This window comes from Lycium barbarum, chromosome 9 (genome assembly GCF_019175385.1).
Source record: "Lycium barbarum isolate Lr01 chromosome 9, ASM1917538v2, whole genome shotgun sequence".
Taxonomy (NCBI): domain Eukaryota; kingdom Viridiplantae; phylum Streptophyta; class Magnoliopsida; order Solanales; family Solanaceae; genus Lycium; species Lycium barbarum.
Genome location: NC_083345.1, coordinates 76,821,445 through 76,893,533, shown reverse-complemented (window position 1 = coordinate 76,893,533; position 72,089 = coordinate 76,821,445). Strand labels below are relative to the sequence as shown.

Below are 72,089 nucleotides of genomic sequence, written 5' to 3'. Positions count from 1 at the left end.
GAAAGGAGAAACAATACGAGCAGGTTAATGATGATGATGAGTTTAAGTAAGAAGAATCCTAGAGTAGTATAAGATGTCAATGAAGCTAATGATCCTAAGTATTGTGTCATTGATGATTTTCCTTGTGTACACGCACCTTAAAATTCTAGTTCCTCCAAGGTGGGACATGACGATTGTGATCACTCCATAATGTAGTCAGGAGTTCATGACCTTATGTCACCTCGACATAGCCATGATTATCTCCAAGTTATAATGTAAGATTAATGATGAATGTATGATGATGTTAAGTTATGATAAGATTATGATATGCCTATGAGATGTGTAATAATGATGAGTTTATTATTAATTGTACGACGATATGATTCCACTGTGCCTAGTTGGCCGGGCATGTCACTGCGAAGGCAGGCTGCATACGATTCCACCGTGCCTAAATGGCCGGGCATGTCACCGCTAAGGCAGGTTGCGATGTTTACACCGAGCCTAGAGGGCCAGGCATGATCACCACTTGTGGGCGGCATATGATGGTTACCCGGACGCGGGTTAACGATGATTATGATGCGATGATATATGCGCTATGATGATACATGTACAATGATTATATAAATATTCAATATATGTATGAAATTTATTCACCTATAAAACTCATGCAGGTTATATCTTCCTCCTATGGCTTGTGATTCTTCCATTATGTTTATTTCATTCATGTCTTACATACTCAGTATAATGTTCGTACTGATGTCCGTTTTCTTTGGACACTGTGTTCATGCCCACAGGTAGACAGGGGGGGTGATCCAGACTCGTAGGAGCTGTTACCTGACTTGAGAGCACTCCATTGTTCCGGAGGTGATATTTGGTTGATATATATATATATATATATCTGTATTTTGGGCACGACGGGGTCTGGTCCCGTCCATATGTCTAGTACTCTAGTAGAGGCTCGTAGATACGCATGTGTGGGTAGTATGGTCTCACGATGTTACTATTGTATATGTATTGTCATTTTAATAGCAGAAAGGCTCATGTATATAAAAGTAATTATGTTTTAAAATGAAAAAGGGTTGTCTTATGATTATGATCAATAAAAAAAAGGAAGTGCATAACGATGATGATGAGTAACAGAATGAGCGGTGCTCGGTGGTTAGCCCCAGGTACCCGTCACGGCCCCTAGACGGGTCGTGACAAAAGTGGTATCAGAGCAGTTCAGTCCCAGGAAGTGTCTACGAGCCGTGTCTAGTAGAGTCTTGTTTATGGTGTGTTGCGCGCCACACTAATAAACAGGAGGCTACAGGGCATTTAGGAAAAATGACCATCTTTCATCTTAAGAGATCGTGCAATAGAGCTGTGTTATAAGATTTTCTCCTCTTAATAGTGTGTTATGATTTCAGAAATGCCGCCAAAGGGAAAAGCTACAGCCGCCCAGAAGGGCAAGACTACTATGAAAAGGCGGGTGGAAAGAGAGCCGCCAATGAATGTAGAAGAGGGCGAATCACATAATGAGGCCCCATCTAATACTTCCTCCACCCCGACCAATGTAGAGGAACAAAGAGGAGCCTTAGCTCCAGTTCCTCCACTGGCTACTTCGGGTAAACAAGTGACCGAGGCTATTCATCTATTGACGCCATTAGTTGCCGCCCAGGCACAGCGGCATAATGCGGGTCCAAGTGATTGGGCAGCTAGTACCCGGGCCCGTGAATTCATGAGTTTGAATCCTCCGAAATTTTTTGGGTCAAAGCCGAATGAAGACCCGCAAAGTTTTATTGATGAAATGTTGAGGACGTTGAAGATTATTCATGCCTCCAAAACTGAATCCGTGGAGTTGGCATCTTATAGACTCCGAGGTGTGGCGGTATTATGGTATAATAATTGGATATCGTCAAGGAAAGAGGATGCGCCTCCTCCCGTTTGGCAAGAATTTGTAGATGCCTTCATCTACCATTATTTGCCACTCGAGGTCTGCCGAGCTAGAGTGGATAAGTTCTTAAATCTAAAACAAGGAAAAATGAGTGCCCGGGAGTATAGCCTTCAGTTTAATTCATTGGCTAGCTACGCCCCGACTATGGTGGCCGACATGGGAGATAGAGTGCATCGATTTGTGAGTGGCTTAGGGCAACATTTGTTCAAGGACTGCTTGACGGCTTCATTGCAAGATGGGATGGTTATTTCCCGAATTCAAGCCCATGCCCAGAATTTAGAAGGACAACAATATCCACAAAGGGGTGATCGTGATACTGATAGAAGGCAAAGCAAGAGGGCCAGATCTATGGGGGCAGGTAGTGACTATAGAGGGGGATCGAGGCAGACCTATTCTAGACATTCAGGCCAGTCAGCGACTAGTGCGCCTCCACGATTTGCAGATAGGAGATTTGATCGCTCATTTTCTTTAGGACAGGGTCAGAGTTCGAGAGCTTCGGGTTCTCAGTTTGGGGGTGATCATAGTCAGAGGAGACCACCAGTGCCGCGATGTAGTCAGTGCGACAAATTACATTCAGGGCCATGTTGCCAGGGTATAGATGCTTGCTATGTTTGTGGACAGACTGGGCACTTGATGTGGATTGTCCCTCGAGGTATGGTAGAGGTGGGGTTCAGCCCATAGGATCAGCGGCTGGTTCATCTTCAGTGCGCCCGGTAGGGCAGACTCCGCAGGTTCCAGCAGGTCGAGGTAGAGGCAGAGGGGGAGCATTTACTTCAGGTGCCACTCAGCCCCGTATGTATGCTTTAGCCGGACGACAGGATCTTGAGTCCTCCCCGAATGTGGTTACAGGTACATTATCCGTATTTTCCCACGATGTGTATGCATTGATAGATCCGGGTTCTACCCTATCTTACATTACTCCGTATGTTGCTGGTCATATTGGGGTGAAACCCGAGCCAATTAAACCTTTTGAGGTATCTACTCCGGTTGGTGATCCCGTGATAGCTAGACAAGTGTATAAAAATTATGTAATTGTGATATGCGACCGCCAGACTAAAGCTGATCTAATTGAGCTGGAAATGTTAGATTTTGATGTGATTATGGGTATGGATTGGTTGGCCTCATGTTATGCTAGTGTTGATTGCCGAATGAAAGTAGTTCGATTTCAATTTCTGGGAGAGCCCGTGCTTGAATGGAAGGGTAATACAACATCTCCAAAAGGTAGATTTATTTCCTACCTTAAGGCAAGAAAGATGATAGCTAAGGGTTATATTTATCACTTAGTCCGAGTTCATGACACCGAAGCAAAGTTTCCAGCTTTCCAATCCGTTCCGGTAGTGAATAAATTTCCGGATGTATTTCCAGATGAACTTCCAGGTCTTCCTCCGGAAAGAGAGATTGATTTCGTTATTGATGTGTTGCCGGACATTAAACCTAACTCTATTCCTCCTTATCGAATGGCTCCGGCAGAATTGAAAGAATTAAAGGCACAGTTGAAAGATTTGCTTGAGAAGGGGTTTATTAGACCCAGTTCATCACCGTGGGGAGCACCAGGTGTTACACCTCGAAAATTTCCCCGTGAACGTACAATGAATAGACTAACGAAGAACACGAGTATACGATGTTTTAATCAGAAGGGAATGACGTTTGACAACCCTAAGTAAGATTTCAAAGGCAACGGGAACAAGAGATAGGTTATGCTCCACAATAACTAACTATAGGTTTTGAAGACGTGAAAGTTGCAGATTTGCACTTTGGCCCAATCGATCGTAAAATGAAATACGAACCGTAAAGTGGTATACGGCCCGTAAACTACCATGTCATATTTAAACTTAAAAAACTTCAATTTTCTGTCAAAGACTTGAATGGTTAAAAACGACTTGAAATACGGACCGTAAACTGAAATACAGCCTGTAAATTGAGTCGTAAACCACCATGTCCTCAGCCTGAATTTCTGGTTCTGTTATGCTTTAATACGTCCACAGAATACGGACCGTAAACTGGAATACGGACCGTAAACTGGGTTTACGACCACTGTGCACTTCAACTACTGTTCATTACGGATCAGATTTTAAGTCATTAAAAAGGAGACCCAAGCTCATTAATTCATTTCATTTCCACGTTACTTCTCTCTAGAAATCTCTAGAATATTCTCCACTCTTCATCTACAAGAAAACAAAGGAAATCAAAGATCAATAACAAGAATCCAAGTGAATCAAGTGTATGAAACTCATCAAAGTTCATCCAAGTTAAGAAATTTCAAGAGAATCAAACTAGGGTTTTGGTGCAAGAAGAGTAATGTCACTCAAGGCTTGTTCCTACAACATCTAAGGTAAGTTTCATGACTATAAATGTTGTTTAAGGTATTGGAAGGTTAAGATACTTGAATTGTTGAAAGACATAGGAAATGGGTCATTAATGAGTGAATAGTGTCATGGTAGGATGGTAGTTGGATTGAATCATGAATGTTGGTGTGTTGTGATTATGAATACGTTATAAATGACATCTAGACCATGAAATGAGTATTATATATGAGGAAACGCGATAGTGAGTTATAACCATAAATTGGAGAGAGATGATGGATTGTGGTCAATGTATATAAATGATGATTGTTGATTTCAATATTGTGAATGTTGTTGTGAGCATTTGGGAGTTTATATAGAATATGGGAAAAGTAGTAGAAAAAACGGAAATGCTGCCCAATTTTCCCTAGAAATAGTAGCGCGTTCTTATAGTCGATTAACTAACGTTAGCGCGAAGTCTCTCTTGAAGGTAGAAACGTGATATTGAAGGAGAACAAGCAAGTGATAGCTTTGTTAAACGTCAAAGGTATGTGAGGCTAGTCCTTTCCTTCTAATGGCATGAATCCTATAGCATGACCCTCTTTCCTCTTCATGAGTTCCTATATTCCAGAAAGCTAAAAGCCTATGTCTATGAATAGCTATATAAGATAAGAGACATGTTATGAGCCCTATAATGATGGTGACAAGTTAAAGCATAAAGATTCTAAAATGTATGATATGATAATCCTATAATGATAATGATGTTATTTATTTCTCTCACTCACCTTATACGCTAGTTCCTTCAAGGTGAGACAGAATGTCAAAGAATGTTCCATAATGAAATCGGGGGATCACGACCTTACGTCACCCCGATACAGTGTAGTTGTTCTTGAGTCCTACGCATGTACTATGATAAACATGTTATGATAAGTATATTATGATAAGCATACTATGATGATCATATATGATGATGATATAACACCGCGCCTATATGGCCGGGCAGTCATCGCTAAGGCGGGCAGCTATACACCATGGCCATATGGCATGGGCAGACACCACTAGTGGGCGGCATGAGATGATACCCCAGACGCGGGAGGCCTGGACGCAGGCTAATGTTATGATTATCACACCAATCCAATATGGACGGGCAGTTTATACATTACCACACCGTACCTATATGGGCGGGCAGCTTATACATTTATGCATATATGACATGACGATGAGTATGAGTAAGACAGTACGCATTACTTCTTTTATATTTGACAGTCAGATACAGATGTTTCACATTGGTATTTCCTTTGTATCATTGTCTTATTTCATTGTTTATGCCTCTCATACTCAGTACAATGTTCATACTGACGTCCGTTTTCTTTGAACGCTGTGTTCATGCCCACAGGTAGACAGGGAGGAGGGCTTGGACCAGATTCGTAGTAGCTGTCAGCCGATTGAAAGCACTCCTTTGTTCCGGAGGTGCTTGATTATTCTTTGGTGTGCATTCATGTATATGTATTTTGGGCATGACGAGGTCTTGTCCCTTTTTCATGTTTAGCATTCCAGTAGAGGCTCGTAGATACACAGTGTGGGTTAGATGGTCTCACAAAATTGTTACTATGTATATATATATTATTTTGATGGCCGAGAGGCTTATGCATATAAAAGTATTTTATGTTCTCAAATGAAAAGATGATTTTCTTCTGTCTTGAGTATAAATTGATGAAAAAGCATTAAATGAGTAGGATGAGTAGTAAAACGAGTGGTGCTCGGTGGCTAGCCCCGGGTACCCGTCGCGGCCCCTAGCTGGGTCGTGACACCAGGCCTATTTTTAAGAAAGAAAGATGGCTCCCTATGAATGTGCATCGACTATAGGCAGTTGAATAAGGTGACAATAAAGAACAAATATCCCCTTCCGAGGATTGATGATTTGTTTGATCAACTACAGGGAGCCAAGTGGTTTTCTAAAATAGACTTGTGGTCAGGTTATCATCAAGTGAGAGTTAGAGAAGAAGATATTCCCAAAACAGCTTTCAGAACGAGATATGGCCATTATGAGTTTCGGGTGATGTCGTTTGGGTTAACCAATGCTCCAGCAGTGTTCATGAATTTGATGAATAATGTATTTCGGCCTCTCTTAGATTTATTCGTAATAGTATTCATTGACGACATTCTGGTATACGCTCGCACCGAATCAGAACATACCGATCATTTACTTATTGTTCTTGGCATTCTTTGAACCCGAGAATTGTATACAAAATTTTCAAAGTGCGAGTTTTGGATAAATTCAGTGACATTTTTGGGCCATGTTATTTCAGATGATAGCATTCGAGTTGACACTCAGAAAATTAAAGCTGTGAAAACTTGGCCAAGGCCTATGACGCCTACAGAAGTTGGTAGTTTTCTGGGATTGGCAGGGTACTATAGAAGGTTCGTAGAAGGATTTTCCGCTATTTCAGCCCCATTGACGAAGCTAACCCAGAAGTCAGCTAAGTTTCAGTGGAATGATGCTTGTGAACGCAACTTCCAAGAGCTGAAGGATAGATTAACTTCAGCTCCAGTTTTAATGCTCCCAGAAGGGCTAGATGACTATATTGTATATTGTGATGCTTCCGGTGTTGGGTTAGGGTGTGTGTTAATGCAGCACGGTAGAGTCATTGCTTATGCTTCAAGACAGCTGCGGAAACATGAAAAGAACTACCCAACTCATGATCTTGAACTGGCTACAGTCATTCATTCATTAAAGATGTGGAGACATTACTTGTATGGTGTACATGTTGATATCTATACAGATCACAAGAGTCTTCAATATATTTTCAAACAGAAGGAGTTGAATCTGCGACAGAGGCGGTAGTTAGAATTATTGAAAGATTATGATGTGAGCATTTTATACCACCCCGAAAAAGCAAATGTAGTAGCTGATGCGCTTAGCCGCCGATCAATGGGTAGCCTATGTGAAGTTCCTCCGGGAAAGAAAGAGATGCTTCATGAGCTTTACCAGCTAGCTAATCTTGGAGTACGTCTAATTGATTCAGGTAGTGCAAGAGTTGGCATTAATAATCCCATAGTTTTGTCCTTGAATATGGAAGTGAAAGAGCGTCAATATGAAGATCCTCAGTTGAGCCATTATAGAGACACATTTCATAAAAAAGAGAAGTCTCCATTTGAAACTTCGATGGATGGAATTCTTAGATACCGAGGCAGGCTATGTGTTCCGAATGTTGCAGAATTACGCCGTCGAATTCTAGAAGAAGCCCATTAATTCACACTGGTGCAACAAAGATGTATCATGATCTCAAGTTGATATATTGGTGGGATGGCATGAAGAGAGACATAGCAGAATTTGTAGCTCAATGCCTAAATTTCTAGCAAGTAAAAATCGAACATCAAAAGCCAGGAGGATTATTACAAGCAATGGAAATCCCTACTTGGAAATGGGAAGTGATCAACATGGATTTTATTGTGGGATTACCTCGTTCCCGAGGCAAGTATGATTCCATATGGGTGATCGTGGACAGACTCACGAAAGCAGCTCATTTTCTTCCAGTCAGAACCACATACTGAGCAGGAGATTATGCGAGATTGTATCTTAAGGAGCTGTGCGACTCCATGGTATTCCACTATCCATTATCACAGATAGAGGAGCGCAATTTACAGCCCAGTTTTGGAAATCCTTCCAAGAAGGTCTAGGTACTCAATTGAAGCTCAACACGACATTTCATCCGCAGACCGATGGACAAGCCGAACGCACCATTCATACCTTGGATGATATGCTAAGGGCATGTGTTTTAGATTTCGGTGGTAGTTGGGATGATCACTTACCTCTAATCAAGTTTGCATACAACAATAGCTACCATTCCAGTATCCAAAAATGGCTCCGTATGAAGCTTTATATGGAAGGAAGTGTAGATCCCCAATTGGATGGTTTGAAATATGAGAAGTACAGCTAATAGGCCCTGAATTGATTCATCAAGCGGTAGAAAAAGTCAAGGTGATCCGAGACCGGTTACTGACAGCCCAAAGTCGCCAAAAATCTTATGCGGACAACTGTCGGTGAGACTTAGAATTTCAAGTTGATGATTGGGTATTTTTGAAGGTGTCGCCAATGAAAGAAGTGATGATATTTGGTAATAAAGGGAAATTAAGTCCTCGATACATTGGACCTTATAAAATTATCCGCAAGGTGGGCCATGTAGCTTACGAATTGGACTTGCCTTCAGAGCTTGAATCAGTCCATCCAGTTTTTCATGTCTCAATGTTCCGCAAGTGTGTTGGAGATCCTACGAGGATTGTTCCAATAGATGATGTTCAAGTGAAAGAAAAGCTAGTCTATGAAGAGGTGCCCATTGCCATATTAGACAGGCAAGTACGGAGACTTCGAAATAAGGAAGTAGTTTCAGTTAAAGTCTTGTGGCGGAATGACAACAGAGAGGAAATGACTTGGGAAGTGGAAGAGAGTATGAAGTCCAGGTACCCGCACTTATTCCAACCCCCAGAGGAGATTTAAGATGAAACATTAACATTATGAGGTATGTATGCTTTCTTTTCATGCTTTTGGTCGTGTGTGGTCATAAATGTATTGCTATTGTGTTGTGGCCCTGTGAGGTCATATTATTATGGGTTGTTGTGACAGGACGGTAGTGCCATATTACAGGGGAAACTCTGGCGAAATTTTCGTAGAATTCCCGAGTGCTTAACATTCGAGGACGAATGTTCCAAAAAGGGGAGAAGAGTGTTACACCTTGGAAATTCCACGTCGTCGTGCAGTGAATGAACAATGCAAGCTTAAGGGTAACAGGAAGTTCTTAAGGCTATAAGACCAATATTTAGTGGTCTTAGAATGCGTACGTTAAGATCTTGAGGTTATAGTAATTGATGAAATAAGGATTGATATGGACAAGTGGGGTTTAGGAAAGGTTTCGTAAATTATTGCATTAAGGATTGTTTGGTAAGGCCTCGAGGAAGAGTTCTAGGGATGTTTAGATTATTAATGAAGTAGTAAACAAGCATTAAGAAGGTTGTGTAAGGATTGGAGATCAAACGAAATGACGAGGACAACTTCAGAAAAACTGTGAGTTACACGACCACATTATACGGCCCGTGGAACTTTATATGGACCGTATAAGGGTCCGTATAACCCAACATCAACAATGTTTTCCATGGTGGTGAACCACGGACCCTTATACGGACCGTATAATGTTATACGGACCGTATAAGTGGTCCGTATAAGTCCCGACGGGCTGAGTATTTCCAAGTATTTAAATGTGATCCCACCTTATTATATTCATTCTCCTCACTTCTTCACTTCTCTCCAAGCTTCTAGAATATTCCGTACACTTCATTTCCAAGAATGCAAGGGAAATCAAAGGTTCATACCATAAATTCAAGTGAATCAAGTGCAAGGAAGCTCCTTGGGGTTGCTAGAGTCAAGAAATCCCTTGGAAGTTGAAGCTAGGGTTTTCTTCAAGTGAAGCATTGTCAACCAAAACCCATTCCTACGCATTCAAAGGTGAGTTTTATGATTATTTCATATTGTTTAAGGTATTGAAAAGTTGAAACACTTGGATTATGAAAGAAGATGGAAAATGGGTTACAAAATATGAGATTAGTGAAAATTGTGAATAGTAGATTAATAAGAATCATGATTCTTGATATGTTGTGATTGTAATTACGTTATGAATGATGTTAGGAGCATGAGAGAAACATTAGATGAGAAAGAATGTAACGTTGTATTATGATTGTGACTATGGGTGACCTTGATAGGGAATTGTGGGGATTGTGTAGTGATGAATTTGACTAAAATCATTGATGATGATATTATGAATGTTATTATTGATGTTTGGGAGTTGATATATGATGTGGGAAAGTAGTAAAAAGAAAGGAGATGCTGCTCAAATTTTTATAGCTTTAGTTCAAACACGCTTATGTTAACGACTATCTAATATGAGTATGAACTCTCTTGAAGGTAGAAACATGAATATTGGATAAGAACGTTCAAGCGATAAAGTAGCTAATCAAAAAGGTATGTAAGGATAATCCCTTCCTTCTAAGGCATGAATCTTCCTAATTTTCCATGATCTCCCTACATAATGGAAATTACGAGTCCATGACTATAAGAAGCTATATACGCACATGATAAAGAAAGGAGATACAATACGAGCATGTTAATGATGATGATGAGTTTAAGCATGAAGAATCCTAGAGTAGTATAAGATGTCCATGAAGCTAATGATCCTAAGTATTATGTCATTGATGATTTTCCTTGTGTACACGCACCTTAAAATGCTAGTTCCTCAAAGGTAGGACATGACGATTGTGATCACTCCATAATGTAGTCAGGGGCTCACGACCTTATGTCACCTCGACATAGCCATGATTATCTCCAAGTTATAATGTATGATTAATGATGAATGTATGATGATGTTAAGTTATGATAAGATTATGATATGCCTATGAGATGTGTAATAATTATGAGTTTATGATTAATTGTACGACGATACGATTCCACTGTGCCTAGTTGGCCGGGCATGTCACTGCGAAGGCGGGCTGCATACGATTCCACCGTGCCTAAATTGCCGGGAATGTCACCGCTAAGGCAGGTTGCGATGTTTACACCGAGCCTAGAGGCCCGGGCATGATCACCACTAGTAGGCGGCATATGATGGTTACCCGGACGCGGGTTAACAATGATTATGATGCGATGATATATACGCTATGATGATACATGTACTATGATTATATAAATATACGATATGTGTATGAAATGTATTCACCTATAAAACTCATGCAGGTTATATCTTCATCCTATGGCTTATGATTCTTCCATTATGTTCATTTCATTCATGTCTTACATACTCAGTACAATGTTCATACTGACGTCCGTTTTCTTTGAACGCTGTGTTCATGCCCACAGGTAGACAGAGAGGTGATCCAGACTCGTAGGAGTTTTTTGCTGACTTGAGAGCACTCCATTGTTCCGGAGGTGCTATTTGGTTGATTCTTTTGTGTGTGTGTGTGTATATATATATATATATGTATATATATATACACACACACACACACAAAAGAATCAACCAAATATACACACATATATGTACATATATGTATACATATATGTACACATATATGTATATATATATACACACACACACACACAAAAGAATCAACCAAATATACACACATATATGTACATATATGTATACATATATGTACACATATATGTATACATATATGATACATATATGTATACATATCTTTACATATATGTAGATATATGTATACATAGATGTAGATATATGTATATATATATATATATATATATATATATATATATATATATATATATATATATATATATATATATGTATCATATATGTATGTATTTTGGGCACGACAGGGTCTTGTCCCACCAATTGTCTAGTACTCTAGTAGAGGCTCGTAGATACGCATGTGTGGGTAGTATGGTCTCACGATGTTACTACTGTATATGCATTGTCATTTTGATGTCCGAAAGGCTCATGTATATAAAAGTAATGTTTTAAAATGAAAAAGGGTTGTCTTATGATTATGAGCATATGAATAAAAAAAAAAAGGAAGCGCATAACGATGATGATGAGAAACAGAATGAGCGGTGCTCGGTGGTTAGCCCCGGGTACCCGTCACGACCCCTAGTCGGGTCGTGACAGTGGGTTAGTTCCGGGTGCCCGTCATGGCCCTCCGGTTGGGTCGTGACACCCTTACATTGAAATCTAATACAAAAGGTTCGGGTATTTAGAAAAAATAAAAATTATTCGGATCTTGACTTCATTTCTTGTTTTGCTTCGGTAAGCTCTTCTTCGGTTTTATTAGGGTTATAGTAGTCCCCTAGTGTTTGTTCGAGAAGTATGAATGGGGAAACACTATCTAGTCCTCGGTGTTTGCCTGGCCTCGGACTTATGGGCTCTTAGCCTCATCTTTATAGGGTAACACGCTGTACTTGTTGCCTCGTTAAAAACCTTGTCGCAAAACCCACTTCGGGACAAAACCGGGCGAAGGAAAAAAGGGTGCAACACGTGTTTTCAGACCTAGTCCCTATACCTTCGGAATTGATCTCGATTATGACTTTTGCAAAAAAAGATAGGTGAGAATTTTTAAAATAATCACAAGGGTTACCGGACCATATATCAGCAATAGTATTTCTTCAAATGCGTCACGTTCCAGTTGTTGTGTAGCCGTTGACCGTCTACGGTTTCCAACTGATACGACCCTTTGCCCTTAATTCTGGTTACCTTATACGGTCCTTCCCAGTTTGGGCCTAATTTTCGATCATCGGGGTTCTGAGTGTGCATCGTAATTTTCCGGAGTACTAAGTCCCCAACTTGGAAATGTTGAAGGTTTGTCCTTCGGTTGTAGTACCTCTCCATTCACTGCTTTTGAGCTGCTAAACGGACCAGCGCATTTTCGCGTAGTTCATCCGTTAAGTCAAGCTTTATGGCCATAGCCTCTTCGTTTGACCCGCTGGTGGCGTATCGGAACCGTAGACTCGGTTCGCCAACTTCTATAGGGATTAGAGCCTTAGCCCCGTAGACTAATGAAAACGGCGTTTCTCCCGTGCTTGACTTTGACGTCGTTCTGTAGGCCCATAATACCGCCTGTAGCACTTCCTTCCATTTGTGCTTTGACGTCTCTAACCGTTTCCTTAGATTTTGAATTATGGTTTTGTTCGTGGATTCCACCTGTTCGTTTGCACTCGGGTAATACGGAGTTGACATAATCTTTTTGATCTTCAACCCTTCGAGGAAGTTATTAATTTTATTGCCAATGAACTGAGGACCGTTATCACAAGTTATCTCGGCCAGGATGCCGAACCGACAAATGATATGATCCCATATGAAGTTAATAACCTCCTTCTCTCTAATTTTCTCAAAAGCCTGCGCTTCAACCCATTTTGAAAAGTAATTAGTCGTAAATAAAATAAAATGAGCCTTACCTGGGGCCCATAGCAGAGGACCGACGATATCCATTCCCCATTTCATAAATGGCCAAGAGGACAAGACCGGGTGCAGTAACTCCCCCGGTTGGTGTATCATCGGTGCATGCTTTTGGCACCCATCACATTTACGGACAAAGCTTTTCGCGTCCTCCTCCATTCAGTTCCAATAATATCCTGCTCTTATGATCTTCCGAACCAAGGCTTCGGCGCCAGAGTGGTTATCGCAGGTTCCTTCGTGGACTTCTCTCATCACATGGTCCGTTTCTCCGAGTCCCAAACATTTAGCCAGAGGTCCGAAAAAAGACCGACGATATAACTGATCGTCTACCAAACAAAATCGGGCCGTTTTGGCACGAAGTGACCTCGATTCTTTTGGGTCGTTCGGGAGTTTTCCATCGCGCAAGTAGTCGATGTATTTGTTACGCCAATCCCATGTCAGACCCATTGCATTTATCTCGACATGGCCATTTTCCACTGCTGATTTCATCAATTAGACGAGCGTGCCAGAATTGAACTCTTCCGCTTCAACCGAGGAGCCTAAGTTGGCCAATGCATCCGCCTCGTTGTTTTGCTCTCTCGGTACGTGTTGCATGGTCCATTCTTTAAATTGATGCAATATTACTTGAGTTTTTTCCAATTATTTTTGCATTCGTTCATCCTTAACCTCAAAGACGCCATTGACTTGGTTCACGACCAGGAGAAAGTCACATTTGGCTTCGATCACTTCGGCCCCCAAACTCCGAGCCAATTCTAAACCTGCAATCATAGCGTCATACTCAGCTTCATTGTTAGTCAATTTCATAGTTCTGATTGATTGTCTAATGACGTCACCGGCGGGGCCTTAATAACAATGCCCAACTCGGTACCTTTTAGGTTCAATGCCATGTCTGTATGTAGGGACCAGATACCCGAAGCCTTTCCCGAGGTTAACAAAAACTTTTTCTCTACCTCGGGAATCATGGCGGGGGTAAAGTCTTCTAAAAAGTCGGCTAAGATTTGAGATTTAATAGTCGTTCTAGGCTTATACTCGATATCATAACCGCTAATCTCTACGGCCCATTTGGTCAACCTACCCGATAGCTCCGGTTTATGCATGACATTTTTTAGTGGGTAAGTAGTTACTACACATATGGGATGGCATTGAAAGTAAGGTTTTAGCTTTCTCGAAGCACATACCAATGCCAAAGCTAACTTTTCAAGGTGCAGATAACGGGTCTTCGCATCTCCTAACGTACTACTCACATAATAGATTGGAAATTGCGTACCTTCTTCCTCTCGGACCAGAACACCGCTTACCGCCACCTCGGATACTGCTAAGTATAGAAATAGTTGTTCATCTGCCTTCGGTGTGTGGAGCAAAGACGGGCTGGACAAGTACCGCTTCAATTCTTGCAAGGACTTTTGGCATTCGGGTGTCCAAATGAAGTCATTTTCTTTCTTAGCAGGGAGAAGAAACGATGACTTTTATCTGATGACCTCGAGATGAATCGGTTCAAAGCTATTATCCTCCCGGTCAATCTTTGTACTGCCTTGACATTGTTTACCACTTCGATGTCAGGCTTTGATTTTGTCCGGGTTAATTTCAATCCCCCGATTTGATACCATGAAACCCAAAAATTTACCCGATCAGACCCCGAAGGCGCACTTTTCCAGGTTCAGCTTCATGTTGTATTTGCGAAGTACATCAAAGATATCCTGCAAATGTTTTAAATGGTCCTCTGTTTCTAGGGACTTGACTAACTTGTCATCAATATAAACCTCCATTGTTTTACCTATCTGTTCTTCAAACACTCAGTTAACAAGGCGTTGGTAAGTTGCTCCGGTAATTTTTAACCCAAATGACATGACATTGTAACAATAAGTCCCATATTGGGTAATAAAATAAGTTTTCTCTTGATCCTCCGGGTGCATCGGAATCTAGTTGTACCCGGAGTAGGCATCGAGGAAACGTAACATCTCATGCCCGGCCGTCGTATCACGACCCAGCTAGGGGTCGTGACGGGTACCCGAGGCTAACCACCGAGCACCGCTCGTGCCATCACTTATTAAGCTCATTTAGCAATCATTTATCCGATCCATGCTTAATTTATAATAAAATCCATGTTCATTTAGGAACGAAATGCTTTTATACATACGAGCCGTTAGGCTAGAAAAATAATATACATACATACATATATATATATATATATATATATACATAATGACCATGCCATAAAACCACACGACCCACGTCGAGTATCTACGAGCCTCTAAGAGATGACATCTACAACTGTACACAAAAGAATCATTATAGGCACCTCCGGGACAATGGAGGGCTTCCAATCAGCTAGCAGCCTCTAAGAATCTGGAGCAAGATCTCCTCCCTGTCTACCTGTGGGCATGACCACATCGTCCATAGAAAAAGGACGTCAGTACGAATATTGTACTGAGTATGTAAGGCAGGCATGAAATAAACAAACATAATAGAAAGATCATGAGTCATGGGACAAAGATATAACCTGCACACATGTCATAGGCAATCGTATTACTATCATATTTCACATTTTACACAATCATAGTACACATGTTATCACATCCCATACATCATCACGTACGTCATCATATACATCATCACATCATAATCTGTATCGCTACCCGCGTCCGGCTAACCCTCATATGCCGCCCACTAGTGGTGATCATGCTCGGCCCTCTCGGCTCGGTGTAAACATCGCATCCCACATTAGCGGTGACATGCCCGGCCATATAGGCGCGGTGGAATCTTATCATCACAAAATCAATCATAACACATCACTATTACACATCTCATAACATAGCATCATCTTATCATTTCTTAGTGTTCCATGTATCCCATAGTGTTACAAGTTAGCATTACTTATCATCTTATTGTCATAACATACATTAGCATTAAGAGCATTCATTAGGCTTTAAGACAACCATACTATGTCGGGGTGACGTAAGGTCGTGAACCCCCGATTGTATTATGGACATTTATGAGTATCATGCCTCGCCTTGAAGGGAAGAAAACATAAGGCGAGTGTTAACAATAATAGCATTATTAGCATTGTAGGAACATCATGCCACAATTTCTTGAGTCTCTAGACTCTAGCTCATTGTCATCACTATCATGCTCATAGGGGATTTAATATATAGAAGGACGCTTAAGCTTCATCTTATAGAAGGATTTGTGGAAAGCTTGAAGGATTCATGCCTTTTGAAAGAAGAGTTAAGCCTCACATACCTTTGTCGTTTAAGCAATTTAGCGTTTGCTTATTCTCCTTCAATGTCACGCCTCTACCTTCAAAAAGAGGATTCGTACTGTTGACACCCAATTTTGTCTCACCTCTCCTCCGAAATACCTATTTTCGCTTCCAATATTTTGACAACTTCAAAAAATAATTATTTGCATTTTTTTACTATAATTATTAGCTTTTATTAATACCGGCATTTCATTATCCTGTCATTATCTTTACTACCGTCACTACTACCGTTGTTATTATTATTACTGTTATTATTATTGTTATTATTATTTGTTATTATTATTATTATTACCAGTATTATCATAATTTGCGTTACAGCATCTTAACACCTTCTGCATACGCATCGCATTTATTTCGCACAACTAAATGATAGCGTTTCTTTATTGTTAAAATATTATTGCACGGCTATTACAACATCATATAATTTTATTACCTGATCCCTAATAATTACATATTTTGTATTAGGTAACATTTTGTCGCACTCAGTATATGGTTAATTAAAATGGGTCTTTTATTTAAATTTAGAAGCCAAACTATTTCTTGCACTCAGTCCGTATTTTTGATTTATCGGATCCCAAATCAAAGTCCAATCAACTGATAAATATTTTTTGACCAGCCCATATCTGATCCCAATTTTTAGACCAGTCCAGGTTTTAACTCACTAGCCCATTCTTTTAATACCCGGTCCAAAATTTGATCCAGTCCACAAATGGACCGGGTCCGGCCCATCCCGTTTCAGAATAAGGGAAACCCTTTTAGGTTTTCCCTTCATTATCATTTTCCTTCACGCCGCTCGCCCCTCCCGCTCCCTTCTCTCTCTTCTCTTCTTCCTCCTTCTCTTCTCCATCGTCACCCCATTCCCCCTTGTCCCCCCACGCCACCACAGTCTGTCCCCCCACGCTTCTCTCTCTCCCGCTCCTCCCTCTTTCTTCAACGCCAAAAAGAGCAAAGACCCTATAAATAGTGGTTAGTTGAATCGTAAGAGGGGAGGTTTTTTTTTGGAAAAAGCCTTGGAATCGCAGAAACCCCCTAAGAATCAAAGTTCTTGAATCACCAAATTTCCCTTGAAAATACAAGTCTTTAATTGTTCCAGTTCCCCTTTAAAACATCGGTTTTTAATTTGCTCGCTATCGTCACAAAATATTAGATCCTGTTCTGCTTTTGCTGTGGGTATTCGTTCGAATCCGAGCATACGCAAGTTCGAATTTCAAAGTGTTCGAGGTTAGATCGAAACCTTCGCCTCACTTCGCTGTACCCGAAAAAGGTAAACTTTCCTCCTTTTAGTATAATGCCTTCAATTCAACGTTTGTGTCTGTATGTTTAATATTGGGTTATGATTGTTTGGATTAGTCTACGATTAGTACCGATAAATCTGCTTTAGGTCTGATTTTTGTCGTTAAGCCGTAAGTTGTCGACTACGGTTAGATTAATTAATTTGTTTGATGTTGATATCAGTTCATATGGGGACACCTAATTAGTTTTGGTCATTTGCCATTTGTTCAAATAGTTGGTCAATCTGTTAATTTTTATTAAGTCAGTCCGTTAATTCCTTTTCCTCTCTTTTATTTTGCATTTTTTCTAGTTTCTTAGCTATTATGTACTAGTTTGGTCTATCGTTTGTATGATCTAGCATGTTATCATGTTAGTTCAGTTTGCGGTTCTTGTGATTAAAGCATGTTTACGTGCTAGTATGATTGGATAAGAATGCCTCTGTTTCAATTCTGCTTAATAGTTAAACATGATTTAGTATGTTAGGTTAATTCAGTAGTGTACAGCTTATGTGTTATAGCCCTCACGCCTTTTTACTTTTTCTGCATTTTAATTAAGTTTCTTAGTTGTTTATGTTCCGTATTATATGTTTATGTGCTGGTTCCATTTAATGCTAAATGTGCTCCTGTGCTATGTTAGTTCAAGTAATAGAATATGTGTTTATCTTGGTTCAGTTTCACTTAACTTTAGCCTAGTTTGTTTAATATGCCTTCATATGTTGATTTAGATTGGCTTGGCCTATATTAAAGAATGTTCTTATATTGTTGGTTTTTCCAATGAATTTTGCTTGCATATTGTCCTAACCAAGCTTGATCAGATTAACCCTCATGTAATAATGTTCAGTTTTTTTTTATGTTGATCTGATCCCTGTTCATTTGCCCCTCTTAAATACCTAGTGCAGCCTTGTTATAGTATTGTTTAGCCCATGTTAGTTGTGTTTTGATAATGTGATAAGAAGGGAAAGGATACTAAGAGGTTTAAACATCTTATGATCAAATACTAGTCTGTTTTCTCTTGAATCACTTTCTTCACCAAAATGTCAGGGTTTTTTTGCTTATGCATAACTGAAATCTCTGTGGATTAAATGCCTAAGGTTAAACTAATGATATGCCTATATGCCTTTAAAATTTGTGTACTGAGAATCATCATGTCCTTGCCTATTCTCTAAATTGATTCTGTGTGACCTACTGCTGTGTTGTTTAGTGAAACTACATTTGGTTTAGATGGATAAAATTTGCTAAGCATGATTGATATGTGTCTAAAGGCAGTTTGATTGTTTGTGATGGTTGTTCATATAGAATGTTAGACTTAACTTCCTGTTCTAAAATGCATATTGAACTAGTTCTTAAGTATCTTTGTTTGCAACAAGACTGATATACCAAACCACCTCCTTGATCTTGAACCAACTTCTATTAGTGATTGATTGTAGGCAAAGGATCACACTTGTTCATGCCTAAGCTTACCCATTTATGACTCATATTTTAAGGCATTGGATGGTCTCCTCTGTACTGTGTTTTGTTAGAACCAAATTCTGTCTCTGAAATATATTTGAAGATCAAAAATGAACATCATGTTAACTGGACCCGAATTGAATCTTTGGAGATAAAAAAATGATATATGGCTTAACTGAATAATGTCCAAAGCCTCTGTATATTTCCTGAATCATCTTATGCCAAGTTATAAGGTTTATGCTGCTTGGTTCTACTGTTGGTCTAGTGTCATAAATTTAAAAATGTGTCAAAGGGGAGCTTGAGTTTAATCTGCTTCATCTCTGAATCAACATTAGAATTCTGTCAAAGTTTTACATTGAATATTTGAGATGTTATTGTGGGAATACACTTGAAATATACGAGGTATGCATGCTCCGTATACACTTTAGTGTATATAGGAACCTATACTTTGTATATACAATTCTTCTCTGTGTATACTTGAAATTTCCTTACTGTGTTTGTCTTGGCCAAGTTAAATTTAATTTCCTTACTGTGATGGGATAATATTCCCAGTTCTTACTTTGAGTTATGAACTTTGCCTTAATAATTATCTAGACCCATACTAATCCTTTTTTTTCGTTTTTATGCATGATCATCGTATACGAGTCCGAGAGACTCGTTTCTTCTTCCATATTCTGAGTTGGGCTAAAAGCCCAACGAAATCTGCCGAGTCATCTGCAAATCAGCCCTATCCGCAGCCAAGAAAATAAGAAGCTAAATCCTGGGCCCAAGCCCAATAGCAGCCATGGGTCGTAGCAAGCCAAACTGGGCCTAAGCCCAATCTTGTGCATAGTGCCAGCAGTGGGGCCTTAGATGGGCCAGATCCATTCTATCTTTTCCTTCTCCCTCTCCCTTCTTTTATTGTTGTGTATTTTTTATTTTTTACAACTAACCTTGTCTTATTAACTTAGATAAATCCTAACGAATTAGTAGATTTAATCGTAGTAATGGGTAGTTAGTTTAAAAGGGACTAACAATCGATTCCATAAATTCCATGTTTCTCCTTTTCATATTAAAGTTATTTACAGTATCCATAATAGTCACTTATAGAATAATTGATAGTATAAAATTCATATTTTCGAATTAAAGGAGTCGCATTCGCATTGTCTTGATTTCAAAACATCATTAATATGCAAACAAAATTCGGACAAATTTTTAATAATTTTTTAAGTTTTAGTGAATCATGTATATTCTTAATTAAGCATAGTTGATAAAGACAAAAAATAAAAAAAAGGAATCTATTAGCTGTTCTTGTATTTTTACTCACTCCTAAAACTTAAAGTCAACTAATACCTCATTGCTTGGTTCGTTTAAATATTTATTAAACATTGCAATAAATTCGCATCTTCTTTACTTATATGTTAAATTATCCTATTTTGTAAATCTCATTTTATTATGCTGCTTCCTTTTAAGTTATTAGTAATTATTATAAATTTTACTTCAAATAGCATTCTAAGATTTCCTTTTATATAAAGTGCTAGTCTTATTTTTAATAGCCTTCTTATTTAAAGCGTTAGCAACATTTATAAGTTTATCTTAAATGGCATTTGAAGCTTCCTTTTATGTAAATTATTGTATTTTTCTACAAATCTCATTCTAAACAGCATTTTTTACTTAAAGCCATATCAACTCCTATAAGTTTTAAATAGCATTTAAAATCTTTTCAGATAAATTATTATATTTTACTTAAAACTTATCTTAAGCAACATTCTGATATTTTATAAACCTTAGCAACATTTCTTAGCCCTATTTTTTTTTAAGCTTTAAGCATCTTATTCAATCTAATTAATTAACCTAAGTTTGGTCGGATAACCGTAAGTTAACGGATTCTAAAGGATGCCTAACCCCTTCCCTTTAAGATAATATAGAACCCTTACCTAGAATCACACTGATTAAGCAGGCTATTAACGGAGGTTTAATTAGTTTTACCTTAGTTAATAATTAGGTGTCCTAATTCACCGTAAAATCAATTAGGTGGCGACTCCTTAAAATAAAGCAATATAGGAATCTCCAATATGTTGTACTCCGCTTCAACCAGGTTAAAATGGGGTATAACACGTACGATCGTTAGTTAACCAACTATAAGAGCGCACTACTATTTCTAGAGAAAATTGGGCAGCACTTCCTTTGTTTATACTACTTTTCCCGTATTCCGTATCAACTCCCAATCACCCACAATAACAATCACAATATAGCAAATCGCAATTATCATTCATATACAATGGCCATGAACCACCATTTCTCTTCATTTTTCCCCACATTTATGGTTTTGGGTTCACTATCGTATTTTCCCATGTATCACACTTATCTCATGGTCTACATGTCATTTATAACATATTCATACTCACAACACACTAACATTCATGATTCAATTCAACTACCACTCACTCATGACACTATTCACTCTTGAATGACCCATTTGCTATGTTCTTCTACAATTAGGGTATCTTAACCTTCCAATACCTTAAACGACATAAAATGGTCATGAAACTTACCTTGGATGATGGTTGAACAAGTCTTGAGTGGAGTTACTCCTCTAACACCAAAACCCTATCTCACCTCTCTTGGTTTCCTTTGAAGAAGATGAGCTTTACTTGAGTTTCATACACTTTGATTCATGGATTATGTGTCATTGATCTTAGTTTCCCTTGGATTTCTCTTGTAGTGGAAGAGTAGGGAGTCTTCTAGATGGTTCTTGAAGAGTGGAGAGTGAATGAAATGAAAAATGAAATGAAAGAGTCCCTTATATTAAAATACCAAAAGCTGGCCGGCCATCTTTTAACATACGGTCTGTACTATTTATACGGACCGTATGTATGGGCGTACATCTGGTCCAGTGACTGGTGGCCTTCTTGGCCAATTATACGGTCCAATATATGGCTGGTATAAATTATACAGTCCGTAGATTGGGCCGTATAATGCCCAGTGAGTCTGTTTTCGTTCTCGTCGTCTCGTTTGGTCTCCGATCCTTATGGAACCTTCTTGGCACTTGTTTAACACTTCAATACCCATCTAAAGGATGTTATTTCTTATCCCTAAGCCCTCATTATGCCATCACCAAATATTTGCGTGTTATTCTTATCCGATACACCACGTATGATTCATTTTCCTTAGCAACTTTCTTTCCTTGCATTGTATGCCTTTAGAATCTCGTCGAGGGTCATCTAATACTCTTTATTGCTCGTCAAAACGTCGCATACGCTATGCTCTTGGTTAGCTTATTCACTGTACATATACGGGGGATTTTCCAAGGTGTAACACGTCGCATCAATCATTCGGTCGATGTGAGGCATGGGGAACGAATCCTTCGGGCATGCTTTGTTTAGATCTTTATAATCAACGCACATTCTAAATTTATTATCTTTCTTCAGCACCACGATGATGTTAGATAGCCAGTCTGGGTATTTTACTTACCGGATAGAGCTTATTTTTAAAAGCTTTGTTACCTCATCTTTTACGAAGGCATGTTTTGACTCGGCCATTGGTCTTCTTTTCTGTTTTACCAGAGTGAACCTCCTATCGAGGCTGAGCTTACACATTGTTACTTCAGGTGGCACACATGTCATGTCTATATAGGACCACACAAAACAATCGACATTAGCTTGAATAAATTTAATTAACTTGTTCCTGAGCTCCGAGGTTAACCCCGTGCCCAGGTATACCCTTCTATCCGGTAGATGTACGAACAAAATGATCTGCTCCAACTCCTCCACGGTAGATTTGGTTGCATCTGAATCATCCGATAATACAAACGATCTGAGCACACCAAAATCATCCTCTTCACTGCCCAGGTCCGTTTCCTTCTGCTCATCATTCGAACCCACATTCTTTAATTGCTATTTGGCGTTCTTATCTTTGATTGGCTCGCTATCCCTTTGAATTGGTTTCTTTGAAACGAAGGGAGCTTCTTAGACCACGAACATTTCCCTTGTTGCGGGTTGCTCGCCACGCATAGTTTTTATCCTTTTCGGGGTGGGAAACTTCAACAACTGGTGTAATGTCGATGGTACTGCCCTCGTGCTATGAATCCATGGTCTGCTAAGTAAAGCATTTTATTTCATATACCCCTCGATGACGTAGAACACTGTCTGTTGTATAGTCCCCGTCGACGTTGACCGTCAAAGAAATTTCTTCCTTCGTAGTTTCACTTGCCATATTGAATCAGTTGAGCACCCGAGCTACCGGAACTATCTGGTCCAGTAATTTCAGTTGCTCCACCACTCTCTATCAGATAATGTTGTCCAACCTACCTGGGTCAATCAAAATATGTTTAACCTGAGTTTTAAAAAACAAGAATAGAAATTACCAATGCATCATTGTGCGGCTGAATGATGTCTTCTGCATCCTCGTTGTTGAAGGAGATGGAACCCTCGGGTGTGTAATCACGGGTCCGTTTTTCTCGTACAATCGAGACCTTTGTTCTTTTCATCACCGGTCCTAGTGGTGTATCCGTTCCTCCGATTATCATATTGATTACATGTTGAGGCTCTTCGAGCTCGGCCTTTTTGTGATTTTCCTTTCCTTTATAGTGGCTTTTGGCTTGCTCACTCAGGATTCTTGAAGGTGGCCATTTTTCAGCAACTGAACCACCTCTTCCCTTAGTTGGCGACAGTCCTCGGTCCTATGACCATAAGTCTCATGATACTCACACATCACGTTCGGATCCCTTTGGGATGGGTCGGATCTCAACAGCCTTGGCCATCTGGCTTCTGTGATACGACCGATAGCCGAGACAAGGTCTGATGTGTTGATGTTGAAGTTGTACTCTGATAACCTCATTATATCTCTATTGTTGACCGAACTACCGGCATCACTTCTAAATAACAACCCTCGGCTGTTTGACCCACGATCAGCTCGCTTATCGCCTTTACTCGAGAGATGGCTAGGGTCGTTTCGTGTTTTATCCGACCTAACGCTGGATTTCTCCAGTTGAGAATATGGTCGATATCTTTCCCTTGATGGCCATATCTCCAGTTCATAATTTCTTCTCGATCTTTCAGAGTTCCTGCTTCCATTTACTGGGCCCAGAGGGAGTTCAAGTTGATCATCCTCTACCCGAATCTTGGACTCGTACCTGTTGTGGACATCTGCCCAAGTTACTGCCTCGTATTCCAACAAGTTCTCCTTTAATTTGAATGAGGCAGTTGAGCTTCGGGTATTGAGCCCCTTAGTGAAAGCTTGATCCACCCATTCTTTAGGGACCGGGGGAAGTTCCATCTGTTCCCTTTGGAACCGATTCACGAATTCACATAGCAGCTCATTATCTCTTTGGACGATCCTAAAAATATCCGTCTTTCGGGCCTGTACCTTCTTGGCCCGGACATGGGCTTTGATAAACGCATCTGCGAGCATCTCGAAGGAAGTGATGGAATGCTCGGGCAAATGGTCGTACCAAGTCAATGCCCCTTTGGACAATGTTTCACCAAACTGTTTCAGCAATACTGACTCTATTTCATCCTCCTCGACATCGTTGCCTTTAATAGCGCAAATGTGTGAGGTCACATGCTCCTGCGGGTTTGTTGTCCCATCATACTTTGGAATATCCGGCATCTTGAACCTTTTCGGGATCAACTTTGGGGCCGCACTCGGAGGGCTCCTTTGAATGTATCTCTTTGAGTCCGGTCCCTTCAAGATCGAGGGTGCTCCCGGGATCTGATCCACCTGAGAGTTATATGTTTCCACTCTTTTCTCCGTTGAATCAACCCGTTTTGCCAAAGTCTCCAGCATCTTCAAAACCTCGGTAGACAAACAGGCTCCTGATTCGTTGCTCTCGACTATCCGTGCTTCCTCTAGCCTTGGTTCGGTAACTCCTTTTGGTTTTGCCGAAGCTACTTTGTTGTCTTTGCTTTGAAGCTGAGCTATAGCAACCCCTTGTTCGGCTATGGCGGTCCTTTGTTCCTGCAACATTTCAAATATTAAACGTAAGTTAATCTCATCTGGTTTATCCGGTGTTTTCCGGCCTTGAGCCTAAGACAAAGTAATTGAGTTATGGGTATTCAAAATATTTGTGGCCAGAAGGGTGGCATTCTCCTGATTGACGGTATTCTGCCGGTTGAGCCCTTCTCTTGAGTTGATAGTATTTGGGTCGGCTGGACCCGCAGGCGGGTTCTGTAACCCACTATTGTTTTTGTTTTCAGCAACTATCTCGTTGTTGTTCACATGCCCGGAATGACCACTGCTTGCCATTTCGTATGTTTTCTATGCAGATCTGCAAATCCTCAAATAACAAGTGAGAAAAGAAATAGCAAAAGATTAAACCACCACTATTATCCTAGGCCCCATGGTGGGCGCCAAACCGTTTATCCCGGATTGTGGGTAACAATTAAATTTGTAAATAGTGACTAGGATATGTGGATGAACTTAATCTGTAATGATATGAGATTCTATAAAGAATATATACATACATACACACACACACACACACACACACATATATATAAAGAATATATATGTGTGTGTGTGTGTGTGTGTGTGTGTATGTATATGTATGATGTATATTAGTAAGTTATAGCAAATATTATTGAGCAATAACAATAGAAACAAGAAAGGAAGAGTTATCCAATGCTGAGAGTTGGTCCGGTTTGGAGTGAGCTTCCTTTAACCGAGCCAAAATACTTGAAGAAATAAATATGATCCTTTGCTGATTACAATCTGTTGAGTAGTCAGAAGCTCACCTAAAAAAGGAATGGGTTGCCCTCTATTTATAGGTAATCATTAATGGGCCTTAATACAATGTCAAAAAAGCCTTTCTAGAAAAACCCTAAAATGGATAAGGCTATCCGTACAGTCTGACACCCCTACTGTTGTCAGTTCTGATGACAGAACGGTTTGGTGACGCGTGGCCGCTCCATAACTGATTATCCGGACCTACATCGGATACGCTCATTTGGGTTCGGATATACCGTGTCCAGTAAAATACCTTCGACGTTAAAGCAGAGTTGAAAGTTGTCACGACCTAACCCCGTGGGCCGTGACTAGTGCCCGAGCTGGACACCCATACACACTTACTTACTGAATCAGCATACCGACGACTTATCCATATTCAGCATACATTAATTATTACAGATATTAAGGGCAGATATTGTCTTAAGCGGTCGCATATATCAAACACATCATACAGGAGCCACCAGGGCTGTCGTAGAACATATCGTCCAAAGTACATACATAAGTATATATACATACTGTTACACCTCGGAAAAGTCCCCGTACATGTACAAGGAATAGAACGACAAGGGTATGAGTGTGGGGTGTTTTACTAAGCAAGGGGTGATGATTCGTGAATTTTTGGAAATGGAAAAGTTGTAGAATTTCATGCAGCCCAGTGGTCGTATAGTGATTTACGGCCCGTAAAGTGATTTACGGACCGTAAACCACCATCGTCCTCCAGCTTTCCAACTTCAACTTTCTGTTAATGTTGAAATGGTTAAATACGACTTGGAGGACGGCCTGTAAACTAGTTTACGGACCGTAAACCTCGGTCGTAAACTGCAATATTTCCAGCCAAACCTTTCTGTTTCTGGGATGATTAAAAACGATCATGGAGGACGGACCGTAAACCACAATACGGTCCGTAAATTGTGGTTTACGACCACTGTTCACCCGACGGTTGTTCATTAAAAATCAAGTTATGTGATTATTAAAAAGGGACCAAAGCCTCATTTTATTTCATTATGCATCTACACCATTCAAGAACACTCTAGAAGCTCTCCAAATATTCATCCACAAAATTCAAGAGATCAAAGGGGAACCAAGATCATCAACATCTAATTCATGAAAGCAAGTGCATGAGACTCTATTGGAAGTCATCTTCTTCAAGAAATCTCAAAAGGGTTGAAATAGGGTTTTGGTATAAAAAGAGTATTGTTGCTCAAGGCTTGTTCCACCAACATCCAAGGTATGTTTCATGACTATACCATATGGTTCAAGGTATTGGAAGGCTTAGATACTTGAAATGTATAAGAACATAGAAAATGGGCCTTGTATGGGTAAATAGTGGCACAATTGAATAGTAGTTAAATGGAGTCATGAATGTTGATAAGCTACGGTTGTGAATATGTTATAAATAACGTCTAGACCATGAAATAAGTATTATATACGAGAAAACGTGATAACGAGCTATAACCATGAATGTGGAGAAATTGGAGGAAAATGGTAGATTTTTCTCAAAGTGTATCAGTGATGATTGTTGAAAGTAATATTGTGAGTGTCGTTACGAATGTATGAGAGTGGAAATGAAACATGGGGAAAGTATTAGAAATGAAGGGAGTGCTACCCAATTTTCCTTAGAAATGGTAGTCCGTTCTTGTAATTACTTAGCTAACGACGACATGAATTCTCTTGAAGGTATACGAGTGCATTAGGGGAGAACGAGCAAGCAATAAGAATTGTAAACGTCGAAGGTATGTGAGGCTATTCCCTTTCTTTCAAAGGCATGATCCCTAGCTTACGATTTCATAAATGCTCCCATCTTTTCCTTGCTATCAAAGGTTAAATAATCTAAGATTCCGAAGCACGATTTCCTTCTTGATATTTCATAAATGTTTTCCAAAGTACTCCTATTTTCCAAACCAAAGGTTACGATTATGTGAGTGTTATGATAGCGACCGTGGATATTGTTTTCAATAACAATGATGATGTCAAAAGTGAAAGTATTATTATGCTGACCATGATGAGAGCAAATCTTATGTTTAAAAGTTTCAAGTTTATGATTTCAAGGACTATATGAGAACGTCGAGCTATTTACTGATTTCTCAATTTATTCATGGATGGTGACCTTATTTCTAAATCTTCCAAAGTATATGAATGGATGCCTTATGAAGTTCATGATTTTATTCTATGCTTTCTTTTAATTCTATTCTTCATTGATAGTCTCGCCTTATAATAATTGCTCCTTCAAGGCGAGACAAAGCGACGATGATTACTCCATAACACAATCGGAGGCTTTCGACCTTACGTCACTCCAACGTACTTACAGCTTTTCCTTGGGCTCTCCAGCATGCCATGTATATTATGTATGTATATATATATGATATGAAAATGTTTTCAGGGGAAAAGGGGAAAGGTGAGGCGCTATAGACGCATAGCTACCTGTACAGCTGGCATATCATGATTCCATCCCGGACGCGGGATGCCCGGACGCGGGGTATATGGGTTATGGATCGGGCCGTACGTTCCTCGGCACTAACTTATTATATTTATGGATCGGGCCGTATGTTCCTCGGCACTAACTTATTATATTTATGGATCGGGCCGTACGTTCCTCGGCACTAACATATGATGACATATGGATCGGGCTGCACGTTCCGCAGCAATTTACTATATGATGCTTTATGAGTATGCATGCATGGATCCGCCTTAAGAGGCAAACAGTTATCAATTATCTCCTTGTACTTACTTTATTTTCTTATTCTTACTTATTTCTTGATGTATGCCTCACATACTCAGTACAATGTTCGTACTGACATCCTTTTCTTTGGATGTTGTGTTCATGCCCACAGGTAGACGGGAAAGCGGTCCAGACTGATAGGAGTCACTAGCCGAGTTGAAGAGCACTCCATCTTCCGGAGGTGCTAGTTGGTTGTTCCTTTTGTGTATATATTTGTATGTCACTCAATAGAGGCTCATAGATGCTCGATGTGGGTTGTGTGGTTCCACAACATGGGTAGTACGCATGTGTATAAGTATATTGAAATATGTTTCTGTATCAACGCGTTATATTTTTGTAATGAAAAGCAAATCCTCTCTTTAAAGTTAACCGGAAATAGATGAATGATTGTTAAATGGGTTAGGTAAATGATAGTACGAGCGGTGCTCGGTGGTTAGTCCCGGGAACCCGTCGCGGCCCCTAGCCGGGTCGTGACACATACAAGCCGTTAAGGTTGTCATAGCAAATAGGACCGTTTAGACGCAAATCACAGACATAACCGAACAATAGCGACCCATGACCCACATATATGTCTACAGGCCTCTAACAAACACAACAGAATCATATGACGGGACAGGGCCCCGCCGTACCCCTGAATATATACATACATATATATAACGGAAGAGTCTGTACCAAAATATGGGCTCCAGAATAAGGGAGCACTCCAAGGCAGCAGAACAGATAGCCTAAACTGTCGGGTCACTCACACGAACGTCTGTACCTGCGGGCATGAAACGCAGCCCCTGAAGAAGAAGGGGTCAGTACGGAATATGTACTGAGTATGTAAGGCATGAAATACAACTGGAAAGATCATAACTGAAATAGAGATTCCGGGAGTCAAGTATCATAATAAAGAAACCACTGTACCTGCGCAGTACGGAACAGAATCCAACATTTCCATATCACATACCGTACCCGGCCCATTATGGGACTCGGTGAATGAAATCATGTCATTATGTCATCATGAATACATGTATACATATACCGTACCCGGCCCTCTAGTGAGGGGCTCGGTGAATAGAGTCATGCATGTCAACATCATATATCATATATATACCGTACCCGGCCCTCTAGTGAGGGACTCGGTGAGTGAAGTCATATCATCATATTAGTATGCCATCATATCATCATGCATATACATATATACATATCGTACCCGACCCTCTAGTGAGGGACTCGGTGAATCAAATCATCATATGCCCTCTTGGCCACCATAACATATCATCATCTCATCACATCATCATATGCATATACCGTACCCGGCCCATTATTGAGAGACTCGGTGAATAATGCAGTGGAGTGCGCACGATAACATACCCAGCTCGGGACTCGGTGAATAGACATATTGAGGCTTGCACGAACAGAGTAGTGCGAAACCATATGCACATAAATCAAGACTCAATAGATAAGTGTACTTACCGACATCTGAAGGCTCAGAAACAAGTTTCGGGTCAATCCGACTTAGTATAAGAAAGTTATGAGCGTTTGAAGTACATAACCTTCTACGAACATTTCAGAAGCCATTTTTGGAAAATCGAAGCAATAATCATATCAAGTACCTCTCGGATATCGTATGGGTCAAATCAAATATAGCTTTTGGAATCATATGTACATATCAAAACATATCAAAGGCTCAATAGAATAATCGGACGTGCTAGCATTTGAAGATCAAAACTTTTGTCATATCAATTATCTTTCGAATGTCATTCGGAAACATATCAAACAAACTTCGGACATTATGGATACGTATCAAAACCATATGAAACAGCTTATGGAAGTCAAGAATATTAGCCATCCTAGTGGCTCTAAGAATAGGAAATTCTTTGAATTCATACATATACGTCATTTGCTCGTTTCATAGAGATCATGCCAAAAGAAAGAAAGGTAAGCCTTACATACCTTGCCCGCTTTCTACTCTAATCCGAACTTAAGTCTTTCGCTTCGCAAGATCTACAACAATATTCATATATACCAAATATTAGCCATAACACTTAAGAGTCCAATTCTAAATCAACACTTTATCTACAGAAATTTCGGCATCATTTCCCCTGTAAATGCAACATCCCCGAGAATTCAACTCGGCTATATCATCAACAACAAATCCGAGAATTTAACTCGGCCAAAATATCAACAATAATACCAACAGTTATTCTAACAATATCCACAATCGATTCAAAACGCATACTAACATTAGCAACTTCTTCCTACAAACTTTAACGGCGTCTCATTTATGTTCAATTCATATTTGCTCACCCATTCAAGTACTAATCCCAAGCCATTCAGACAATATTCAAGAACGTTTGCACAATATTCAAAATAATCTAACCATTATTCCACTCTACCCGAAAGCTTCCAATTGCAACAAGAACAGGAACAACACATTCTCTTCCTTCAATTTCATAAACTACACCAACAATTCACACACTAACAACATTGTTTTCCATAAATACAAGAAGACTATATTCAAATCACATTAACTTCTAAAACAACTCTCCAACCATCACAACTTCACTAGAATCATCAAACTTTCATTATCAACATAGCATCCACAACGACAACAACCAAAACACTAGACAAAATAAGTGAGTCATTATTCTTACACACACACACATACACGGCCACACACACTACATATACACGGCCACCACACAACTTCCATATTTTCATGAATTTCATTCATTTCTACATACTACAACATACACAACCATTCATAACATATAAAAGAAGATTAATTCTTGCCTTTTCCACTCATCTTCCTTCTTGGCTAAAGTTGCTCCTTGCAAGAATAGATGTTTTTCTTGCTCCAATAATTATACCACGTTAAAGAGGACCCTTGAATTAGTAGGAATACTAGAAGAAAATAATTTTTGATCAAAATTTTCTAGGGGTCAATTTTTGGTGGTCATGGTCGAATGGCCTTGTTGTTCTTTCTTCTCTGAAAGTTTCTTGAACCTTATTGTGTTGAAGATGAAATAATACATGGGTAATCCTTTAGACTTATTTATTTTGCTCCTATATGGGCCTTGGCCCATTTATTTTTGGACGGCCAAATGGCCCCTTAAGTTCAAGCCCACTTTTTTTTTTATTTTGTTTTGTAATTCATGAAAAGTTATTCTCCAAATTCCAAATTTGCCCTTAGCCTTCCTCCATATTTCTATGAGTCATCTTGCGAATTTCCCTTTTTACCCCTACCCTTTCTTAATATTTTCACATCAAAATTTTCATAAGCAACTTGTGTGCTAAACAAAATCAAAATATAACCTTGTCCTTAACTTCCCGCAATTATCTTGAATTATCCGAATGCGCAAAAATACGGGATATAACAAACGCGTTCGTAGGGCCCTATCTTTTACTCCTGTCCCATCGGACACACCGTGATCTGATTTTTATAGTATACAATACCCCCCCCCCCCCCCCCACCATTTTCACAAACTCGAAAGGTGGAATAAATAAAAATGCTTCAAATGACTCATCCCAATTAACTACTTTCCTGTTTCTATGTTCAAAGTTAAAAACATCTACGATGAATATTAGGTTGATTTTGAAAAAAAATGCACCAATCATATTACTAAGAAATTCGGAGCAAACTTTCTTCAGCCACAAACGCTTCCACAGAACTCTATCGAGTTTTAATTCAAACTGCACTTTGTTAGGTCAAGAGAGTGCACATGAACTGTTTGATAATATGCTGCTAAGAATTTTCAAGCCTAAAAGCCACTATACTTTACCGGACCACAAAAGCTTCCACGGAACTCTAATTGGATTGTCATCAAGTAATTCTATAAAGTTTACTATTATTGGGATGAGTCAATTTGAAGCATTTTGATTTCTTTCACCTTTCGAGTTTGTGAAAATGGTGGTGGGTATAGGTGGTGTAGTAGTGGTGGAGGGGGAGATGCAAATGGCGAGAGATGACATAGAAGGGAGGAGGGTTAAAATTGGATTTAGACAATAAGGTGGCATGCCACATGACATTTTCTTTATTAAAAATATTAACCTTGATCAATTTTAATGGTAGAGGGATATATTTGTGCTCAAAATATAACTGTAAAGATATATTTGGACTCAAAATATGATGAGTGGTATATTTGAACTTTTTTGACAGGGTATATTTGGCCCTTTTCCAAATAATCAAACAAAAGACATTTTTGTTCTTTTTCCAATAGTTGAGAAATATTTGGGGGGCCGGGGGGGGGGGGGTGGTGGTTTGCGAGGTCGTTTTTGGGGATGGCAATTGGGAGGCCAGTGTGTCACTGGCAAAAAGGAAATCAAGAACCTAAATCGCAATTTTCAGGGTTAAAGCATGATGGGAAGATGCTTATCAGTTCAATCATCAAACCGAAATGAGCTAAAATTTCAAACTTTGAATGGAATTCAACAGCTAGCTGAAACTTGTCGATTCAAGGTACTGCCCTTCTTTATAATTTTTCCATTCCATTTTCTTTGTCCGTTCTTGAAATTGTTGGTTTCTAGTTACATTGCTAAATCGTGATCTTTTTCTGGGAACATGTTTATAGCTGCCTCATTAAGAACATAGATGTTGACCCTACAAGTAAACGGGATACCAAAAAAAAGAATTTCTTAGATTTCGAAATCTAGTTGTTTATAATTGAGGCGGTTGCGTGGAAAAAACCAAGGTAGGTAATTTAATGCAAACTGGCCAACAGAACATGCATAAATTCTATGTTGCTTCTCAATAGACTTATGACCAAACATGTTACATGAACAAGTTGGGTAGCCTTGTATGTTGTCTTGAGTTTCCTAGAAGGTGGTCTGAATTTCTTGAACACCAACGGGAACTGCTTGAATATTATGCCTGATCGTTGCTTCTCACCTGATCTCCGTTGATATCTTATGCCTGTCGATATCACATTTTTTTTAGTCTCAACCTTACTTTAGGTCTCCTTCTGATCATCCTGATATCTCTGAGGTCTTACCTATACCTCAGGTTTTACCTACACCGACCTTTGAGGAATCTACAGTTACTTCTACATCTCCAGTCACAGTGCCACCACTTCTGTCTTATCATAGTTGATCGTGTCTAGCATCAGACCCAACATCAGGTCCAGTTGATTCATGTCATGCGTTGGACCCTGCACCTACCGCAGACTTGTCTCCTCCTAATTAGCCGATTGCACTTCGGAAAGGTAAACGGTCCACTCGTAATACTAGCCCACATCATACCCTTTTAAGTTATCATCGTCTATCGTCATCCCATTATGCCTTTGTATCATTATTGTCCTCTGTCCTCATTCCTAAGTCTACAGGTGAAGCCCTTTCTCATCTCGAATAGCGACAGGCAATGATTAACGAGATGTCTGCTTTACACACGAGTGGTACTTGGGAGCTTATTCCTCTTCCTTCAGGTAAATCTACTGTTGGTTGTCGTTGGGTTTATGCAGTCAAAGTTGGTCCATGGTCCGGACGGCCAAGTTGATCGGCTTAAGGCTCGCCTTGTTGCGAAGGGGTATACAATACATTTGGGCTTGATTACAATGATACTGTCTCCCCCGTGGCTAAAATAGCATATGTCCGTCTTTTTCTATGCATGGCTGTTGTCCGCCATTGGCCTCTTTATCAGTTGGACATTAAGAATGCTTTTCTCGATCGTGATCTTGAGAAGGAAGTTTATATGGAGCAACTACCTGGTTTTGTTGCTCAAGGGGAGTCTAATCTGGTGTGTCGATTGCGTCGGTACTTTATGGTCTAAAACAGTCTCCTCGAGCCTGGTTTGGTAATTTCAGCATAGTAATTCAGGAGTTTGGCATGATTCGCAGTGAAGCAGATCATTCTGTGTTTTTATCGACATTGTGCTCTAGATTTGAGTATTTATTTGGTGGTTTATGTTGACGATATCGTTATAACTGCCAATGATCAAGATGGTATCACTAATTTAAAGAAACATCTCTTTCAGCATTTCCAGACTAAAGATCTTGGCGGACTGAAGTATTTTCTAGGTATTGAGGTTGCCCAATCCACGTCAGGTATTGTTATTTCGCAATGCAAGTATGCCTTAGACATGCTTGAGGAGACAGGAATGATGGGATGTAGACCCATTGACACTTCTATGAATCCGAATGCTAAACTCCTGCCAGGACAGGGGGAGCTACTCAGTGATCCTGGAAGATATAGGCGGTTGGTTGGTAAGTTGAATTATCCTACAGTGACTCAACCTGACATTTCGTTTCCTGTGAGTGCTGTGAGTGCTGTAAGTCAGTTTATGGATTCTCCTTGTGATAGTCATTGGGATGCAGTTGTCCGCATTCTGCAATATATTAAGTCAGCTCCAGGTAAATGACTGCTTTTCGAAGATCGAGGCCATGAGCAGATCGTTGGATATACAGATGTTGATTATGCAGGATCACCCTTTGATAGACGTTCTACATCCGGATATTGTGTGTTAGTAGGAGGTAATTTGGTGTTCTGGAAGAGTAAGAAACAGAGTGTCGTTGCTCGATCTAGTGCTGAATCAGAATATCGAGCAATGGTTGTAGCAACATGTGAGCTAGTTTGGATTAAGCAGTTGCTCATAGAACTAAAATTTGGAGAAATCAGTCAAATGGTACTTGTGTGTGATAACAAAGCGGTACTTCATATCGCATCAAATCCGGTATTTCATGAGATGACTAAGCACATTGAGATTGACTGTCACTTTGTCAGGGAAAAGATACTCTCCGGAGATATTGTTATTAAATTTGTGAAGTCGAGTGATCAGCTTGCGGATATTTTCACCAAGTCACTCAGTCGTCCTCGTATTAGATACATCTGTAACAAGCTCGGTACATATGACTTGTATGCACCAGCTTGAGGGTGTGTGTTAAAATAGGAATAGGAATAGGATTTGTATATAGTATCCTACATGGAAAAGGATTAGGATGTAGTGTCTATAAATAGGGGTTAATGTAATAATGTAGATACACAATTCAATAATAATATTTTCTCCCGTATTTTCTCACAGATTGAATTCTCTATAATCAATCCACAACCTCCAACTACCATCCTTCTTACCCACCAATACAACAGGTGAAGCATAAGGACGGGTACTATACTGGATCACCCCTTGATCCATAATTTCCTGAACTAACTTCTCTATAATATCCTCTTTCACACCAGGATATCTATATGGTCTTTTATTCACAGGGTTTGCGGATTCTATCAAGGGAATATTGTGATTGAAGGAACCTCTATGAGGGTGTAAAGTAGTGGGTACTTCAAACATACCTGAATACTGCTTAATGAGAGCAGATAAAGCTGGTGTTAGTTCAGCCCAGTGTTGTGAAAGGCGAGAGGCGTGGCGAGGCGAGGCTGCAGCGCCTTTTATGGCTGTGGCGAGCAGACCTTCAAAAGGCACGCCAAAGGCGCTAATGGCGCCAAGGCGAGGCGCCCAGTTATGGCGAGGCGAGATGCCTTTTAAAAAAAAAAAAACAATTAAAAGAAGTGGAGGACTTAAATGAAAATAGCAGCTAGGGTTTTTTTTGCCTCCTCCTCTCTTCTCCTTCAAGGTTTCAGGTACGTCTCTTTCTCCTTCTTCTTTTTCTTCAGTTCTTCTTCTTTCTTCTTCTTTCTTCCTCCTGTATTTTCGACTTCTGCTTCTTCTTCTGTTCTTCTTCTTTCTTCTTTTTTTTTTCCGGCGACAACTGCCCTATTTCCGGCCACCTCTGCATTTTTTTTTTCCTTCTTCTATTCTCTTCTTCTTTTTCTGTTTTTTACCCTCTGTTTTTTTACCCTCTGTTTTTTTCTCCTCTGTTTTTTGCTCTGTTTTTTTCTCCTCTGTTTTTTCCTCTGTTTTTTTTTTCTCTGTTTGGACCAGTGAGGCAGTGGTACTCCGAGTCCGAGACCGAGACCGAGCCCGAGCCCGAGGAGGAAGAAGATGAGGAGCAATATAATGTTGAGAATCTTGGATATCAAGAATTTGGAAATCTTGAAGATCTTGAATTTGAATAGACTTTTAGTATTGCACTATTGCTTTAATTTTAGTGTTGCTTGTCTTGTCACTTATGAATTATTGAGTCATTGACTCATTTAAGTTCTAGACTTTTAGTATCTACTATCTACTTTTAATTTTTGAATTGAAATATTTGCTAATATGTTATTGCTAGTGAGATTTTGATTATTTACATATGCAATTAAATTTTTTAATTTTTTGGTATTTATTGGCGCCTCACTTCAAAAAGGCGAGCGCCTCGCCGCGCCTTAAGGCGAGGCAGGCCCTTGTCGCCTTTTGTCGCCGCGCGCCGTCCAAAACACTGGTTCAGCCTCCTGTATAGTCTGTATGTTGTGACATTGTGCTCCATCTATTTCCATGTCCACCAATGACATAATGAAGAACCAAGCCTCTGACCTTTCTAATTTGCCTAATGAAGTGGCCTTAGTTGACTTAAGTTGGTTGTTAGCACCCGTTAACACATGCTTCTTGCCTTGATGCACAAACTCTATTGTCCTATTTCCAAAGTCAAACAAAATTCTTACCAGAGTGCTAAGCCACTGCACACCCAGTATTATATCCACATTTCCTAAGGGTAGTAATAGGAAATCTAATGAGAATGTTGTTCCTTGCAATGACCATTGTAAATTTCTGTATACAACAACAATGTGTACTTTTCTACCATCTGCTACACTGATAGACTGTTCCATTATGGAACTGGATTGGCATCCCAATTTCTTAGCAATTTCCTGATCAATGAAGTTGTGTGCGCTCCCAGTATCAATCAAGACTTGTAGTGGCTTCTTCTCATGATAGCCAGTAACTCTAATTGTTTGATAACCAGATAACCCAGTAAAAGCTTGCAGAGAAATGGTCATGAATTCATTTCCTCCTTCCACAACTTCTTGGATCAATACATCTTCCTCCACCTCTACAGCTGCAGCTATTTCCTCATCTACTACTTCCACCATAAACAGTTGCTTCCTCTTGCATTTATGCCCCATCACATACTTGTCATCACAAAAGAAGCACAGACCCTTAGCCCTTTTCTCATCCATTTCAGTAGCAGTCAGTCTTCTACCAAGCCTGCTAGGTTTGTTTGGATTGGTATCAAGGGTCTTTTGGTAAGTGGAGTTTGGTACAAAAGGCTTTTGATAATTCTGTGGTCTGAATGAAGTTGGAGTAGGTATGATGGAATTGGAACTGGAATTGGAAGGTCTGGAAACTGGTTTCAGGCCCCATGTTTGAGCTTGAGCTTCAAAGACTTCTTCCTGTAATTTGCCAATCTTATAGGCTTGCATTAATGTTCTTGGTGCTTGGATTCTTACAGCCTTGTTCAACTTTGGTTTGAGACCCCCCAAGAAACAGCTAATGGCATTCTCATTTGATACTCAGATTGACTGGTTTCAGACCCCCCCCCCCAATAATGTATCAAACTCAGATTGATACTCTTTAACCCCAGCAGTTTGACTAAGCTTCCATGGGATCCTCAAAAGTTATCACCAAATCTCTCATTTAAGGCAAGACCATACTCAGTCCAGGATAGATCCATTGTAGAAGTTCTTGACTTCACATAGGACCTATGCCAAGCAACGGCATCTCCATCCATGTGAATGGATGACACTTTCACCCTTTGTTCAAAAGGAACTTCATCCATAGAGAAATATTGATCAACTTTGTATAACCATGTACGCGAATCACTGCCCGAGAATCGAGGGAAATCCAGTTTTGAAAATCGAGGAAAGAATGGGATTCCTTGTTCCTTGCTTCCGTTGGATCTCTGATGGTTGAGGATTCAGCTACGATCTGCTCCTTACATTTTTGAGTTATAATTCGAATAGCTTCCTTGAGTCCCAACAGTTCCTTATCTGCTTGCGAATTCTTTTCGTTCATACTTGTCATGCCTTCCATTATTTTTTGTAACTGTTCTTGAATTTGGGATAATTTGTCCTCCATTTCCTCGACTGGTTTGTCTTGATTTTTGCTGCCGAGAATCGATAGCTCTGATACCAATTGATGCAATCAATTGAAATCGCGACGGAAATTGTTAATCTAGGATCTAAGCTTGAAGAAGATGTTACCTAGTTCATGGTTAGAACCAAGAGATTTAGCTTGAGAGAAATTGTAAGAGAAGAGAATAGAATTGATCTTATTATCATGAATGAATTCAGTTACAATGATACAATGTATTTATACAACCATAGAATTGTAATATGCAGTAACTAATCGAATGCAGCTCACTGTGCAGTGCACTTCTACAACTAACAGCTCTAACTAACTTCTAACCAACTTGTAACTAACTCTATGTCAACTGTAACTAACTCCACATCAACTGCCATGTCACAATTCACATCTTCAGCCATCTACTTGCATCATAGTGGCTGTTAATGATCTGGATGCAGTGATGGCAGACCCTGGATGTGAAGCCATCTCAGTGTACAAGTTAACGAATCTGGTTTCTATATATTGCATAAAAGAATAAGGATTAGAGTTAACGAATGTGGTTTGGATAGAGGAAGAAAATAATAAGGATGACAAATTTAGTAAATTAGTCAAGTTGGGTGGTTTTGCTAGTTTTTAAAAATTGGGGGGCATAAATCATATTTCATGTTTATTAGAAAAAGTACATTCAAACAACCAAATATTATTTGCAAAAACTATAACCAAACACAACTCCATCTTCAACTCCAAATTTGGGTAAATTAGTCAAGTTGGGTGGTTTTGCTAGTTTTTAGAAATTGGTTCCGGGGGGGCATAAATCATATTTCATGATTATTAGAAAAAGTACATCCAAACAACCAAATATTATTTGCAAAAACTATAACCAAACACAACTCCAACTTCAAAATCTCCAAATAAAGTGAAAAAGCATTTGGTTTCTATGGCCAAACGCCTACTTATACTAATAGTATAATAAGGATGGCAAATTCGGGTAAATTAGTCAAGTTGGGTGGTTTGGCTAGTTTTTAGAAATTGGGGAGCATAAATCATATTTCATGTTTATTAGAAAAAGTACATTCAAACAACCAAATATTAGTTGCAAAAACTATAACCAAACACAACTCCAACTTCAAAAATTCCAAATAAAGTGAAAAAGTATTTGGTTTCTATGGCCAAACGCCTACTTATACTTTTTTTTTTTTTTTTGATAAGGTAAATAATTTTATTGACAATTGGGGAAACTCCGTATACAAGCCATATACCAAAGAAGAGAACCTACATCAAAATATGGTTCTCAAGAAAAGAGGTCCAATCCTCTATACATATAGGGACCTCGTAAGTACACTAACGCCTACTTATACTAATAGTAGGATGTAGAGATTTGGGGACAAGGGTGGTTTCTTGGTGATATTTGAGTATTGAAGGTTGCTAATAATGTTAATATTTTGATTGAAAAAGGATAGATGGATCAATAGCTAAAAAGGCAATGACGTAAGTCATTTTCCCTGGTTTTCTATAAAATGTTTTTATTTAGAAGCATTTTGATTAATCATTAACGAAAATATTTTAGTCTATACCAAACACATGCCATACTGCAGTATCAGTTAAATAATTGTACTACTTAAATGTTTTTACTGTATATTTCCTCTAAATGAGATGAACAGAGGATATTGGGTTGTAGAGATGCTCATTGGAGCTGCAAGTAAGGTGGTTGGTCTTTAATCGTGTTATACATGAGATGCAACTGCACATTTCTAAGGTTTTAATGTTGTAATTGAGCAGTTCAAGAACTCTTTCATTGTATCTTTCTAAAGATTCTACTGTAACTTGTCTTCAGGCATGGTTTCTGGATCAGTTTGGCGTGCTTCATGATGGGAAACAACCTTATCCTGGTGCCATTTCGACATGTACGTTTTAACATTTGAAATTTTGGTAATCTTGTCAGATATACTTTCAGTTGTTCCTTACCATTTTAGTTTTTCCTTAGTGGGTAACTGATGATGTTAAGCAGTGGAAAAATTGGCAACTTCTGGTGCAAAGATGGTAATCATTAGTAATTCATCGAGAAGAGCATCTATAACCCTGGAAAAATTGAGGAGCCTTGGATTTGATCCATCACTCTTTATTGGTGCCATCACCAGTGGGGAATTAACACATCAGTATCTTCAAAGGTTACCATATTCTTACTTTTAAGTAGATACTGGACACCTGATTCAATTTGGGATTTATTCAGTAGCATAAGATGCCTGCCTGTAAATTTCTGTGTGATAATTTCTTTACTTTCTATTGATCATCATTTTGGGAGTTTTTTAATAGCATATCTGCTGCATGTAGATATCTTTTACGAGAATCTCTTTGCTTTCTGTTGATCTTTATAAATATAACTTCAAACAATTAAGATTTTGGAACGTGAAATTTACAAGGTATGTTTTTCCCATCTATGTAAGTGATTGTATTTCTTTACATTTGATTATGGGCAGGAGAGATGATGCTTGGTTTGCCTCCATAGGAAGATCATGTATCCACATGACTTGGAGTTACAGGGGTGCCATATCTCTTCAGGTATATAAAGCTTTGTGAGTTCCTTAGAATAATATCCAAGAGGTTGAAGAGTTTTACATCGCTCTCTCCTGTTTGAATGTTGTCTTTTTCAACCAAGTGGCACTCCTTTTTTTACTTTAGGGTCTCGGACTAGAAGTTGTAGAAAATGTTCAGGAAGCCGATTTTATTTTGGCTCACGGAACTGAAGCCTTGGGGCTTTCTTCTGGTGCTGCACTTCCCATGAATCTTGATGACCTTGGGAAGATACTGGAGCAGTGTGCTGCTAAGAAAATTCCCATGGTAGTAGCAAATCCTGATTTTGTAACTGTTGAAGCTAGGGCTCTGCGTGTTATGCCTGGTAAGGATCATGCTTTAGATGGTTGAGTTACTTTATACTAGAGGGCACATGTCTTGATAACAAAAGGCATTCAAAATTGATGTTAGCATTCAGTTTTTCTATTAAACTGTTAGCTTGTTTCTTAATGTTCCGCTAACTCTAACACAGACTGATTTCATGCATTTCTTTTAATTACATTATGGCCTGCCACCTCGTACCTTGTCTTTCTCCAACTCTAGATTCAAGACTGAGATCCTTCTCTTGGATTTATTTTCAGGAACATTGGCAGCCACATATGAAAAACTTGGCGGTGAAGTAAAATGGATGGGTAAACCTGATAAGGTGAACTGTGACCAATATATGCTTTCCTATTTTCTTCTAAGATACTTCCTGTGTTTATCTGTTCTATAAGTTTAGAAATCGAGTGAGAGAATTCATAGTAAAACATTTTTAGTAAAGGAAATGAGCGCAAGACGTAGGAAAATGAAAGCAATATAAGACCAGTTCATCAAGTTGCATTTCTTCTTTGTTTCTAAGGTTTTACAAATTGTCATTTCTTGTGAACCTATTTACTGGTGGTGCCTGTAAGATTTATGGTTCTTCATCTCGTCAATCTATGATCTTAAAATTGATCATTCTTTTTAATAAGGTCCTATGATCTTAACCTGATTATCCTTGAATTGGTGGAATAACATGAAAGCAGTCTTATCAGTATATGATCATTGGGCTGTCTGATCTTTTTTGTCACAATGAAAATCTTCTTCTGAACATCATTGAACAATCTTATGATTCCTTGTTGCAGATAATATACAATTCAGCTATGGAAATGGCTGCTGCGGATGCCTCCGATTGTGTTGCCATAGGGGACTCCCTCCACCATGATATCAAAGGTGCAAATGCAGCTGGAATTGCATCAGCATTTATTACTGGTGGAATCCATGCTACTGAACTTGGACTTAACAGATTTGGAGAGGTCGCAGATGATAATTCTGTACACGCCCTTGCCTTGAAAAACAATGCATATCCTACATATGTGCTCCCTTCATTTACATGGTGAAGAATGTACTATTTGGGCAAGCCTAGAATTTTGCATTGATGTAGCCAATTATCTATTAATGCTATTCACTTTGTACCTCTTTTTTATTCGATTGGATGGTTTGGTTGACCATCTGTTTTATCTGAATTGGTTTTTCCATTAACCATCCGTTTTATCTCGGCGGGAATTAAAGATGAGAAATGACTTTATTAGTGGAAGTAGGGAAAACAAGTTTCACAAGAGGCATTCCACATGTCCTCCAACGCACCTCATCTTCACTCTCGCCCCCGTGGCATCAATCCCCACCATCCCAACCTCTCATAATATTTGTCTAGATTATATACAAATGTGTTTAGGATAAATTTTTTGCTTACGTACCGAACACAACGTGATAATATAGTAAAGAAATCCTCTGCCAGTGCAGCTTTATTTTCTTTAACAACATTCAAGGTTCTTACTCTAAACCCTGTTGTGCAAGTTTACCTTTTTCTGTAGCCATGTAAAAGAACTCTTGAATCCTGCAATGCGGGCATTATTCCTCTGTTTGAAAGAACAAACACCAATGGTACATAATCAATAGAAGTGTTCCAAGTGGCAAAATATTATAAGCAATTTTTTTTTAAAGTTGCATGTCATGCTAACTACAGGTTGTGTCTCGTTTTATTCAATCTTCTGCATATAGTCTCTTGAACGTCTTGGAAAACAAACTAAACAATAACACCAAGCATGCATGACTGAGTGTATCCTTGTTTGTATACTTTCATCGTTTTTCAACATTAATTCATTAGTTACAAATTGTGATGAATTACTTCTTCTGATAAAGATGTTGTGAAGTAATTTTTTTTTTTTGGCTTGATCAATCCTAAGAACAAAACAGTGAATCAACTACCCCTGCTTATCTATAGTTCACAGAGGGAGAAAGAAAACGTTCGTTTCATCTGGATAAAAGAGGGAGTAGTGGTTTTCATATAAACTGCTTTTATTAACCGTATGTGGTAACTTCCCTTATCCTTTTGTAACTTCTCTCACCTCTATCTCGTCTAAACGGGTCGGTCCACATAGGCCACCCGCGACTTGAAAAAAAAAATCTTTAAATTTTTCATGTAATTTATGCCAGAGGTAAGTAACTTATATGGTTTGGATAAAGATTTTAAGTTAGTACATGTCCAACAACTGCTAACTTGAATATATATCTTCTACCCTTTTCAGGATACATGTTTAAGCTATAAATACCCGCAATCCCAATTCTTGATGGTTTGCTGTTGGATTTGTTGATTTTATTATTAATTCACTCATGTTTTTCTCGTGTTATTTTTCCAACTTCTTTAGATTTCTAAAATAATATCCTCGACTTTTAGCATATAATTCTTCCGTAGTTAGGCATGTAGAATCACCTGAAAGCTATAGTTAGAGAAAAAATGATCGTTAAACTGGGATAGAATCTATGATGTTTATCTAGTGGAATCAACATATATTCTCTCCGCACTTCACTCCACATAAGTGAGATGGGAATTGTGAATATATGCACCATCCTTTTTTTTTAGTATCATCTTCAACGGTAACTCTAGTGTACTAAATATTATCTTTTCTTTATTTATTCTTGATTTCTGAACGTAATTGAGACAACAAAACAATGCAACGACCCGTTAGGTCGTTTTGACTGTTAGGACCCCTTCTTCTCTATTTTGAGATTTCTGATAGGTTCATGGGGTGTTTTATGACTTGCGGGTAAGGGTGATACGAGTTCTCGAGTGTGCTTCAGAACGTTACAACTAAAACTTGAAGTTTAAAAAATTAAGAGTTGACCAAAGTCCAAGACATGACTAAACAAGTTCGGATTCTTGAATTAAAGTTATTATAGGTTCATATAATGATTTCCTTTATGAAAAAGTTACACATAAAAAAAAAAAAAAATGAATGTGTTGATTTGAAGCCGACAATCACAACAGCGCGAGGGCTTGCTTCTTCCCAACTCTATCTTTAAGTTAGCGTAAAAGTGTCTTTTTATATAAACCCAACAAATTCTTATCTTTTCTCCAATGTGGGACATGCCTTACATAAATTCCTATTCACACCCCAAGACCCAAGACAAAGATTTCTAGCTGCAGAATCTGATGGCATTTCTTCTGCCTGGTTCTAGTCTTTAGCAACTGCAAGTCTGCATCCCAGGCAACCTCTGACGTTCGATGAAAATGGATATGAACGTCATCAAGACAAGTATCTGTTCAAAAATAAATTTCCATTTCACTCATGACTTTTTAGGGGAAAAAAGAAGAAAGAATTCCTTTAAGTGGCGGTTCTTTATTCCAGGTGTTTTAGGTCAAAAGATGCCTTTCAGGTCACCTGATGAGATTCTTTTTCAGTACTGCATTTTAAAGCGCATATGAACGCTCACTCGTTTCCATATTTGAAATGAAAGAGCCAGCTGGTGCAAGCGTCGATGAAATGGTTGTTGAAATTGGTGCAGATATGTTAGAGGTCAGTAGGAAAGGGACTTCTCGACGAAACTCACAGCTGCTCGTTAAACGTAAGAAGTCCAGGCTTGAAGACACAGTGTGGGATGAAGTTAGCAACAAAGTGAATGATGAAGACTGGTTCATACATGAAGAAATTGTTGAGGAATCCATATCTAACAAGTTAAATTTGTGGACAGTTTTGCAATTGGTGAGTCTCATGTTGGATCTGGTGGCATTAGCCTGTACCTTCTCAGTTTCTAAACTGGAAAAACTAACACTATGGGATCTTCCATTGTGGAAGTGGGAAATCTTCTTATCAGTGATCATATCTGGCCATTTACTCTGCGGTTGGGCAGTACGAGTTTTAGTTTTCTTTATCGAACGTGGTTTTTTACAGAAGCTGAGGGTTCTTTACTTTGTGTATGGACTCAAAAAGGCTTTTCAGAATTGCATGTGGGTAGTTCTAATTGTGATTGCTTGGCATTTCTTGGTAGTGGAGAAGATGGTTTACGAGAGGAAAAGCAAAGTATTACGATATCTAACGAAAAGTCTGCTCTGCATCTTGGTGGCTTCCTTGATCTGGTTCATCAAGGTAATTATTGTTAAGATCCTTGCTTCATCCTTTCACAATAAGAAGTTTTTTAAAAGAATCACAGACTATCTCATCAAGCAGTATGTGATAAAAAGCCTATCCGACTCCCTAAAAGGTGGAAATAGTAGTATGTCTGAAAAGGCCAAGACTACTAGTTACTTCCCCTGGGGATTTGCAAGAAAGAGGAAACAGTCAAGTAATTGTTTACATGAATGGAGTAGGAGCTATATGTCTAACTTGGGAAAGAAGAGTGTTAAGAGGCTAGTTCAAGGAAGGCTCATCCCCACTCTTTCAACTATGGACGAAGACTTTTCTGATTTAAGTGATGAAGAGGATGAGGAATCATCTTGTAGCTATGCCAAAAAGCTAGCTCGGAAGATATTCAAGAAAGTCGCTAAGGGATCTGAGTAAGTTTAAATTTGTATGATTACATATCTACATGCATGCATATCTCTCTTCCTAGGTTGTTAACTAGACCTGGATACACATTAACGTTTTACACAAGAACTAGAATGCTTAAGCTTTTTGTACTCCAACATACCTTTTAAGCCTGATGGTGTAAACCGGAGCAAGCCTTCTGTGGCCCCTCCTCCGTCCATGGTCCACCATCTTAATTGAACATGAAGTAAGACACAGTGGTGATGACGAATAATTGTGCATGTAAATAGACATTTACTTTGCCTTAGAACATATGCAGTGAGAGACATGTACGAAAGATAAATAAATGAGTAAGAAAAATGCTTACTTGAACCACATAGGGCTGCAAATTGTCCAGGCTCTTAATGTGCTCCTTCCATGGTAAAATTTATGTTTAGCTGTTAAGACTTCATCTTGTTTTTCTCACTGAACTTTCCATGCCAAAAAGGAGTATTCGACTGGACGATCTAAAATGCTTTGTGGCACAAGAAAAAGCCTTGAAGAGCATTGATCTTTTTGAAGGAATAGAAGAAGAAGCAAGTATCAATCAACAATCTTTCATCAACTGGACGGTGAGTTCTAGTTTTCTGAAGCAAATGAAAAAAAAAATATCATTTTACTCAACCAGAATCTCCCTATTAGTTTTACATTAGAGTTGTTGGATTGATCCTTGATGCTTTCCATTTTAAGGTTGAGGCTTTCAAGGAAAGGAGATATATTCTATTGTCTCTAAATGATGCAAAAACAGCAGTGGAGGAACTCCATCGTTTGATGAACGTTCTTGTGACCCTGCTTATATTGATCCTCTGGCTTTTCCTATTTGAGATTCAAATAGGTCATCTTCTCGTGCTTGTGAGCTCCCAGCTGCTCGTGATGGGATTCATCTTCGGAAACACCTGCAGGACAGTATTTGAGGCGATCATATTTCTGTTTATAATGCACCCATTTGACGTGGGTGATCGTTGTGAAGTAGATGGAGTGCAGGCAAGCGTCATCTTTATTGCCTCACATCATTTTGTGTACATTTGAGATCTAAATTTATACCTAGCTTACCTCCTTGATTATTTTGTCTAAATACAGATGGTTGTGGAGGAGGTGAATATTCTAACAACTGTATTCGAGAGATACGACTTTCAAAAGGTTACATATCCTAACTACGTTCTAGCTACAAAAGCCATAGGTAACTATAACCGTAGTGATGATATGGTAGATCAAATTGAATTCTCTCTGCATATTTCTACTCCCTGGGAAAAGATTGACGCTATGAAGGAAAAGATAAAGAGGTATGTGGATAAAGTTCATATGTGTTTTGCTACTGTCTCTATAGCTTCAAGGCAGTGGTGGATCTAGACTAGATGTAGCGGTTTGACAGAATCCACTGCGTTTAGATATAAAATTGGCACGTATATAAAGCTATAAACCCATTGGCTAAAGGACTGAGCAATATGGTATCTGACTCATTGTTTCTTTGGCTACTGTTTTATGAAACAGGTATATAGAGAGTGAGCATAAGTATTGGTACTCTAAGCCAGTAATTGTTGTAAAGGATGTACAAGATATGAACAGATTAATAATGACAGTTTGGCCACGGCACAAAATGAACTATCAAGACATGGTGCAGAGATGGACTAGAAGATCCTCATTGATTGATGGAATGATCAATATTTTCCGGGAGCTAAATATCGAATATCGGATGCTGCCTCTTGAAGTTAACGTCCGAAACCTGCCTGGGACAACATCAGACAGGTTTACTTCAAATTGGAGTACTTGTTGACATGCACCATAATACAAAGTTAAAATGTCCCTATGGTGCACACTCCTGCAATTGTATAAGGCGAGACACTGTTTAAAGCATGAAACTTTTCACAAGGAAGAAGATGAGAAGTAGCAGTAATGCCTGTTTCTAAATAAGATATAACCGGGGATGCTTCTGGTTATTCATGAACTCATACAAATGCTTTCTAGTGGCCCTACTTCTCTGTAATAATTAAAATTCATAATAGGAAAAAGAAGTATTAGACAATGATCTGCAGGAAATGCTAAACTTCTTTTGACACTACTTTGTAGAACATAATTTGCGTGTTGATTAATGAGTATTGTAGTTACAAATTAACATAAGCATTCAAATGTGATCATTGCACCAAGGTAGAAAGAAATGGAGTAATATGGCTTTCTTCTGTCAGTCATCTTGGTTGGGTTTTAGTAGCAAAGTGTGATCGTCATTTTCTCTATATACTCCATATCCTTATTCCTTACATGACTTCTAGGTAATTCGCGAAGCATAACACTGTCCATGTGTCTTTACACATTTTATCCTTCAAGCTTCTATTGCAATTTTCTGATTTCTGCATCTGCTACTCTCTTCTTCCCCGGCGCAGGCAAAATCATTTATGAGCATGAACCTTTATTACCCTTAAGGCGTTGATCGGATAAGACATTCTAAAATGAGTTTCCTACAGTTTACTTTCTTAATGAGGAATGTTTGCAATACCACTGCCATAACGAGGACAAAATTGAGAGAAATTAGATCGTTGTTACAAACAGTAGAAGTTTAAAACATGTCCCCTTCGTATGATCCAAATGAGATGTAGTTGGCAACATATCATTGATAAGTACAAAAAGCTTCCATTCAAAACATTCTTTGCAAGAGAAAATAGAATGCCTAATCTGCCCAGTGGCATTACGAACATGTAAAGCCTTAGTTTCCGTAGCCAGTACCACCAATCCCTTGACACAACTCCAAATGTATGCAACCTAACTATAATGTATTTACCTGTCCCATGCTGGCAACTACAAGCAGGCCATAGGAACTTATATATCCATTTTCCAATAAATTTTTCGTTAGATAAAATGGGTATCTACCACTAAACTTGTAAACCCGGGGGCAACAATGAAGCAAGATTAGCACATTTCCCCTGCAACCATGTCAGCCGTATGCTGCTGCTGTTAAGACAAATGAACATCTCCCTTAGACTGGGATTGTCGAATAAATCCAAAGCTGCATAGTAAAGATTGTCTGCAACGCCTTCTATCTCATCCAAAGCTTTGATACATTTACGGACTGTAAAGCTTCCATCAACTTGAGGCATTGCAACTGTCTGAAACTTTGAAGCAGCAATCATCTCCCGCATCGCTTCTGCCATAGCATCAATTATCTCTTTATCCTCGCAGTTCTGGCCTGCAGCAGGAACCATCTCTGATGGACACTTTCTCTTTTTACCAGCTACAGTCCTTGTTGTAGTTTGTTGTGAAGTAGAAGCACTGTGTAAAGGTGTTGATGATGAAGGATTTACAGAAGCCAAGTTGCCATTTTCTTTAAATGAGGTATCTATCCCGGCAGATTTGTCCAGCCCTGCATAGTGACTTGATTGGGCGTACTTCCCATCAGCACCCGAGTCAGCAAATATTGTGCACAGCTGCTCATAGATAGGGCACTCCTTGGTTTTGCTTGATTCAGGCCTAGGCTGAGCCTGTTTTCCATGAATCTGTTAGGAAAATTAATTGAAAATACTAGCATATATAGAAAAGGAGAGACTGAGAAATACCCCAATGTCTTCCCATAGGTCAAAACCAATGTAGCAAGATTCATCCAAAGCATCATTTTGATCAGAAGCAGATTTAAGGTTGTAGTAACGAGTGCGCAACACATCAAGGTGCTTTCTTAGTTGGTTGTTATTGAAATGAAGGTTTGTCTGTCTATTAAACTCATCACGTATATAATTCCAAGTTTTCTTATCAAAGACATTGTTCGGCCGGTTCCCCAGCTTAATCTGCTCAACAACAAGGTCAGCAAAAACCATGTCCAGGGAGGGTGTCCATCTTGTTCTCAAGCGTTCTTGTTTCTGTTGCATTTCATTAGCTTCAGAATCCATCTGTAGTGTCATGGACAGCATTTTAAGTGGGAACCTATTAATAACCAACATATAAACAAATTCCTCGGATAAAGCTACAAACATTAGGTATGGAATATATGCAACAGTAAGGCAAATTATGCTTTGCATGTGTACCACAGTAATGTCAAGCATCATATCAATTGCCTGGGCAACGAGCCAAGCCAGCTCAGGGCTCGCCTAGCCTGTATTTTAGCTCGGCTCAGTTTCGGTCAAACTTTGGCTTGGCTCGGATAAACTGGATGGAAGCTCGAGCTTGGTAGAGCAGGCTCAGCTCATATCGTGGCACAAAATGTAATTAACATTTAAAATTTAAATTAAAGGAATTAAAGAAATTTAATATTGTCCAAATTTTTTGAATTTATAGTTGCTTTATTTTATTTTTATTTTTTCCAAAAGCTCTATTCTACATTTTAATATTAAGTTAACATCATTTGAGTTCTAATCTTAACTAATAATGTATATTTTTCAATCACTTGAATGCAATCACCAATTTAAGCGTAATGCTTATTTTAATCAATCAATTTATTATGATTTAATAGATCTCCTTCAAGGAGATTAGCTATTAGTATCTGAATATTTTGTATCAAAAGCGAAAACCACATAGTAATCACATCCTTCAGAAAGAGATATATTAGTGTTTATTTCCTTAAAGGAAATCAATAACAACTAACCATAATGTATCAATGTGATTATATTCAGGCTTGGCTCGAGCTCGGGCTCAGCTCGATTAGGTGTTGTAAAAAGCTCGGTTGAGCTCTGGCTCGGTTGGGTTTGGCTAGCTCGGCTCAACGCCCAGGCCAACATCCAATTCAAAAGGGTTAAATTTCAAACTTGCAGAATAACATACAAATCAACAACTAGACCGATATGTATATTGAATAAAACTTCATCATCCAAACTAACTAAAAAGAAGTAAACACATTTTAGAAGATCTTACTGTCCGCAACAACAATACCTACGTCACCCACAACGAAAGATGTCTTTAATATTGACGGGGACTGAATGAACAGAATTTGAAAAAAAAACAAAAACTAGGATATGCTATAAGGAAGAAGTCAATAACAGGTCCAATGCTGGTTCATAATCAAATGCAATTACTCATATCAAGGATCTTCATGTAGTTTTTCACCTCGTTCCATTCTAGGTTGAGACCACCATTATAGCTCATTTGGCACTTTAGTTTCCTTAGGCTCGTTTGGCAAGGGAAAGCACTCTTATTTTTCCTTATTCCGAAGTCCGGAAACAATAAAAGCAACTTCATAATTGTTTCAGGATCATTTCCTAGAAAATGATCTGAAGACTGAATCAAATATTCAAATGCAAAAGGAAAGAAGTAGTTCGACTTGTTCTGGAAGCACTAAAACACAAGTCTTCTATTTGCACATTAATGAGTGTGCTTATCAAATCCATTTGGGCCACAATGTAATCAAAAGAAAATTCTAGTTAAAGAGCAGGACTGCCATGTTGCACCTCTGTTCTAGTGGTACTGCCTACTCATCCCAAAAGGAACTCAACTACTCAAGGCGTTCTCTCACTATATACAAATCACAGTCCAGTCCAATTGATTAATCCTCGCAACGTAACATTGGAGATATCTAATTCTTATGTGAAAACTGACAGCAGAAAGATCCTGAACCATGGTATCCCCTAACAGTAAACAGCAATAATAAGGATTTTTATGATATGGAAATTAAAAGTGGTCATGAAAATCCTTATATGAGAAGAATGACACGGAGTGGGTTGAAAGTTCAGATAAGTTAATTTATACATGAAAACTACATCTGCATGCACCAACAACAACATACCCAGTGTAATTCCACAAGTGGGGTTTGGGGAGGGTAGGATGTAAGAAGACCTTACCCCTACCTTTGTGGGGTAGCGAGACTGTTTCCAATTGACTCTCGTCTCAAAAGAAAAAGAATTCGAAGTAGGGTTGAAAGAAAAAGAATATGATAGCAAAATAGGAAGATACAAAGTAAATGAAGCAACAGATAGCTAAGTTGCTCGGGCTCGGGTGATGGTGTCCGCGGTACAGGTACGGATCCGAGTGTCGGATTCGGCAAAATCTAAAATTTTAAATTCGGGGGTGTGGATCCAGGTATGGATACGGGTGCAGGGATTTGGCTAAGAAAATTCAAAATTATAAAAATAGAGCTATAAAGAACACGACCCCTTGAATTCTTGATTTTTCTTTGTTCGGCCTGAAACATGAAGCAACGAATATGAGACAAAAGGACTATAATATTGAAGGCATGTCATTTCCCATGTCTTACATCTGTTTTATCTTTCATTTTGAGAAATCAAAATCTCAATTTTCCCCTCAAATTTGTCCATGGACTCTGGTCAATGTATCCGAAGTTGGTTGACCGTATCCGAGATGTATCCCGCACCGGTCCCATGTCGAGACAGGTGCGGCATCAAAAACGAAGAGTCCACGCAACTTAAACAGATAGCTAAGTTACACGGACTCGGGTGCGGGTGTCCGATACGGGTGCGGATCTAGGTGTCGGATCCTTCATGATCTAAATTTTAAGATTCAGGGATACAGATCCAGTTATGGATACGGGTGCGGGGATTCGGCTAAAAAAAATCAAATATCTAAAAATAGAGTTATTAAATCTAAATTATGGAATATTATGTGGAAAACTTAAGGAAAAAATATTGATCAAGGGGAGAATCCCAAAAGGAGATAAAAGGAAACAGAGTGACATAGAAATTTTTATATACAAGGTATTCCATTTTCTTCAATTTCACCTTAGCTTTAGTTTTGATTAAAGAAATCATTAAATCTGTCCAGAATTTCTACGTCGATTTTGGTCAAAGTATCCAAAATCAGTTGATCAGATCGGGTACGGATCCCACATCCACACCCATGTCGTGTCGACACGGGTGCGGCACCGAAAATGAAGAGTCCGAGTAACATAGACAGATAGTAATACACATTGAAGAATAAGAAACTACTCAATTACTAACTTGTACTACTAATAAAGGAGAAGTGGAGAGGAGCTTAGACCCCGGCCTCTCCCACCTAAAAAGCAACACACTTGGCTACCTACTAAACTTATACCTTAATCCTCAGCCTCAATACCTTCCTATCTAGGGTCATGTCCGTAGTAAGCTGAAGCTGTGTCATGTCCTGTCTAATCACCTCCCCCAGTTCTTCTACTGCCTACCTCTACCTCTGAATGCATCGAGGTGTGTATTTCAAACCAATTGAAACCAAATGGAGACTTCTTCTTCCCAGATTCAAGAAACTGTTCTATATCTTTAATATTATGCGCATTTTGAGAGTCATTCTCCATACAACTAAAAACAATGATGGGAAGCAAGTAAAAAGATAAGAAGTGAGGAAGAACACGAACAGTCTATGCATGTAACAATGGTCTGTGATACCAGAATTTTTCCCCTATGAATGAAAAAAGCAAATTTTGTCGTCCCACTAACAGAAAAAATCAACATGTGCCACCACCACCCTTTGAAGTTTGAACGCACCTCATATTCACCCCAACGCTTACCCACCCACCCACCACTCTCAATTCCTTTTAGTAGACAAGGAATTTGCTTTCACTTTGTGCAAAATGTATAAATCACTTCCATGGAACATCAAAACAAAACATTAGTAGTAAGAATCTACAGTAATAGTTAGAAATACGATCAACCAATCAACCAGGTGAACTGGACATATAAATTCACTGTATTGACAGCAATTAAATGGAAATGTAGCATAAGATATAGAAAAAAAAAAAGTGAAAAGACTAAAGAGGTATAAACTTGTGGGAAAAACAAAAGATATGCTCAGTGGAAGCTGTTGTGTAATCAAAAGGAAAAAGTTACCGCTGATAATGGAGTTATCGGCCACGGCAAAGCGACGCTCCTCGTCGCCCTAACCCTCACGCCCGAAACTCTCACTCTATTGTATTTGTACACAACAAAACACAAACATTATATTTTCATTTACTCTATACACAAAAGATTAAAAATACCCTTAAACTACGTCAAATTGAATAAAAATATCCTCTCTTAATACTTTGGTTGAACAATGCCCTTATTATTACTTAATTGGGTCAAAAGTATCATTTCCTAATAAACATATATTTTTTTTAAAATGTGTTTAACTAATAAAAAAGTGAGAAGTAATATTTTTTTGGTCTTAATATGGTTTGATCAATTAAAATATAATAACACCATATACTTCTTTAACTGACAATATATGTCATATATATATATAAACCCCATCATTAATTTTTATTTAGATAACAATGAAATTATTTTTCCTAGTAAAATAGGAAATATTTTGTTTCTTAATCTTTTCCGAATTGAAGCCGGATAAACATTTGCTAATATAATCCCTTTTAAAATTACAACAATCATAATATCATAAAACATGAATATATTACATTGCTTCAAATCACGAAATATCTTTAAAATATCGTTGATGAAATTATTGTTGACCTTTTTTAATTTTAACTTTAAAACTAAGGATTATATTATCAAATGCTTACCCTATTTCAATTTGGAAAATATTAAGATTAATAATTTTTTCTATTATATTAGGAAAAAGAATTTTATCGATATCTAAATGAAAATAGATAACGTTTGTTCAAGATTCAATTTTTATGGGGTATTTTTCAGATCAGTGCTAATGGTTGAGCGTTTATGTTGTTTTATATTTAGGCATTTTGAAGAAAGATGTTGGGAGAACTCGTCACCAATAATTCAGTGTATGTGATCTTTTTTTTTCTTTTTTTTTATCTTTCTCCTATTGCTAGACATTTAAAAAAAAAAGATGTTGAAAGAACTCATCATCAGCACTTTAGTGTCTGTGATCTATTCTTCATCTTCTTCTTTCGACTATTGTTTTGACAATTCCTTTTGTTGTCTTTTGAATTTTTGGGTTTTATTACTTTTTCAAATTAGTGCTTCGTTTGGTATTTAAAATGCAGTTGTGCTTTAGAAGATTTGCTAACACTATGATTGACTGACTGTTATACCCTGTATTTTTGTACGTTGGATTATTCGTAAGTTAATCGACGTAAGTTCAAGGACAAGGTTATTTTTGAGATATGAGACAAGGACCTTTTAACCCTGATTTTAATAAGTGTACGATTTGCTTATTAATTACAACTAGTGTAGAAATATTAGAGTAGATTAGGGATTAACTAACCATGATTAGATTATTAAGTGGGGATTTATAATTAATTAAGTTAATTAAGTGTGCTAAATGGACCCCACTACAACATGGCCAAATCTTATTGGTCCATGCCATAGTGGGACACATGTCTCATAGGTGGGCTGCATATATAAGGCATGTAATGACGCATTAATCACCACTTCATCTTCACAATTTCTTGAAAACAATTGCATAGCACAGCCATGGTAGCTCACGGCCATGGCAGTTCGTCAACTTAAAAAAAAATTATTTTAAATCCCAAAAGTGTTCGACACGTTCAAGGAGGCAGCAACCTTAAGGTTTAAATTGAATTGAGAAAGAAGAAGTGGTGCAATTGGTGCAAATGAGTATAGGATCTGTCCTAATCAATTTAAGGTAAGATTTCTTCACCTTGAAATGTAATTGGAGTTAATGATGTTGTAATGGAGAGATTAAAGTGTATTAGATGAAATTGGAAGTAAGAAAATTACACGATTATTGTTGGCGTTGTAAGTGGGCAGAATTGGAGTTGTTCTAATTGGATTAAGTTTGATTAGTGTTGTCATTATTATGGTATTGTGTTTGAAGGTAATTTGTTATGTTGAAGGGCTGGAAATATAGTTATAGATATGTATGGGTGCTGTTGTTCATGGTAATATTATACTCTTTTCCGTGTGTTTGTAATTTTGCAAAGTAAAGATCGAAAATCGTATTTTTGATGTTGTAGTCTTGGTGGACTGTTTCGAGCTTGTTATTAAAATGATATTGAAGTAATTTTCTTGTACATGGATGGTAGTTGATGTTGTTGTTGTGTTGTTATTGATATGGTTCATAAATTTGAAAAAAAAAACAAGTGTATAACTTATTGTATACGAAGCGTATGTTGGTCTGTTTGGTGTATAATCTTAGATGTTAATGATTTGAATTGAAAAAGGATTAAGAGAGGTTATTGGGATGTTAGAATTGATTATTGGTGTGTCGTAACTGTTGTTGTTGTTGTGTTGTAGAGATAATTTCCTGTTTATGGAAAGTAGTTGATATGGTAATTGTGGGCTGTTTTGAGAATGATCTAGAGGTGGATCCGATCCTAGTTTGATATGAAGTTGTTGGTATTGTTATTGTTGGTATATGGTCGATGTTTTTGTTGAATTGGGATCTCGAGGATTGTTAAGTTCTCAGGGGAAATGCTGTCCGAATTTGTATAGGCTATAGCCGGGCTGCTCTTATCGTAATTAAATTTCTGAATATGATGTTGAGCTGATGTATACATAGCCTAGTTGTATTATTGTTGTTATGGAGTTTCAGAGGAGGAAGGGCAAGGTGAAACGCCGAATAGTTGTCATATAGCGAGCTCGTGGCTCGTCGTATTGTCCATATGCTGTCTTGTTGGTTGTGCTTTGATATAAGTTGGTTGATGCTAGTGTTACTATCATTATCTTGTAGATAAAGTCTTAAAGAGGGGCTGATCCGTCAAAATTGTTTCGAGGGTCGTAAATCAAGGTATGTAAAGCTAACCTTTCTTTCTTTTTGGCATGACCTTTATGAAACAAATAGACGACGAGCATATGACTCCAAAGAGACTCCTATTCTTAGAGACACTAGGATGGCTAATGTTCTTGATATCCAGAACCTATTTCACATTATCTTGATGCGTGTCTATGATTCTTGAAGTGCTATTTGATATAATCCATAGTGACATTTGAGGGGTACTTGATATGATTGTTATCTTTGATGCTCAAGTATTAGTTCATTCTACCTATTCTATTGAGTCTCAGATGATGATTTAGTTTGTATATGGTTGCTCACTACTCTGCTCCTGCATGCTGTTAATATATCTTTCACTGAGTCCCGGGTCGGGTATGTTTTCGTGCACAATTTCACTGCATTGTTCACCGAGTCCCTCATTAGAGGGCCGGGTACCATATATATATATATATATATATATATATATATGTATATGATGATGATGATGATGTGATTATGGCGCCAAGTATGGTATATGATGACTTTATTCACCGAGTCCCATAATGGGCCGGATATGGTATATGGTATAGACATGCATGATTCTTATCTCGTAAGGCACAGGTACATTGGTATCCTTGATTATCATACTTGCCTTCTGTAATCTTCTATTTAGTTATGATTCTCCTTATTGTATTTCATGCTTTATATACTCAATACATATCTCGTACTGACCCCCTTTCTTTGGGGGGCTGCGTTTCATGCCTGCAGGTACAAATACTCGATTTGGTGATCCTCCAGCTTAGGACTTCTGCTTAGCTGTTTGGAGAGCTCCGTTGTTCCGGAGCCTAGACTATTTTGGTACAGATCTTTTGATATAGACTTATGTATATGTCCAGGTGTACGGTGGGGCCCTGTCCCGTCATGTTTCACTTTTATACTCTTAGAGGTCTGTAGACATGTGTGGGTTGTATATAAGTTTTGGCCAGCTGTGTCTATATGGTTTGCTTTGGATATCCCCGTGTATAGTGACAGTCTTGTCAGCTTGCGTATTGTGTTATTGTTATGTTGTGGTTAGCCGTGACTCCAGGGGAGACAGGTTTATGATATGGGGCGTTGTGAATCCTTCGTTTGTTTTTATAAGTTTTCATATTGTCCTTAGTTTCAGTTTGACTATATTTAACAGGTCGTATATGAGTGTCCAGTTCGAGCACTAGTCATGGCCCATGGGGTTGGGTCGTGACACTAACTCATTCTTTATTTAGACATTGGGGAACAACTTATTTTGTTTATCTTACTTAGTTTTGTCCCTTTAATTCATTGTATGTTCTTTTTAAACTTTAGTTTGGTTAAGTTTTTGAAAGCATTTAACTTTAAAGCGTGAATAAATCTGCTTTAGTTTATTTGACTTTTTTTTTTTTGTGAGTTTTTTGGGAAATTAAATCTGGAGTTTTGAATGTTAATTTAAAACTATCAGGATCAGTTAGCTATCACCATTTAATTTTACTTGAGTTTCATTATGAAACTCTTCCCCCTTCTTTAGCAAACTGAAGAGAGTTATCTGTTTGTCTGAAATTGATACATGAGTTTAAGCTTTCAAAATCAGTGATTTACTTTAATATTTAATGCACGAACTAGGACTTATAGAATGTTATTTGAGTGTTGCTTTAACGATAGTTTATTCTCTTTTCATTGATCCTTTCTCTTTCCTTTTCTTGTATGCATGAACCAGGTCCACACAGACTTCAATCTCTTGCATTTGATGTTGGGCTAAGCCCAACATAATTTTTTCTCATCAAATCCAACCCCCTATCAGACGAACATAAATAGGAGGTTGGGCTTACAGCCCAGCGATGTCAGTGCAGTAGATCCCAGTAGTAGTTAAATTTGGGCTAGAAATCCCAAGTCGAGTTGTTATATATTTTTCAGCTCTGTATTGATATTTATTCCCTGTAATGTTTGCTACTAACTTTCTTGTTAACTTCCTAAGGGTGATGAAGAAATGGACAAGCCTTGGTGGCTTTTGGAGACTGGGGCGGAGTTTACAGTGAAGCCTTATCATGACCCAACTGGAGGGCCATGACAGGCACCCTAAGCTAACCTACCGAGCACCTCATGACATACATCTCATAATCATATCTAAGTGGGCCACAAAGCTAACTCATAGATATCACAATTTGTAAGGGACACGAGTCTAAGAGGTATGTGCACTTATATATATATTTGCCATCAAACTATGCCCATATATATATACAAGCCGACAAGGCTACCAAAATGATATAACAAAATGTGGACTGAAAAGGTCATAGAATATCTAACTGTACACATCTGTCTACAAGCCTCTACATGGAATGCATAACATCATAAGGACGGGACAAGACCCCGCCATACCCATATATATACACAAAAGAATAGTACCAGCTGAACCGCTGCTCTGGAACAAGCGGAGCACTCCTGTACAATCGTTGATCAAGCAGCCCAGGGGTCTGGTCCATCTCCCTATCTACCTGCGGGCATGAACGCAGCATCCGCAAACAAAAGGACATCAGTATGAATAATGTACCGAGTATGTAAAGCACGAGTAACAACATAATGAAAGTATAAAGATAACATAAGATAAAGGAGATCAACCTGTACCTCTGAATGACCTTTAAGGCAGATGTCATTCATGCTTGGTTTTTTTAAAAATAAAAAAACATTTTCATACATATGTATATATTATCGTACCCGCCCATATAGGCTCGGTGTTATCATAATATCACCATCATCCAGCGACCGGGGCATCCCGCGACCGGGACATCCCTCGTCCGGGTTAACATCATAATCTGCCTACTGCAGTAGTGTGCACATCTATGTGCCTGCCCGGCTGACTATAGCGTGACTTGGTATGAGAAAATACGTACATATAAATAAAGCATGCATGAGAGCCCAAATAAAAGCTATAATTCTAGCGGAGTGACGTAAGGTCGATAAACCTCCAATTGTCACTATGGAACTATCATCATGAACATATCTCACGTTAAAGGAACAATAATCGTAAGATGAGATCAATATCAATAAACAAGATCAATAATCAATAATCATGAGACAAGGATCAATAATATCATAAGAGAATCAAGAACATAAGATTCTAGCATTTCTAGGAATGGAGTCAATATGGAAATCATTCATGTGGGTTGTATGAATGAGATCATGCCATAAGAAAGAGAGGGATAGCCTTACATAACTTGTCGTCTCCTTAGCTACTCTACGCTTATACTCCCAATATTATAAATATACATTCAAGATGATACATACTAGAGTTAAGCCTTGAAAACTCTCATAAGGTCAAACTATAGTAATTAGTGAGCTAGCGAAAATTGGGCAGCATTTCCCCTATTTCATCTACTTCCACCACAATCTAAAACAACTCCCAAACAACAATAACAACGCCAACAATACCATATTCAAGAAATTATATTCAAAATAAACTTAAATCAATCGGAACCCCCCTTTCAAAATCAACCCATAGCCATCAACTTCCACTTAATACCTGGTGACTTCTCTACTATGATTCTCTTATTTTTTAAAGACTTGCTAAACCTTCAAATCAACTAAGTCATAAGAAATAAGATGAGGAAAATACCTTATACTAGAAGAACTTCACCTCACTCAACTTCTTCTAAGACAAAATTCATCACAACATTAGGTAGATGTAAGAACAATCATTTTCCATAAATTAGCTTGGGGTTTTGGAGTTTGATCTTCTCTTGTAATGGTATGGAATGTTTTGGAATGATGGAGAACCTTCAAGAATACTCTTATAATGTAGAGAGAGAAGTGTGGAAAGTATATATGTGAAATAGGACCTTTTTGGGGCTTAAAAAGTGTTTAAAACTGTTCCTCCGTCTCTACTTGCGGCGGAGATGCGGCCCAGCAAGTTGTAACTTGCGGCCGCAACTCTCCTCCACACCTTGGGGTGGTTTTGGGCAGTCAGCTGACTGAAATATGGGAGTTTTACACCAGTTTGCTGCACAACAAACTCAACTTGCGGTCGCAAACTGCCCAAAATCCTCACTTTTCGCGAAAATGCGTTCTTTTCGATTCGTTTGTCCTCCAATCCTTATGATAACTTCCTAAAACTTATTAAACCTCTCATAAACCATATAAGAAGACCTATAACTCCCTCTCAAGCTAATTCTAAACAATGTATAGCACGAATGGTGCAAAATCCTTCAAAAACATGACACCAATTCTAACCTTCAACGAACTTGTTTCCGCTGATTTATTTAACTCTGAAACCTTAAGGTACATACTTAAAATCGTTAGATATCTTCCTTAACTTCGTAAGGCTTCATGTCCACTCTGGCTTATGTTAATTTACTTACAATGCAAACGACGTGAAGTTTTCCAAGGTGTAACAAGCCTGCTTGGGAATATTTAAGAATCAGATGGCAGAAGCAGAAAGTGTATAAGTACATGCGGATTAAGGCTTGCCCATCAAAATATCCTTCTTCATATGGATTGTTGGAAGTACAAGCTGTCTTTGGATGATGAACTAGGAGGATGAAGTTTAATATAGTATCTAAATGTTGGCGTTGGTCAAATCCTATGGAGAAGACAATCCATCACAGATAGACTTAAACCAATTTATCAAGTAGTTTCTACTGTAATTGTGTGGGAGGTATAGAAGATGAGGAATGCTATAAAACATGGAGAAAAAAGGTTTTTGGGTAGATGTATTTTTCAAATATATGAAACAATTCAGAGATTGGTGCAATTCAGAAATCCATCCATTGCATAAATACAAAATAGGTGGGCAGAGATGATTGAAATGTTGGACAAGTGTAAGCTTAAGCTGAAAGTTAGAAAAGTGATTTGGAAATTCCCACCAACTGGGTGGGTTATTTGTAACACTGATGGGTCATCAAGAGGCAATCCTAGCAGGAATGCTTATGGTTTTTTTTTTATAACAAATCATTTGGGGGGATCTAAGCTATTGATATGATTCTCATCGGCTCGAGTGCATTTATAGAGCCTATGATTCGTGGTGGAGCTCAACTTAGAGTCTATGATCTTCATTAGTGCTTAATCACCATATTTGGAGCGTTTCAAAGGGCCTTAATTGTATATTTCCGCACTACACACTTGATAAGGATCCATGATGAAGGCCAAGTCTTTACAAGCTTCATAGCGGTGGAATCCTACAAGATTTGGGAGATTTAGAGCTCGAGGTCGTTGCCCGCAAGACTTGGAAGATATCTTGGAGAGATATTTGCGCAAATGGCTATTAGTGCAAGTGGCTACTTTGCGCAAGGAGGGTTATGTCATGACCCAGCTAGAGGGCCATGACGGGTACCCGGAGCTAACCTACCGAGCACCACTCATCATGCTCATCGTCATATTCAACATAGATCAACACAATCCTCAACAAAGCTTACCATGAAATGATATTTAACTACTCCTCACAATATACATATCTGTACAAGCCCACGAGGCTACAAGATAATATACAAAACGTACACTAAAGAGATCATAAGATATCTACTACCCACATATGTATCTACGAGCCTCTAACTGGAGTATTGAAATCATAAGGACGGGACAGGACCCCGCCATGCCCCAAATATAAACACAATAGAATATACCAATAAACGGTAACTTCGGAGAAGTGGAGTGTTCCTGTGTATCTGCTGATAATGCTCCTAGGGATCTGGACCGTCTCCCTGTCTACTTACGGGCATGAACTCAACGTCCAAAAAATAAGGGACGTTAGTACGAATAATGTACTGAGTATGTAAGGCATGAATTACATAATAAAGCGATAAGGAGCACGAGATAAAGAGATAACCTGCACATATCGCCTCTTAAAGCGGATACCATACATGCTAACTTTTACTTTTAAAACCACATCATAACCCATATATATATATATATATATATATATATATATATATATATATATATATATATATATAAGTAAGTAAGTTGTATGAGTCATATATCATCACTAGCCAGCGTCTGGGTATCCCGCGTCTGGGATAATGTTACACCCCGTACTTCCAGATGAATGTTCGCTAAGTTTAAGTACAAGTACGTGGAATTATGATCAAGATGAGCCGTCTTTCGGGTTTAAGGAATGGTATAATTATCAGGTATACTTATGGATAAAGTGATATATGAGGAGTACCGGGAAGTCTCACTACCAAATAGAGTTGAAGAAATAAGCTATTGAGACGTTGGATTTTACGAAAAATATGAGGGGCAATTTTTGGTCCAACTTTGAGAAAGAGTATCTTTTAGTATATGAGAAGTTTTGAAGCAAAGCAAAAGCATAAAATGAATTCCGACGAGTCTAGTTTCCAACGCAACAAACCGCTCGTCAAAATGACATCAGAGTAGGGAGTTATGACAATTTTAAGATAAAGACTCCAAGCTGCCAAATGGCTTCCGCAGGTCCCACTTTGAAAAGTCAGTGGAACCGACCTTTGAGGGGTATAAAAACCCCATCAACCCCATTTTTTTTTAGCATTTTACACTCCCATGATTCCTAGAAACTTCCCAACACATCCCCCAAACATTTATAGCCCATTAAATCAAGAATGTTTCAAGATTACACCAAACTAGTCCATGAAAGGTGATTGTTCTTGCTTCTACTTGATATTGTGGTGAGTTTGGTCTTGAAGAAAGTTGGTGTGGCTAGAGTTCTTCAAGTATAAGGCATGTTCTTCATCCTATCTCTTATGTTGAGTTGATATGAAGGTTTAGCAAGTCTTCAAAGTGAAAATAGTTATGGAGGAAAGGTTATAAAGTGTTGTGTTGTAGTTGTTGTGTTTATGGACTGTTTTGAGCATGTTGTGGCCATGTGGTTGGGTTGATTTACGTGTATATGAATGGTATTTAATGTTGTTGGTGTGTTGATGAGATTATGCTCCTTAATCGGGAAGAAAGGAAGTGTGTATTGTTGTTGTATATTGAAAAACATCGTGTGGGATGTTTTATGGAATATTTTGGTAGTGATGATAATGTTGTTGATATTAGTATTGATATTGTTGTTGTTTTGTTGGTATTGTGGTTTCGGGTTAGGCATATAAACAAGGGAGATGCTGCCCGAATTTCGGCAGATTCTAAAGGTATTTTAATTAAAGGCTTATGACAAGTGTATGATGGTGAGCCTAATAATAGTATGAATGGTTTTATATGTAGATTACAAGTCAGGAGCTAAGTGGGAAGGTCAAGGAGCAGGATTCCAGGTATGTTAAGGCTAGTCCCTTTCTTTCAAAAGGCATGATTCCTATGTTATCATTCCATACATATTTTCCATAACCTTCTTACTTCCAAAAATTAGAAGTTCATGATTCTTACAAGCTTCTTATGATACTAAAGATGAGATGTTTTCTATGATAAACATGATGATAATGATTTTAATTCTAGAAATTCCAAAGCTTATGGACTTGATGCTATTATGAGATTATTGAGCTTATTTCATGATTTTCTTGATTTCATTCATTATTGTTGATCTCACCTCACAATAGTTGTTCCTTCAAGGTGAGATGTGTTCATGATGGCGGTTCCATAAGAATAATCCAACGAGATGAGGAATGTGTACTTAGGTAAGGGATTCTCTATGAGAGACTGGATCGGGCTGCACGTTCCGTAGCACATATATCTATATGTTGTGGCTAGAGATGTGTTACCAGTCTTATGTGATTATGTGGACATTAGCGAATAAATGTCGGCCATGAGAAGTGCATAGAGGTTACTCGTAGAGGTTTGATCATGATGTTAATTATAGTTACCACTGGTCTACGACCAGTCGGGCAGATGTTACCACCAGGCTAAGTCCGGTTGGGCAGGTATGTATTTACCACTGGTCTACGAGCAGTTAGGCAGTTATTTATTTACCACCATGCTACGGCTGGTTGGGCTGTTATTACCACCATGCTACGGCTAGTTGGGAAGTTATTACCACCGAGCTACGGCCGGTTGGGCAGTTACCACTGATCAGTCGGGCAGTTGCGCTCTATCGTCGGGCAATAATCGGATGGGCAGTTACCATCGTGCTACAGCCGGTCGGGCAGTTACCACAGATCAGTTGGGCAGATAGAACCAGGATAATATATAGGTCAGGATCACAGTATTATGCATAGCTGGAGTTAAGGATATAAGATCATAAAGAGACATGTGTACTGAATTCTCATTAGTAAGTCAAAAGTGCCAAGTTGATGCTTATCTTTCCTTTCTGCAGTTTACGTATATTTATGATGTTACATTTCCGCCTTACATACTCGGTACATTACCCGACTTGTATACTTCAGTCATGCTTCTAGAGGCTTTGCAGACAATGTCTTGTATACCGCTTAGCTATGTCTTGCCAGTTGTTATATCGGATTCATGGGCCTATTATATATATATATATATATATATATATATATATATATATATATATATATATATATATATACATACATACTAATGCATGATATTATATTTGTATTTAGCGCCTTGGTCTTATTTTTCCGTTTGAGACATAGAGGATGTGAGTTATAAGTTGGTTCGCTCGGTTTCCGTAAGATGCCGGGTGCCAGTCACGCCTTACCAAGGTTGGGGTGTGACAGATAGTCATCTCATGCCGCTAACTAGTGGTGACTGCCCGGCCAATTAGGCCCGATGTAACTATCATCATACATAAGCCGCCTACTTACGCGCAACGTATTGGTGTTTGCCCGGCCAACTAGGCCCGGTATAATCACATATATAAATAAGCATGCATGTGAGCCCAATTAAAGCTACAATTATATCGAAGTGACGTAAGGTCGGTGACCTCCGATTACCTTATGGAATAATCATCATCGCTACATCTCACCTCGAAGGGACAAGTAACATAAAGTGAGAGCATAACAATGAGTGAAATCAAGAAAATCATAGGATAAGCTCAATTATCTCACAACATCTTTGCAACCATAAGCTTTGGAACTTTTAGCATGAAAATTGTCATCATCAGAATCACCATAGAAAACATCTCATCTCTTTTCTCATAAGAAGTTCTTAAGAATCTTTAACTCTCAACTTTTGGAATGTAAGAAGGTCATAGAAGTATGTAGGAAATCGTAATATAGGAGTCATGCCTTTGAAAGAAAGAGGACTAGCCTTAACATACCTTTATGTCTCCTTAACTTTATCAATTAGACGCTCTCTTTCCAAGCTCACGATTCTACATTCAAGAAAATTCGTACTAAAATTAGATCATTCAAAACATGCTTAAGGCTAGACTAAGCGATTAAGTGCTAACGAAAATTGGGCAGCATTTCCTTTGTTTCAACAACTTTCTCCATAAATTACACATCTCCCAACATCAATAGCAACACCCATAATACCATAATCAATAGACTTCTTCAAGTTAAACATTGTTCAATCCTCAAAACTCCCTTTCAAAGTCATTCATAACCATAGCTACAACATAATACCATATTCATCTAACATATAATACTTCCTCAACATCATTAATATCATCCACAACAAAATCATACTCATGGCATACCAAGAACTATGACTCAAGTCAAGTTACTATTCAAGAATATCATTAAATCCATGCTTGAGCTTCATATCCTTCTTCCTTCCTTTATTCAAGTTATTCCACAACCAACTACTCTTAATAACACGAAACAGATGTAAAACTCACATTTCTTTGTGTAGGGATGAACTTTGGATCAAAGTATCTCACTTGAATGGAACTCCAACTTCAATACTCAAAGAAATCTTGAACTCTACAAACCCTAGAGAGCCTCTCCACACTTGATTCCCTTGGTTCTTTCTAGTTAATTTTTGATTTCCCTTGGGCTTGTGTTAATATGCCATGGAGAATGTTCTAGAGCTTCTAAGAGTTGTGGAGAATGTGGGAAATGAGAAATAAGAACTTGGGTCATCTATTTATAAGTGGGGAAAAATCTGACCCGATTAAGTTATACGGACACTTATACGATCCGTATAATTTTATACGGTCCGTATAAGTGACTGTATAATACTAATAGTGACCGTATAAGTGGTCGTATAACCCACTTTTTCCCGAACATCTCTCGTTGATTCATTTGACCTCCAATCCTTATGAAACCTTCTTGGCACTTATATAATAGTTCGTTAAAAATACAAGGGGATTTATATCTCTTCCTCAAAGTGATGTTTAAGCAAGGCTTAACTCAAACGGTGTGAAATTCTCCCAAACAAGACTCTACCTTAACTTTTTCCAACGAGCTTTCTTCTTTTTCCTCAAATGTCTTTGGAATCTTAATTAGAATTATTAAGTATCCTTTCCTATTTGTAGGGACCTCATTTTCACCTTAAGCTTGTGTTAGTCTATCCACAGTACAACAACCCAAAATTTTCCCTTTCCTACTTGTAGGGACCTCATGTTCACCTTAAGCTTGCGTTAGTCTATCCACAGTACAACAACCCGAAATTTCTGAGGTGTAACAGGTTATGCTTGTAAGAAGGCCATGCATGCAAGGTTGATTAGAGGGCCATCTATGCAAGGAGGGACGTGTTTTTCCATTGAAGGCCAATCCTTGAATTGAATACTACACTAAGAAGACTAGCCAATCAAGGCCTTTACTTCATTAAGGGTAGCATTATAATTGTCTATTAGTCTTCTTTGCTTATCTTGTATATATAGCTTGTCTTTCATTTGATTAAGGGATGGGATGAATTATGTATTGACTACTCAAAATGAGTGATAGTTTGGTTAGCTTAATAGCCTTTAGGTTGTAGAGTCAGTTAATGGTGGATTCCATTGTTAGTTTTGAACCTCATTTCCATTGATTTCATGAGAGTTGTTCATTTGTGGATTTCATTTGAATATCTCTTGCCTTGATTTCAAATAGCTTAGGTTCTATTGATTGAATCCAATTGGAAGGGTCTAGGTTTCATATACTTAGGTTTGTCCATAGATTCATTATCATTAGGGTCTAGATTTTGTCCTCTATTTCTCATCCCCTTTTCATCAATTCTCATTCCAATTTCTTGTTATCCTTTAATTCCGCATTTTTGTGATTGATTTGGTGTTTCCCCCAAATCGATCGTTATCATTTGGTATTAGAGCAAGGTTGAGGAGTTGTTCTATTCAATTCTTCAATCCTTGGTTGAACAAAAAAAAATCACTTTTGTGTTATTTTGTTGTTGGATTTGAGGTTGAATTTGAGTTTGTTGCTATCAAAAACCTCTAGATCCGAAGTTTGAAGTGATTTGGTTGAGTTTGGAGTCATTCACCATTGTTGAGTTTGAAGCTTTTAAAGAACTTGAAGTACAAGCAAGTGGGTCTTCAATTTGTGGTGCTCAATTGGTCTCAATTTGGAGTGGACTTTGTTCTCTAGGTTGAGAGAAGGCTAAATCCGAAATTTGGGGTCAATTGGAGTTGAAATTGAAGGGGTTGAAAATTTGAATGTTCTTGGTGTTCTTGAAGATATTCAAATCTTCATAAGGAAGAAGATGACCAAAGGGTGAGTTTGATCAAAAATATTTTCCCAAAGTTGTCAAAAGTTGTCTTTCCACCCCAAAAAGGGAAGATCCTAGATTGAGTGGGCCCAATACATCAGCCAAATTCAGAAAATCCATCCCAAAGTTTGAGAAAAAGGTCACAGGAGGCTGTGCGTTGAGCGTGGTTCGTGCAACCATCGCACGGTGGAGCTTGTGCTTTGGTTGTGCGTCGTACAACCACCACGCGAGGAGAAACTATTTTTCTCAAAATCGCAGAAAAATTAGAGCGCGTGTTGCACACATTCAGAGAGAGGTGTTTCGTGCGCTGATTCCGCGACGCACACCCAACGCACGACTATCAGAAAATTTTAAATTTTTTTCCAAGTGTCAGAAATAGAAAGGGGTGTTTTGTGCGCTGCTTACGCGACACACTGCCAGCACATGACCATCAGAAATTTTTTCTAAGTGTCAAAAACGGTTTGATTCTTTCCTAACTTCTTCTCTTTGATTATTCCAACTAATTAACAACTAGTAATCGATCTTACTTGTTTTTAACTAGTTCTTAAGTCCGAATTTCATTTCATGCCAATTCTTTCAAGATTTTCTCATTTTGATATCCGTGAAACTTTTTTGGCTCTTTCCGTTAGTTTTTGAGTCGTTCGTCTTTCAATTAACAAGAATCTATTCTTCCACAAAGATTAGCAACCTTGTGAATTGATTTTGATAAGCGGTTCTTGGCCAACTTTGGAAGAATCCTTAGGATTGAAAGGTAAGATTGAGTGCAATACGAGTGACGTGAGGAACCTTACTACTAATCTTGTTTGCTCGTTTTATATGTAGAAGAGGAGAAGTCATAAGGAGGAAAAGATATAAGGATGTCATCCATAGCTTCGGAATCTTGTGGTGATGATTTGGAGAGTTATGCCTTTAGCAATGGAGAGTATGACTACAATAACGATGGAGGCTATGGGGGAGACGAAATGACTTATGGGGATAATGGTAAGCATCACTATGCTTACAATGATAATGAAGATGATTGTGTTCATGGGTCGTATGATGTTCCATATGATCATAACCAAGATGAAGGTGAACCTTACTACTACGGGGGTGATTATGAGGCGAGTGATTCTCATGGGTCTTATGAAGATGATAAAGGAGTAGAGGAATTGGATGACGAGTCCTATGGTGAAGATGAGAGTTATGAAGAGTCTCATGCTACACACCATGGACATGGAGGCGACTTGAGGTATATCCCTTCCTCACACTTACGTTATGAGCCAATTGATGGAGACTTGCATGAAATGGGAAGTTGTGATGAACGTGAGCCTTATGGTTATGTACTTTGTGGTGAATATGCTCGTGAGGATAGTGAATTTGCTTGTGAGGAATCCTCTAGTAGATATTCACATACATTGAATTGTGATACTTCCTATTCCAGGAAAAATGGTATAAGTGTGTGGGTTGAGCAAAGTCGAAGTCGACCTAGGAGAAGAAAAGAGTCTACATTTCCTACTTCATGAAAACAATGAATCATTCTTCCTATCCTAATAAAAATGTGACATGTTCTCAATATGGTTGTGATTTTGAAGATAAGAAGGAAGTATTGATAGCTGATGGAGGTAGAAGAGATGTAAGATCTCAAGAGAGGAATGACCCAAAGAGGCGGACTCTTGAGACAAAGGTGAATTTACTTGGTGGTGCAGGGTATGTCCTTGTATTGGATGATAGTAGCTATGGAAACTACCTTTCACCTCAAGTGGTTGAGACATTGGGTATTGAATGTGTGATAAGCCGAGATCCTTACTATCAAGGTGGGCACTTAGTTGATAGGAGCGCAAGAGTATTCTTTACCCATGGCAACTACCATGAGGACGTTTGGTATGATGTGCTTCCCTTAGGCGATTGTCACTTGTGTTTGGGAAATCCTTGGTTCCAAGAACATAAGGTTTCATATAGGAATGAATGGTACAAGTATGTAGCGGACAAACAAGGGAGACTTCTTTTTCCACCCGTACTCCCTAAAGAAGAAACAAGCGCAGGCGAATGTATCAAAGTGATGTTGGATCATGCACACCTCTTGAAGGAAAGCTTACTTAAGGGGCAACAAATGAAGGAAAATCCATCTAACCCTTGTGAAGCGAAGGAGAAGATGGAAGTGGAGGGTTTCCCTAACCCTTTCAAGGAAGTACTTGGCACTTGTCCCAAATTCCATGAAATTAAGAGAGAAATATTGAGAGGAGTAAGGGAGTGAAAAGTGACAACTCTAGAGTGGAAAAATGAGAGGTTGTGAGGAGTGATGTGAGGGAGTTGTCACAACCCCATTCTAACTCTTGTAAGTTTTCTTTCTTCTCTAGTTGTTTGAAAAATGGTGCAGGTATTCTTAGAAGCAAACCGAATGATGAGCCTCAAATTTTGAAAGTTCATGAGGCAGTTGAAGGCTTCCCGAAGGAGAAAATGGGCTCCAAAGCTGAAAATCATGGTAAAGGAAATACTTTGTGTGCAATTCAAGGCAAAGTAGCGAAACTTGACACTCCAAATGATGTGATTGATCATGTTGTTAAATTGAGTGTGAATGATAACTTGTGTTTACTTGAGCTTAATGATGTCACGACCCAACCAGAGGGCTATGACGGGCACCCGGAGCTAACACACCGAGCACCTCTAAACATACATCTCATAAACATTTCTGGGTGGACCATAAAGATAGCTCATGGATATCATAATCTCTAAGGACATATATCACAACAAAATGGCATGTCTCTATATAATCTTCAACAATTATGCCCATCGTCACCAGCCGACAAGACTACTAAAATATTATACAATGATATGAATCAGTAGGATTATGTAACGTCTAACTATACACACATGTCTACGAGCCTCAACATAGAATACAGGTGACCTTGAAGACCAATACCAATAGACTGCAACTTTGAAGTAGGGCCATGACGGGTACCCGGGGCTAACCACCGAACACCACTCGTTACTCATTCTGCGTACAATCGTATTTCTTATGCTCATAATCGTAGGAAAACCATTTTCATTTGATACATAATTACCTTTATATACATAAGCCCTTCGGCTATCAAAATAATACATATATATATATATATGCACGTGGGAAATCGTGAGACCATACTACCCACACATACGTATGTACGAGTCTCTACTAGAGTACTAGACATATGGATGAGACAGGACCCCATCGTGCCCAAAACATATATGTACATAAAATAGTAAATCTATAGCACCTCCAGAATAATGGAGTGCCCTCAAAAGTCTGCTTATCAGCCTCTATAAATCTGGATCGTCTCCCTGTCTACCCGTGGGCATGAACACAGCGTCCAAATAAAACGGAAGTCAGTACGAATATTGTACTGAGTATGTAAGGCATGAATGAAATGAACATAATAGAGAAATCATAAGACATAAAATGTAGATATAACCTGCGTAACTTTAAAGGGTGAATACCTTTCATGCCTATATCATATATAATCATAATACATGTATCATCATAGCGCATACACCATCGTATCATATATGTATATCATAGTACCGAATCTACTCATACACATTAAACATTATCCGTATTCGACCACGTAGTGGCTCGACAACATCACATACATATCCCCCGGGCTTTTCATACATTTGCATACATAGTAGTATCGTACCCGACTATATAGGTTCGGTGTCTTACGTACCCAGCTATATTAATGCTTGGTGTTATACGTGCCTGGCCCTACCAAGGCTCAGTGTTGTCCAGGCCTAGCCCTACCAAGGCTCAGTGATATCCGTACCCGGCCCTACCAAGGATCAGAGGTATCCGTGCCTGGCCCTATCAAGTCTCAGTGATATCCGTACCCGGCCCTACAAAGGCTCAGTGGTATCAGTACCCAACAGCAGTGGTGCGCGCGCATTATATATATATATATATATATATATATATATATATATTCTACCCGGCCATATAAGCTCGAGGTTTCATAATAGCCACACATAGGCACATATACAAAAAAGCCCATAAACATCTTTAGCGTCATCACTATTATCATCGTCATCATTATCGTCATCACTATCAACATCGTCATCGTTATCATCACATATATCTCATAAGCTTATCATAACTTTTCATAGAGCATGCATTTGAATTTAAAGACACTCCATAAAAATCATATCATATTCGTAGCATGAACTTCGTAAAAATATCGCATGATAGACTTTATAATCTCTAAACTTAGGCTCATCATTACCATTATTGTATCTATGGCATATCTCTTACCTTTATCTCATATGGAACC

At 38.6% G+C, this 72,089-nt stretch overlaps 3 protein-coding genes across 5 annotated transcripts; 2 read left to right on the top strand and 1 right to left on the bottom strand.

Moving 5' to 3' along the window:
* Window positions 1-32,789: 32,789 nt before the first annotated feature.
* Window positions 32,790-42,538, top strand: LOC132608989 (uncharacterized). The gene is made up of 7 exons (XM_060322825.1): window positions 32,790-33,001; window positions 40,299-40,368; window positions 40,473-40,632; window positions 40,942-41,023; window positions 41,144-41,360; window positions 41,617-41,681; window positions 42,142-42,538. The coding sequence occupies exons 1-7, from the start codon at window positions 32,900-32,902 to the stop codon at window positions 42,394-42,396; spliced, it is 951 nt and encodes a 316-aa protein (XP_060178808.1). The 5' UTR covers window positions 32,790-32,899; the 3' UTR covers window positions 42,397-42,538.
* A 1,775-nt stretch (window positions 42,539-44,313) lies between these two features.
* On the top strand, window positions 44,314-47,958 carry LOC132608985 (mechanosensitive ion channel protein 6-like). 2 transcript variants are annotated; one of them, XM_060322814.1, is made up of 5 exons: window positions 44,314-45,830; window positions 46,289-46,412; window positions 46,531-46,824; window positions 46,921-46,980; window positions 47,332-47,497. In XM_060322814.1, the coding sequence occupies exons 1-5, from the start codon at window positions 44,788-44,790 to the stop codon at window positions 47,344-47,346; spliced, it is 1,536 nt and encodes a 511-aa protein (XP_060178797.1). In that variant the 5' UTR covers window positions 44,314-44,787; the 3' UTR covers window positions 47,347-47,497. The 2 variants fall into 2 exon arrangements, with proteins under 2 accessions (XP_060178797.1, XP_060178796.1); XM_060322813.1 differs by having other exon boundaries at window positions 44,335-45,830; window positions 46,921-47,123; window positions 47,332-47,958.
* Window positions 47,959-48,412: 454 nt separating this feature from the next.
* On the bottom strand, window positions 48,413-53,727 carry LOC132608986 (L10-interacting MYB domain-containing protein-like). 2 transcript variants are annotated; one of them, XM_060322817.1, is made up of 3 exons: window positions 53,568-53,727; window positions 49,386-49,712; window positions 48,413-49,310 (listed from the first exon to the last, which is right to left on the bottom strand). In XM_060322817.1, the coding sequence occupies exons 2-3, from the start codon at window positions 49,710-49,712 to the stop codon at window positions 48,705-48,707; spliced, it is 933 nt and encodes a 310-aa protein (XP_060178800.1). In that variant the 5' UTR covers window positions 53,568-53,727; the 3' UTR covers window positions 48,413-48,704. The 2 variants fall into 2 exon arrangements, with proteins under 2 accessions (XP_060178800.1, XP_060178799.1); XM_060322816.1 differs by having other exon boundaries at window positions 49,386-49,746; window positions 53,568-53,724.
* Window positions 53,728-72,089: the final 18,362 nt, after the last annotated feature.

Coding starts and splice junctions, on each gene's coding strand:
- LOC132608989 (XM_060322825.1), top strand. CDS start 32,900: ATGATGGGAAGATGCTTATCAGTTCAATCATCAAACCGAAATGAGCTA. Junction 40,369..40,472: donor TCCTGGTGCCATTTCGACAT/GTACGTTTTAAC, acceptor GATGTTAAGCAG/TGGAAAAATTGGCAACTTCT. Junction 40,633..40,941: donor ACACATCAGTATCTTCAAAG/GTTACCATATTC, acceptor GATTATGGGCAG/GAGAGATGATGCTTGGTTTG.
- LOC132608985 (XM_060322813.1), top strand. CDS start 44,788: ATGAAAGAGCCAGCTGGTGCAAGCGTCGATGAAATGGTTGTTGAAATT. Junction 46,413..46,530: donor AATCTTTCATCAACTGGACG/GTGAGTTCTAGT, acceptor TTCCATTTTAAG/GTTGAGGCTTTCAAGGAAAG. Junction 46,825..46,920: donor GTGAAGTAGATGGAGTGCAG/GCAAGCGTCATC, acceptor GTCTAAATACAG/ATGGTTGTGGAGGAGGTGAA.
- LOC132608986 (XM_060322816.1), bottom strand. CDS start 49,733: ATGCTGTCCATGACACTACAGATGGATTCTGAAGCTAATGAAATGCAA. Junction 49,311..49,385: donor ACCTATGGGAAGACATTGGG/GTATTTCTCAGT, acceptor CATGGAAAACAG/GCTCAGCCTAGGCCTGAATC.